At 35.7% G+C, this 72,089-nt stretch overlaps 1 protein-coding gene across 1 annotated transcript; it reads right to left on the reverse strand.

The window, feature by feature from the left end:
• Positions 1-21,160: 21,160 nt before the first annotated feature.
• On the reverse strand, positions 21,161-40,415 carry RND3 (Rho family GTPase 3). Its single transcript, XM_039855861.1, has 5 exons — positions 39,979-40,415; positions 39,401-39,488; positions 27,938-28,047; positions 24,916-25,050; positions 21,161-23,188 (listed from the first exon to the last, which is right to left on the reverse strand). Exons 1-5 carry the CDS (start codon positions 40,126-40,128, stop codon positions 22,937-22,939), a joined length of 735 nt encoding a protein of 244 aa, XP_039711795.1. The 5' UTR covers positions 40,129-40,415; the 3' UTR covers positions 21,161-22,936.
• Between the last annotated feature and the right edge of the window lie 31,674 nt (positions 40,416-72,089).

Consider the following 72,089-nt stretch of genomic DNA (forward strand, 5'->3'; position numbering starts at 1 on the left):
CAAATCTTCTGTCATCCTTCTGTCTAATATAAAATAGTGATTAAAAAAACAGACTCAAAAACTAGATGACTTACTTTGAGCAAGTTATTTATCCTGAGTTCCCGTATCTTTAAAATGAAGATAATAATGAAATCTACCTAATAGAGTTACATTTTAAATTTGAAATAAATTAATTCATGTAAATTGTTCAGAGCAGTTCCTGGCACATAGTAAACATTCAAGAAAAGGTGATGGTATTATTATTATTATTACTATCACTACCTAATGTCAGAGTGAAAAGTATATGTGAAGTAAAATGTTTCTATCCTCTTTTCCACTTTGTTTATAAAAGCTTAGAGTTGCAATGCACATAGTGCTATATTTGGAATCTATATTATTGTTATTATGATACTGATTTTTATCTTAAAATTTCTTCATATATTTTGAAAATATTTTGACATTCATGTTTTGTTTTGTAGATAAACTTATAGCTGTGTGTGTGTGTGTGTGTGTGTGTGTTTAAACTGCTTTAATGTTGACAACCAGCACCACTATATAACATGATCTCTCTATCCATCCGCACATTTTATTTTCTCTCTCATAGTATATATTTTTACATATTTTTCAAGACAGATATATAGGTGTTATATTTTCTGTGCCTACTTATATCTGAGTATACATTTCTGAAATCTTTACACATAAAAGACAAGTTGACTGAGTATGAAATTTTCGACTTAAAATTGTTTTCTTTCGAAACCTTGTGGATACAATTCTACTACTATTGTTGTTGTTGTTGCTTTGACATTCTACTATGCATATTGAGGCCAATTCAATTTGTTTCATTTGTAAATAAACTGTCTTCCTTAAACCTGGTATGCTTTTACTTCATACTTTGGCCAAGATGTATTTAAGTTTAGGTCTTTTTTATTGACATTGCCTAGAGCATGGTGATACCATTTAAAGTGCAGGTTCCTAAGGAAAATTTTCTTCTATGATATCATTAATTGCTTTTTTCTATTTAATTTGTCTTTTTGACATGCAATTACACATATGCTAGTTTTCTGCCCTTCTCCTTCCACATAATTTATTAGGCTGCATATTTTCCGTTTATCCCATAGATCTATTTCTTTTCTTCTCCACTATGTTCTATGCTATATGACTGTGTTACTGGTTTTCCTGGCCCTCTTCCCCAGTTGTCTCTGGCCAATGGGAGACATCTTCAGAAGACTGGAGAACAGGAAAAGTTAGATATTTATTTCCTTAGCTTCCTCCCTGGTGGGTCAAGGCTGGGCAGTGCTCAAATCTTTCTACCTCCAGCCACAGCTTCTGCAGGCCTTCTTCTACTGTTGTCTCTAGGTTTTATTACATGATATTCCCTCACTCCTTCTGACCTGGGATTGGTAATTCATCCATTATTGCTAGTTCTAGATGCTTCATCAATCTTTGCTGGTTTACCTTAACCCTACACAGATCATTGCACATAATTTGTACATTAATCCTGTTATTCTACTTGATTATTTATTATTCCCTGTAAGAATGCTTTCTCCTTTACTAATATAATTACTATTTTCCTCTACTCTTTTCCTCATATTTTTCTTCTCCATTCTATGAAAGTTTCAGTTTTGTCTGTCGATAATGGCTCTTTGATGCTTTCAATCAAGGTATTAATTCTAATATATATTAACATATATATTTATTCTATTATTTCATATATATGCTTGCCTTGCTTACTTATCCTGTGTCTTTTTTGCTTTAGTTAGATGCCTTTTTATCTTGAACTATTTTGTTTTTTTAATAACTGTCAGTTCCTGCTTTATAGAAGACGTGTTTCTCCTTGCTATTTCGTTAGGTTGCCAGATGTATACTAAAATTTTCTCTTACAGTGACAATCATTTTCAAAGACAAGATCTTATTTTGAATCTTTTTGTTACTATTTCCTCCTTCTTTTTTTTTTAAGTAAATTTCTTCCCCTCCCTACAGGCTTCAGTTTTCTCTCGATACGTACCCTGGACTGAGGTAAAAGCTGTGCAGTCATACCATTACCAGTCTGTAATTCTCCCCTCTGTCTTCTCAGTTAGTCCCTGGGTTGTATGTTCTTTGACTATATACAGAAAGACACTGACAGTGAGGATGATCCATTATGGAAAAGCACTCTGGAATTGATAGCAATGGTTGCCTGGTTTTTTACTATTACAAATTCTAATTCTTCAAGTAAGAAGATGTATTAGGAGAGTTGTAAATATTTGTCTGCTTTTTTCAGGTGACCCCTTTTTCATGAAACAAAACTATGATATACCAAGAAGTAGTACATTAAAATGATTAAGAGTATAGGTGTGCTAGGTTCAACTGTCAATAGCACCATTTACCAGCTTCATACAAGACACTTAACTGCTCTGTGTCTTTGGTTTCCTCAGCCGAAAAATGGAACACGTAATAGTATCAGAACTCATAGTTTTAAATGATTAGAACAAGTAAAGTCTTAGAACAGTGCCAGGCATATAGCAAATGCCATATAACTGTTTGCCATTATTGCTGCGAGCTGCAGCCTGAGGAAATTTCCCTCAATCTTACTTCTTTGTAATTAATGTCAATTATCTAAGATCTTGGTAGAGAGTCAGTTGCCAGTTATTGTTTTCGATGTTGTAAGTTTTCAGTTTCTTCTTTGTCTTCCCAAATACTTTATGAAAAAGCTATTAAGAAGTTTGAGAATGATCTTCAGATTTTCTTGGAATAAGCTAGACCACTAACAAGCTGTGTGTTCAAGCCACAATTTCTGAATACTATGAAAAATTACTTTCATTTTTATGAGTTTTAAAGTAATTTGCTAAACTTTTTAGATTGAAGATAATACCTACTTTATAAAAATCAATGTTTCAATTTAAAATTTTGCAGATGTTATATGCAAAAAAAAAAAAGTAGTATTAGGTAGGAAGTATATACTGTATTACTGGAGGAAGGAATACTATCAAAATGTGCTTCGGTGAAACACATCTCTAGAAAATCTGGTACCAAGCTTCGCATCCTACCTGGCTGCCTGCTCAGATGAGCTCCAGACTTTTCAGAGGAAATTATTAAGGCAAAGATTTATACTTGCTTTAGAAGTACTTGAACAAATAAGAATTCTTTTTCTCCTTTATCTCCTTTAGTTTGCACAAGCTTATGCAGAATGACTGCAACAAAAGGAAAACAGATAAAAAATAGCCTCTAACTACAACTATTGATATTATATATATTTTTTATCCATGTTTTTATTTGGTAGTTTTTGACATTGTTTTTGCTCATTTGAAGTTCTAGCAAAAAAACATTAATTACATAATAAAAAAGATGGGAAGCAATTGGGAACAATATTAAAATACAAAAGAGCTTAACAAATAATTTGTCTACCAAGATAACTACATCAATGTTTGCATCTGATTTTTTGAATCTAATTTTTCAATTTCATGTTCTTCCTATATGTGCAGATTTGTAAATTAAATTCTGATTTGAATTATCTGGAATTATTAAAAATTACTATCAAAAAATTGTTGAACTAGTCCATTAATCTTTATTGCACCAAACTAATGACTTGTTCTATCAGTACAGTCATATTTTAAACAGGGTCAACAAATTCAATGAGCTAGAGAATTGACTGAACATGAATTATACGGGTCCAAAAAATAACAGGTAAATAAATCATTTTACAGTACCAGTTTATTTAAGTTATGTCATAATTATCTCAACTTTAAACAGAGAATATTTAGTATGCTTCTCTAACAAATTGGTGCTAGAAGAAATTTATGAAGTGACAGTGTGTTTGCACTAAATCTGGCAGATCTGTCTAACAATAATGAAGTTAAGATTTGGCCATTGTCTAATTATTGTAATCTAATATGGAGAGCCAAACCGAGAATGTTTAAATTAACCAGAAAATTAACAAATCTCTGCTTGTTTTTGGCTGTGTAGATGAAAGCTCTGGGGCATGTAGACGAAAGCTCTGGGGCATGCATCTGTGAGCAGTATTTTGTTTTTAATGGTATGCTTCAGCCCTTACAAAGAGTCAGCCTCAGTAATATACAGCGAATGTGGTATATAAGTGTGTGTTTCCCCTCAAGTGAAAAATAAAAATACTGTACTAAAATTATGGAAAGCAAGGGACCACACATGTGAATGAAAAAACCTTCAGAGACTAAAAAAAATCCTGATTGTGTCTTTAGAGCTCTTCCTTGCAACATGTGCTTGAATGGCGGAAGAGTCAGGAATCTTCATGTGTGAGAAGCTACAAGGATAATCATGTCTTCGACAAAAAGGCATGCATGAGCTACGCTATGAGTTTCGCATCCAAATCAGTGGAATGGCAGGTTTTATGTTCCGGAGTTTACCCATACAGGAAGCAATTGAGTTTCTGAAGATGAAAGCCTGTTAAAGGTCCTGGGAACTAGCCAAAAACAGCTAACATCACTGACAGGATGTGATGGATGATTAAAAATATATATATATGTAAAGAATAGAGATATAATATTTGAGTTACTTTATTGATATTTTGTAAAGAAAGATTTTAAATATTCTTAAATATATAAAACTTGAGTATTCTAATATCTCAGAGTAAAGCTTTATTTTCAATAATATTATTTATCTAATGAGAGAGCAAAATGAATCACTCAAAAATGTAATTATCTTTAAAGGAACATTTTAAAATAAAAGTGACAAATTTTAGGTATCAATTTAGGATTGACTGAGCATTTTATGTAAAAGATGAAGTCACATGTTGTCATTTATATTACTTTTACATATATGTTAGTCATAATGTTGTGTAACTTTCATAAAAACAGAAATTCCAACTTTCTATGTGGTATAATTTCACAAAATTCTATTTCTGTGTCATTTTAATAAAAAACAGAAAATCCAACCTTCTATGTGTCATAATTTTATAAAATTCAATTTCTTTGTAAATTTAGTAAACAGAAAACTTCCAACTTTGTCGTAATTTTACAAAATTCTATTTCTAAAATTCAATCTCAACAATTCAAAACACAAAGTAAAGCTTATGACCTATGTTCTTTCTCCTCATATATCATGTGTCTTTAAATACCCCATTTGCTCTAATAAGGTATTTTTTTCCTGTTTCAAAATCTATTGGTCATCCTTCCCTGTGAAAACAATCCCACCATTGATTAATTTCTTAAGTACTAAACCCTGCTAGGAGACTAAGAAACCAATTCAACCTAATTAGATAGATGGTAATATTTCTTTTATGTCACTTTTTCAGAAAGAAAAAGAAAAGCAGCCTCTAATATCTAGGAGCTGTTCTGGAACTCAAAGCTAAGTAGGTCTTGGTGTTCTTGTTAAACATAAACAATTTTACAAAACATCAATATGGACAAGGCCACTCTGGGGTCATAATAGATCAAGGCAAAACAACAACAACAACAACAACAACAAAAACAAACTAGTCTGAACATGACAAAACATAAACATTATCCATGTCACAAAATACCAAACACCCTTCTTTGTCCAGCTAATTTAATGAATGTTGCTTATTTACCAATGACAGCTATTCTTCCTTTTTTTCCTGCTTAAAATTCATTAAGGTACCTAATTATAGAACTATCTCCATTTTCTGACAGCCCTCAATCCAGAGTGAACTCTTTCTTCCATGAATCTTTTCCCAAGTCACTTTTAAAAAGCTCAGCTTCTACAATAAGTCATTTGTAATATCTTATTGTTGAGATTCCCTACGGTACAACCTAATCGAGAAATAAACCCCACTTCACTTATCATAGATGTATTCTTGATGATCTTTTGGATGGAGGATGTTGAAACCAGGTAACAAACAAAATTTCTTAGCTTACAAAGTTCAAACTAGTGACCAAAGGTGAGGACTTTCAAATAATACTGGATGGGCAATGCTGACATCCAAGTGGTCATTCTCTAAATGGTATAAAGCATTTCTTGAGTTCTTATTTCCATTTTCATTTATTCAATAATTAAGTCATTCAATCATACATTTTATCATTAAATAAATATTTACTAAGTACCTGCAATGTGCCATGAACTGCGTTAGGGTCAAAGAATAAGAAAAATCAAAGTTCTTATGCACCCATCAAAATTGCAGATTAAGCTAGATGTTAATTAGGTTATTATCTACAAGTGCAAAGAATGAAGAGGATTTTTGCTTTACACACTTGAACATATCCTCTGACACCATGAAATTAAAGCTGCTCTAAACTGATACATATTCCAATTTTGTGCCATGTATTCAACACATGAGGAATAAATGGATCAGTTTATATACTACTGAGTTAAAGGATCTAAGAGACAGTTTTTTCTCCTTACTACTGTAACCGAGATACTGGAATAAATCTTAAACATTATAATAACTCAAGGTTCAATTTTTAAAACTTTTTCTGATTTGATTATCTAACCCTATACCAAGAGTTTAAGTTCCCTTCTTGAACAGAGAAAAGCAAGATGGATTTCTTCTCTATATCAGCTCTAGAAGATATAGAGCTGGATAAAAATTACTCTAGATTACATCCATAATGCTTTCAATGTTTTTATCTAGTGAATTTCTAGACACACAGCTGAACAATTATTGTTATGATATGTTCCTGCAGAAACAGTGGAAGAATGATCCTAGCCAAGGATATGGCATCACCCAAGAGGTCACAAACTGAGCTCAGTATATGCCATGCTACGTCTCTTCAACTTTATTCATGCATATATTCTTTTATTGAATTATTCATTAATCAACCTAAATTTATTGAGCATCTACTAGCTTCCAGGAACTGGGCTCGGTATCAAGGATACACATTAATCAAAGAATCACAGATATAAGTATAAGCTTACAAGCTATGATAAGTGCTGTGAAGGAGGGGCACTGGTGTTATGAGATTGTCTGAAGGGAAAAGTGACACTGTTGGATGGGTTAAGAAGAGCTTTCCTGAGATGATGCTAATTATACTAAGATCTAAGAGAAGTTACAATTTTCATAGCAAACCTTTGTTTTTGATACTATTATACACACCTCTTAGAAGAGAGAATTGAGTCTCAGATATACCTAGCAATGGAGAAGTAGGTGAGTCAGAATTTGAATACATGTCTCTGTAATTTTTATAATCCAGTGTGTACTCACCACACTGAATTACTGTATACTCTTCTATTAGCATGTTCTTTGCCCTACTGCAATTAAGTGTACACATTTGTCTTCCCAATTAGACTGAGGTACCCTAGAAGGTAAAACCCGTAGTTTATATGACACACTGTTTCAGATACATAGGTGTCACTCTCTGAAAGTTGATTGGATGATAAATAATATGTTCAGTACAATTTTGTTCATGTTAAAATATCTTTTTTGGAGAGAGGGGATTTTGGAGAATTTATGTATATTAAAATGTCCATGGAAGCATGAACTGATGCTGTTTCTTTTTTTTTTCTCTATCAATTATAGGGATATTTATTAAAAATCATTCTATTGACACTAAGACTGCACTTAAAGCTTTATTTTTTTCAAATGGCCTTTGTCACCTATAGCTACTTGAAGGCTTCTCTCTTTGTTTGATTTACTAAGAAAATCAAAGCCAAGATTGTGGTTTATTTTAAAGCAATTACAGACCTGTGTGTATAGGTCTTGATTCAATTTCTTTGCCTCTTTTCATTTGTTTAATATATTTATTTTATTATCTTGCTTCATATATGTCTTATAAGTCACCTCTAATCCTTCTTGGAATATGGCAAGATATAAATGAATAAACAAATATGATTTTTAAAGGTCTCACAAGGTATTCAGAGTTAAAGAATGAACTTCCATAAATCTAATCCCATTATTCTTCTCTTTTTTTAAATTTTAATTTTAATCATCATATCTGAAAAAAATTAAGGAAAGTTCTCCAGGAGAAAAGTAAACAGAAAAGGGTAGCTATAGAACCAGTTAAATCATTGTATCTTGATGATGATGGTGGCGGTGGGGGTAATGGTGATAATGGTGTCTTACAGGTGGTTATATTCTATAGGACCTTTGTACTAGCAGTAAATGATTTTGTCATCTGGTTCCTGATTAACTGCCAAGTGCCAAAACCAAATAGGTAAATAAAGGTAATAAAATGTAAAGGATATGGGTATTAAGACTGGTGACTGAGCAAAGTAAAATGGGATAATGCTGAAATCCTGTGTCACAGTGGGTGGAAGAGAGAATGGGCATTTCATGAAGTTGGTGTTATAGAGGACTTTGTTTTTTATGTCTTATTTCTTTAAAATAAGAATACTTTCACAGATGCCCTTTGTAATTAATTTATTTCCAGAGCACATGCCTATAGAGCAAACTTTGTGGCTAGGATTTCTACAGCCTAAAAGTCCACCTACATCACAGTCATTGCATAAGTAGCCATCTAGTAAGAGTTCAAAACTTATTTTCCAAAATCTACAGGAACTTTAAATCTTAAACTGATTATCATCAATTTTTAAAACTGTGTTAACCTACAGTCTCTTAATATAGATACAAAAGTAGGTCTTCTAAAATTGAATGACACCTAGAAAATAAACCAGATCTAAGAAGGTTACTGTACCAAGAAGATTTTTAAAAGACTGTGTTAACACAAAGAAATTCTTTCAGAATCATCCTACCAGATTCTGAAGAGAACCTGAATTTTATGCAAATATTACATTTCGGCTAATTTCACTATCTAGTTTTATAAAAAAGTTCTGGACATCTGAAAATAAGAAAAAGTCAGGACTTTCCTCAGTGGTATTTTATATTAATGTGTGAGCAAACGTTCACACTATGAAAGATTTGGCTTTATTCTACGACAAGCCTATACAGAACTATTTCCCTAAAGGGGAAATATCAGTTAATAGTTTCCAGAAAATCATGTTGCTCATAAAAGCAGAAGGAACAAGGAGATAGGAAAGAAAACAGTGGCTCAATTAACTCAGGAAAATTCCTCTGCATTATTGGTTTAATAAACCATTCAACCAATATTAAGTAAACATGTGTGAAAAATGTTCTGAAGACTGATGAGCAAAGAAGAGTATGACACAGTCCTTACTCATCAGGCAATGTCGATCAACACTCTAGGCTTTAATTTTAGTAATGGCTTTAATAATTTTAAAAATAATTTAAATCCCTTACAAGTTGCTACATAAATTGCTTATATCCTGAGAGAGGTATGTTTTTTGCCTCCCTGTGTTACTCTTTACTTTGGTCATTATGAGGGGATAAGGCTGGGAATCTTCAGAATTCCCTTTCACCTCTAAAACACTATACTATACTATATTATAATTTGAGTATTCTAATTTATATAGAGTATAAACGGGTTCATTTTTAATTCTATCCAAGAGTACTTCATTGTTAAAATATAGCTTGTATAAAGAAGGGCCAGTTTTTCAGTATATAAAAATTTTTATTGTTTACTTAACAAATACATATTAGATAGTCATTATACACTAGATGCTGTTTTAGGTGCTAGGATATAACACCTAGATTCATGGCTCTTAAAATTTGGTGAGTTAACTTTAATTTTTTTTCCAGTTTTATAGAGATATAATTGACATACAACACTACATAAGTTTACTGTACAGCATAATAATTTGACTTACATAGATTATGAAATGATTAGCATAATAAGTTTAGTTAACATCTATCATATATATATATACATATATATATACACACACACACATACCTATATTTTTTCATTGCCATGATTTTATTATTCATGTCCTAAATAGGACTCAAAGATAATAAAATGATTTATTCCAATCACTGAAAAAATACTTTGGCTGGCTAAAATAGTCTCTCTCTGTATGTATGTAATATACAAGAAATATAATTCGAAGACATTTTTCTGAGTACATTTACACAGTATACATTTTAAAAAGATGCATTTTTAACATAAAATTTGAGTTACAGACCAATATGGTTAGTTAGCATTGACACCATAGCTGTAATAGATTTTAAATAGCAAGGTGTGTATACAGTTTCTCCTGTACCCACTGGCAGCCAGGGCTGAGGAGGGATTGGTGAGCAGAGAAGCATGGTCTGCCACTTACACAGGTGGCACCTGGGTTTCCTGCCCCCTATTCTGCACCCACAATGCACAAAAGAAAAAAGAAAAAGAAATAAATGTTTTTCCTTGTGATGAGAACTCTTAGGATCTCTTAACAAATGTAGCGGTCTTTATTACAGAAATACATCTGAAAAAGTTTGAAAGTCCTCAGAGAGTGTTCAAATTTAGGGAACTACATTCTCAAGAATCTAGTCCCATTCTTCTTTTTAAAAAATTTTAATTTCATTAATTTTGTAAAAAGGCACCCATGATATTTATTTAGCCTCAGCAGTACACTAAAGCTCTATGAGAATGTTATCAGTAAAACCATGAAGGGTGGCACACAGTATCTCAAACAGCTATAATGGGTTAAAAAAACAAGAACCATGAGACAGTGAGAAAAAAAAGTAGAGAGGATGAAAAATTATAGATAAGCTAGCCAGAAAAAAAGTCACTACTGTGTAATTATCTGTTACTTAAGGATGTGGTCCCTGTGGTTTTGGACAGACTAGTTAGAGGCAAGTTTGTCTGCAGGGTTGGCGGGGTTATAGGCAGGGATGGGAGGGCAAAGAAAGATACATTTTGTTGCAGAGCAAACAAAAGAAACTCTTCTATGAAGTCTTCCAGATCCTAAACATTCCCAAATGTCTCCTGGATTAGCTTGTTGGCAGATATAGAAGTTATATGCATTTCTGAAGAAACAAACCTAAAAAGTCTTGATGATATTTTCCCATGAGGACAATGAGAGAATTATCCTAGCCAAGGTACGGCATCACCTTAGAGGCCAGCCATTGGGCTAAGCACATGCCATGCTATGTCTCTTAATCTTTATTCATGCATATATTTATTCATTCAATTATTCATGCATCTGCCTAAATTTATTGAACATCTACTGGGTTTCAGGCCTTGGACTAAGGACCAGGGACACATATAAATAAAAAAATCACAGCTATAAATATAAGGTTATAACTATGATAAGTGCTTAGAAAGAGGGGCACACAATGCTATGAGAGTGTCTGATGGGAAAAGTGACACTGTCGGATGGGTAGGTGCCAATCATGCTAAGATCTAAAAGAAGTAGATGAATAAGCTCTAGAGATCTGTATGACATTGTAACTATAGTCAACAACACTATAATGTACACTTGAAAATTTGTTGAGAGGCTAGAAGTTCATGTTAAGTATCCATTCAACGATAAAATAAAAAAATGAATGGATGATAAATGGATTAATGAAGGAATAAATGAATAAAGTTAAGATGTCCATAGTAAACCTATATTGTAGGTATTGTTATATCTACTTCTTAGAAGAGAAAATCGAGTCTTGGGTATATCTAGCAACAAAGAAGTGGGTGAGCCAGAATTTGAACCCATGTCTCTGTGCTTATCTACCACATTGAAGTGCATGAACTCATGATGCCATGAATCATGAATCTAAAGGCTAGAAGGGATCTTGCTTTGGGAAGGCTTCGTCCGCCCCAGCTCCAGACAGGTGAAAGTGTGTTCTTAGACCTCAACACTTCCCTCGGCGTGCTTTCTGATGCTCAGTGTTTCCCACTGGCAAGTTCTTCTTTGGAGACATTTGTATTCTAATTACATTTTGTTAGCCACTATTATTTCTTTACAAACAAAAATGGAAAATTTCAATTGTACTCTCTCACAGTTGAATAATGATGACAGAACAATAAAGCTGAATTCCACGAGTTGTTTTTGAAACACAAGTCTTACTATTTCATTTTCTTATCATGAAATGACATGGATTATTTGAAGGCAACACTGAAGTTACTATTCAAATTTAGAATATTCTTAGTTTTCTGAAGTTTTATAATGAGGTCTATTCTGGACCCTCTCATTTCCTCTTTTGTTTTAGAGGCCTGATTCCAATGTCATTCTTTGCATTGCCTAAGTCCTTCTGAAAATTTAATGAAAGTGGAGGTCCAGGTTCCCTGAGAACTCTTTTCCTTACTGTTGCCCCCCACTCCAAGACTGAATATATTTTCTTAAACATAATTACTTTTTTTGGCATAATTTTTATATATTTACTTAGAGCCATATTAAAAACGTCCTAGGTTATTTTCTTATTTTCTTAAATATAATTATGTTCCGTATCTTAACTTTATGGTTTTCTACCCACTCCTTTCCAACAATATATTTAATTCAGTACATGTTCTTACTGAGTTTCAATTGCTTGGCTTCAGATGAGTATAGCATGGTTTGTTCTCTTCTGTCTCCTGGAGTGGGCTAGAACTAGTAGGGAGAGCGAAGAGAAGTATTAGCTTTACTGTTCATTTGACAAACACGTATTTATTGAAAGCCTACTGTGTGCCAGAAGCCAGGCCAGATGTTTGTTTATAGTGCTGAATAAAACAGATGTGGCCCTCTTATACTTTGATACATTCTATGATATGGGAAGTTCCATAGATCCAGATAACAGGAATATCTAACCCAACTTGTAAGGTCGGTGGGAATATATCTGGATCAGTGATATCCGAGCTGAGACTCGAAGGATTAGAATGAATTTTCCAGGTAACCGTGGCCAACCATGGGAAGAAAGAAGAGTTTTTCTGGCAGAAGGAATACTTTATGTTCAAGCCAGAGAGCACAGTGACAGGGGCCCACTTTGTATCTCTTTTCCTAATTTTTATGCAAACTAGAGAATGCAGGAGAACATATATTAATCATTTACTATTTTATTTGGGTGTAAAAAATTTTTATGTCTTACACATGTAGTATTATATAAATAATTGCCTATAAGAATAATTGTCTATAAGCTTTGGGATCAGATTATTAAAGACCCATTTGGAGGTTCCATCTGAAGGAACTAGTGGTCCATAGACTGTGGGAGTCATAGATTTAAGAGAATTTAAAGAATCTTCTTAAGGCTGGAGCAGAACCAGGAGGGGAGGGAAGCAGTGAGTGGGAGGATAAGGTAAGAGATGAGACTTAATCAGTGAGCAAGGGATAGAGGGGCCCAGACCTTATAAACTATGGTAAAACCTGACTATAAAAGTAATAGGAAGCCACGGTTTTAAGCCAATTTCTGTTGTTTCACCAGGGAGGGTAGCAGGCATTGTATTCTACCCACCCCCTCCTCCCCTATCACTTCCTTTGCTCCCCATTAAACAAAAAATAACAGCAATAAAAATCAATTGAAATATTTTCTCCCATCTCAGTTTTACTAGAAATAACCCATTGATAATTCTCAGGTGGTTTTTAATTAGAATAAAATCATATTTAAATACCATCAAAAAAATTTTGTCACCATCTAATTGTGGGCAGGAGTTATGGGAGTAACACATACAAAAAATGCAGAGATCTGGGGTCAGCTGTCTAACAGCTTATCATTTTCTATTCTGCCTATGATCTCCCATAAATTGCCATTATTTTTCCATCTTTCCTCAACCTGTTTTGTGTCATTAAGAAACTGGAAATCCAACCCAATTTTTCTCTTGAGTGATGTTGAGAGATGCCAAGGAAATTGGCAACATTCTATCCAGAAGGCAACTTTATGTCCACCTCAGCAGGACATCAGAAAGTGACAAAAGTAGCCATGATACGAAGGGGCTGCCTGACAAGTTTTGGTTTTTCTTGGCTGACAGCTTCATTTCAGGGCCTTGTTTCACCAACCACATTCAGATTTATGCAGCTGGAAGGTTTACTTTAATACATCTAAATGACTCTTTAGGAATAGAAGCAATCTATTCCTTTTTCTCCAGGCACCCATTTTTTTATAATTAAGTCAGCATTAAAGGGATTTCTCTTCATCTTCCATCTAAAGCTGTAGAAAAAGATGGCTAACTCCTGCCTAAGGTAGGTTATCCAGATCCTGGGGTGAGCATTATGAAAGTCTCACACAGAAAAAGGGCTTGGTATGAGAATAAAAGACATCACTTATGTTGTCCTTCAATATGAAATTAAGAGTTTATGTTTGAATTGCTGAATTCTGTTCTTTAGGACAACTCAGCTATTACTGCTATTTTGCTTTTGAAGTTAATTAGTCTTACCAAATATATCAGTGTCCTCTTCTCTCCAGAAACACACATTCGCACTAGAATGCTTATGTCTTTAATAAGAAAATGTGTAGCCCCTTTTATTATTGATTATGAAAAGTAATACTCTCTTGTTTCAGTGCATGGGATAAGGAGAACATCTGAGCTTTTCCTCTTTTAATCCCAGGAAAAGTATTTGTTTACATTTGGAGGAACACATTTTTCTTTCTTTCTTTCTTTTTTTTCCAACAGAATTGGACTAACCATTGTTCTCCATGGAGTTACAGAGGAAAAAAATTTCAAGCATTTGCAGTCTGATGTCATCTTTTTTTGTCCTGTCATCTGTCTAAGAATTTGTCTTTGAGATTTAAGACATGAGCAGAGTACATCGAAACCAATAATAATAACAGAGAGAGGAGAACATGTCCATTTACACTTCTCCATCATGTATCACTTTGAATTGAAATCTTATTTGTATTTGACTTTCTAACACATTAGACTAGCATCCATAAGGACAAGGACAGGGTCTAACTTGTCTCTCTCTATGCCCAGCACAGAACATAGTGTCTGACACACGGGAAATACTCAAAAAGTATCTGTTGACAATGTAAATGACTGGGTTCACCCTCCTCACCCCCCACCTCAAAAGGCACCATCCAATCATGATTTTCATTGTGTTATTTTTCACTCTCAGAAAAGTTCCATTGCATTTGCCAGCAGTGACACATCCTGGTTTGGGAGAAACCATATAATCTAGCTCCATTAAATGGCCAATACACAGTCATTTGCTCTCCTCATACAGTAGCAACTCATTGGTCAAGCTCTGGGAGAACAGCAGCAACACAGGAAATGGAAGGCTTAAGTTTGGACTCTGCCATTAGGCTACTTCCAGCAACCTTAGACGAGTCCCTGAATGTAACTGGGCTTCTGTTTTCTTGTTTGTAGAATAGAAGAGTTGGACACGAATTTCTAACCTGGAGAGCATAGATTCATGGATGAATACCAAGGCAAGCCTGTGAACTTCCTGAGATTGTGTGTAAAATGTTACGTGTATATGGATATATGCATTTATACATATTTTGAGATAAAGGATTTATAACTTTCATCAAGTCTTTAAAGAAAAATAACTTTAAAAAAGGTTAAGAAACTAATGAATAGCTAACTATTGATATAAAATTTCCCCTATAAAAATCGTATACTTCTAAGAAAACTTCTAAAACTTCTTCAGCCACACTTTTTTCTCTGATTGTCCATTTGCTCCTGGTCATTCACTGACTCATGATACTTTAAATATCTATATATGCCCAGGTTAAATTTCATCTACATTATTTGAATGTGGAGCTAGATCTTTTACTTCTCTAAATGTCCACAGTAAATATCGAACAAAAATTTTTGTAGATTTATTTTATCTCAGAACACTGATTATCTTTCGTTAAACACCTTACGTTTTGCAGGATAAGCCTATAAATATCTTCCACCCAAAAGGAGCTCAAAAGATAGTAGAGGGACGGTCCACATAAGAGGCCAACAGGATGAGATGATAGTCCAGGAGCTAAGTGAAGAGAGATTGAAGACTTCTGACACTCACAGGAAAGGCAGGTAGGTCATTCTTAAAAGAAGTGGTTTGGATCTGTGGTAGTGACTCCATGAGCAAAGGCCATAGTCTCATATACTAAAGAGGCCAAATTTAAGAGTTGAGGAAAAGGAGAGTTTCATTTAGCATGTACTTGTGTTAGTTTTCTACTGCTCTCTTCTACTTTGGGAAAAATAAGTTATCTGAACACGAGTACTGCAATACTGCAACAGTCCATCTGATAACCAAGACAGTAGTTAAGTGACTAATGGGTGGAGAGAGTATACAGTGTGAATATGCTGGACAACGAGAAGGTACATGTCCTGGGTGGGACGTGATTTCATCATGCTACTCAGAATGGCATGCAATTTAAACTCATAAATTGTTTATTTCTGAAATTTTCCATTTAATATTTTTGGGCCTCAATTGACCGATACTACAAAAAGCAAACCGTGGACAAGGAGGGGGACTACTGTATCTTATGTTTGTTTACATTTGTTTATTTATGATGTCACAGTTTTATAGGAAGAGTTGTGTTCATGGACATCATGTGCAGAGAAGAAAAAAGCAGAAAGGAAAATTATGTGGCTAAGTATATAAACAAGTGGTGAGAAAAAAGAGAAATATGTGCCTGAAGCTGAAGGGAACCTAAAGTTTGTGACAAGTTACCAATTGCCTCTGGGTTACATAAAAAATGAAGTCTCCTCTCACCAGCCATTTGTCACATCTCTCACTTCCACATTTATGTGGAAGACATAAATGGAGAGGATTTTTAAATGATAATAATATAAAATATATTGTAATAATACATTAACTGTACATTATAGCTAAATAAAATGAGCACGTTCTACCACAATCTCATGTGCTGATATTTTCCTGGGTGTAGAGATGTGTGCAGTTGGGCAGGGGGCAAAGTATGGAGTGCGGGTAAAAATGGGGTAAGTACATATCAGATGGCCATATGTACACAAGTTTCCTATGTAGTCTTATCCTCCCCTTAGATCTAATTCCAGGCCCAATGAACTACTAGACAATCCTAAGAACTCTGCTTAATCCAGAGTGTTACAGGTGGTCCAAGCCAGGCCTTGGTCATTCAAAGTGCACCCTTTCTTTTGGTAGTCCAAGTTGATTGTTAATTAATTAACCTGCTACTAACTGTAGCAAGTTATGGGTATACATTGGTGAAAAAATAAAAATAAAAAATACTCCCTTCCTTGTGGAGTTAAGAGTCAAGGGCATTTCAAGACACACCCTAAAGGTTCTGCTATCTAGGAAGAAGATCTAAAGGTCCATACTCACAAATTGGGAGAAGCTGAGCACAAAGTGAAGAAAGTCCAGACCTGTTGAGGCTTTTTGATGATGATAAAAAGACCATGCAAATCACATTAGCTGATTGCTTTGGCCTTCTTTCCACAGGATATGTTTTAAGATGAACAAGTGATTGAAAATTACTTCATGGCCCAGTCGGACAATAGGTGGATGGAGAGCAGGTGGGAACTAGACAAGCAAGAGGAATGGAACAAATTCCTTTTCTAGAAGTGCATGATGACACTTAAAGAAGAGGAAACCCTTACCATGCAATCCTGACAACAGGTGCATGTAGCACTTCTCTCAGCTCTGTTGACAGATAAATAAATCGTCACCCTGATGATAGTTGGTTGAATGGAAACCACTGTATTATTTGAATTAAGTCAAGTTTTCTCTGTCCAGCCCTGTTGCCTGGGACGGTGTCAGCCCTTTGTGAAAGTATCTGCTGACTACTCTTCAACTTTAAACAGATATTTGCTGGGGACACACCCTTGGGAAACTAAAAGAATTTGAATAAAGTAGCTTCCCCCTCTAACTGACTTCCTCAAAATGAGGAATCTGCAATCAGGAATATGTAGTTAATGTAGCTGATTACCTTTCATCATCATTTATACTATCATTTATATATGTCTTACTCAGAAAATAGACAAATGAATAGTTGTCCAGCAGTCAGAGTGTTTTTTAACTTGAATGCTGGCCTCTCTATTGTCTACGTTAGGTTGAAGAATTCTAGAACTATGGCTGTGAAGCCTTTTTGTTCTAGTACAGTTCAAGAAGCCTTGGGTTATGAAAGGCCATGTGTGTCAACCATCCGTGGGTCCTGCTATAGACTGAATTGTGTCCCCTCAAATTCATATATTGAAGCCTAGCACTCAATGTGACTATATTTGAACATAAGGCTTTTAGAAGCTAATTAAGCTAAATGAGATCATAAGTATGGAGTCCTAACCCACCAATACTGGTGGTCTTAAAAGAAGAGCAAGCGATCTTGATCTCTCTCTGTCTCTCTGTCTCTCTGTCTCTTTCCCTGCACATACACACTGAGGAGAAGGCTATGTGAGCACACAGTGACAAAGTGGCTATCTACTATCCAAGAAGCAAGCTGTCATCAAGAGCCTAATGGGGCGGCACCTTGATCTTGGACTTCTAACCTCCAGAACTGTGAGAAATATGTCTATTGTTTCAGTCACCTTGCTTGTGGCATTTTGTTTTGACAGCATAAGCAGACCAAGACAGGTCTTTTTGTTGTCCCCTTAGAATGCCCTCACCATCCAAGAAACAGGGCAAACATAGAAGAAGTTAAAGCAGAGGGGAAAGAGGGGGCAGGAGTGTGAGGGGAGTCGGGAAGTTGTTGAAATTGTGGGAAGGACTGGTAAAGGTCCTTGTTGGGATCAGGGTGGAAGTAGTCACACTCTGGCTCAGAAAGAAGATACATGGCTATAATGTTCAGTGTTGATGTACCTGGGATACCACACCATGCCTATGACTCTTCTACGTGAACTTGAGGAAAATACCTGGCTCCTTATCTGTAAAATAAGAAACTTGATGGTACTTAAATACCCAAATATATATTTTGATATGGTTCTGAGTTGTTATAAAAACCATTTAGGACAGTGCCTGGCACATAATTTTACGCAGTTTCTGTGTTAACTATTACTTTGACAGTGGGGTTGATCATATACTGACTCAATTTTTGTTTCTCATTGTAGAATGCCTTTTTTAAGTTTATTTGTTTTAAAATTGAAACCCGCTGTCAGTACCTCAGTGCTCATGGAAGAAAGGCACTAATGGCTTCCTTCAAAAGAAATAAAATCTGAAGGAAAAAAAAAAAATCCCAAAGAGTGAATTGGCTTTGCCAATTCTGCAGATTTTTGTTTATGGTTCATTAGAATCTGTTTTCTGTGTTGAGGAAGGAAGCAGAGACTAAGAGCTTTAGAATTCGCTGTTAGTAAATACTTTTTAAAAGATCTTTTAGACTCCTACTAAACACGTATTTTCAACATTAGATAAATAACAGGTTTTCCATTTTCACCCAAAGTGCTATATAATACCACCATTTTTTTTTGTAATTTCTTGAGTTAATTTTATTCTATAATTGAGTTTTATTTCATTTATTCCAAACTATATTTCATTTTCACTTTTCCAGTATGTTCAAGAATTGAAGATTTTATAGAAAGTACAAATCTATAGCAATGTCAGCAGTATTTTATAACAAATAGATGGAGGAGTCATTTATGTTCAAATGTGAAGGAATATTTTTTCCCTATTAGACTTCTAACTAGACATAAAATCTAAAGCATTATACAAAAACAATGACTGGCCAGTCATTCACATTGCTCTTCCATAATCACCATAAATGAACCACTAGAATGTACTTGAAAATTCCTTTTGTACCATTGTGTTAGAGCATCGTAAACATGTTGTAATATATATGGCTATTGCATTGGTGTACTTGACTACATATCGGAACGCTTACCACTGACCCAGTATCTGTGACTCAGCTAACGTCCGTGGAGATCTCACCCAGATGTGGTGCACTGTAAGTAAGGTGTTTGTGAACATCTCCATGAGATTATAAAGTCTCTTGGTCAGATACCTTTAGCCATGATTTTGGGCCATACCTAGAAAAGTGCCGGCACATAGTAGGTACTTACAAAATATGTGTCATTAGAAGAATAACAAAATAAAACGTGGGAGATTTAGAACACAACACTGTCAAAATAATCTATCAAAAAGAGGATATACAGCTTTAAGATTTTCAGGAGCCTTTGAGGATAAGGTGATTTTTTTTTTAATTCTTTCTAATAAAAAAGGAATTCCCTGGGTTATTTCTAAATTTGCACTTTAGGCACATTCCCTATAAGACTAGAATCTTCTAAGCAACTATTCCTGGAAAAAATTAATAGAAGTGAGAGACACAATTAAAGTCTTACTCAAAGTTTGAAAATCACCTTTTAGTATTTATAGAGGCATTTATCATGATCATTAATCAATAGAAAGGAATGTTCACAGAATGCTTACAGTAAATGTTTGCTGAAGCAAAAAAGAGGAGAAAAAGAAAGCCTACATGCCCGAGGCTGAAGACAATTTTTTTTTCCTTTTTGGTTTAACAAATTAAAGCTACTGGAAAGGAACAATTCACCAGAGGGAAAATTACTGTACAACCTATAAAATACTGCCAAAGTCAGCAGAACCTCAGCTTTTTTTCCCCCCTGTGCTAGTCATTGTTGAGAAATAAGTTTCTTGTAAGCCCGATTTAGATATCATGCTTAGAAGTTACTCAATGCCAAGGATTAGGAAAGTACTTTTATTTTCTTTACCACTTGAGTAACAAACATTTTTGGTAATTCTCTGTGTTTTAAAAAATTTTTCTGATGCTATGCCATGATATCAATGCTCTTTAATTCATTCAGTCATGCTAGATCCTCAGATTTTCCCTTTGGTTTGTGCTTCTGGTAATTACTTCTATACCTCCGAGATTTCTAAAGCCATTAAAAAAAAAAAAGGATGCAGTTTTCATATGAAGTGACTTAGCAATGTAGAAAGAATAGCTGCTTTTAAAGTCCCTCATTGAGTATCTTTGAACATATATGTAAAACTTGTAAGAGTTTTAGCTAAAGACAGAACCAATGTATGTATGCAGACTCAGGCCTTCCTCGGTCCTAAGCTATTTCATACTTCCTTTACATCTCTCAGGTCACTGCAGGAGCCTACATTATGTTGTCCTATGTTATTGAGATACTGCTACTATAAAGGCCATTTTTATTTAGCTTTTTTTCCCTCTCCCCTAATTGTTGCAATCAATAGCTGCCTCTTGGGTCATCTATACACTTGGCTTCTGTGAAAAAGAACATGCATTGAAAGGTGGATGGCTGGGTTAAGAGACTGAGGCTTGAGGCCTCAGAGGGTTAGGAAAATCAACTAGCCTCACCTCAGATTTAAACCTATGACCTGAGACTACATCATACTGTTTCACTACTAAAGTGTTCAAGGAATTTCCACATTTTCTAAAAGTTAATTCCAGGCGGTATCATGGCTTTTTTTTTTTTTTTGTCTATGATCAAATCACTTAGTCTAATTATGCTCCATTTTATTCTTGTGATTTGAAATCATAATGAAATCTCTTTGTATATGCAGGTTTATCTTTTCCCAAGCAACTGCTACTAGTGTTAAGAATCAAAAAATTCCAGACTACTGGGGTCAAGAAATGTTAGGCCAGATTCTACCATCATCTCTGCTAAAGAACAAAACTAAATGACTAAATCAGGAAGTAGATAATAAAAGGCAGATCACATTTAGACAAAGACATGGTTACTTTTTTATTTGAAGAAAAAAAAAGTATGTTTTAATAAATACTGCGGAAACATTGACCAAACATACAAACTGACTTCAACATTTTAAAAAATGCAACGAAAGTTCTGCTTTATAACAGTTATAACTTATTTTCTTTTTACAATATTTAAATACAGAAAGCACTTGCCAGCTATTTTGTAATACTGCCCAAAGCATAATGCTGCATCAGTCAAAGCATATTATGTTGGTAAAACGTCTGTTATTTCATGAGAAATGGCTGGAATGGTATTTTCTTGCAGAGACAAAACAAAGTGCTTGTAAGACATAGAACTAAGTGTTGTAATTATCTTAATCTCCTCTCCTGCCACAATTTAATGGGAGCACAGCTTCAACACTTCAAAAATGAAGCTTTATCATTGGAAAGAAAGCTCGTTTTCAACAAGCGCCAACAATAAACAGGTCAGATCTGGTTTCTTCTCTGAAAGAAACTCTAAAAGGAACTGGTCGAAAAATATCTGTAAACTATTTTAAATGTTGATTCTTTTATGTAACTGCAATCAAGTATTGAACACGGGCCTTGGCAGAATCTGGTTAAGTGAGGTTTAGCAATCACTCTTTAGAAACGGCTAGCATAGTGTCAGAATGGACATTACATAATTTCCCTCTAAAAATTCTCTAAGGCTTGGACAAGAGGATCCCTCTCTTGTCATGTTCATTTAAGTAAAACGAAATGAACTAGCAGATCATCAGATGCTGCCAGCTTTGGAGCTTCACCTCCCAAACAATAGGCCTTTTGCTTTGTACTTTTGGTAACTTAATTCCAGACAGCTTACTCACAAACTGTGCTTTCTGCTACTATTCCTTCATTCCTTATCTCTTCAGGTGAAAATAGTACCTACGTTTTTTTCCCCTTGGATCATTCTATGACACCAAACCAAGACACCTTTTATTTGACTTTGCATTTTCATCAACGATGGCAAAAAAATCACAACCCTCTTTTCTAAACAGCGCACAAAAATATTACATTGAGCAATTTACCACTTTTTAATGACAATCACAATGATGAACAGAACCATCAGACTGAATAAAAATCGACACCATTTTTCTATTCAATGTATTCGATCTTTGTAGTGCCCGTCTGCATATCTTGCAAGACTGCAAAAGCCTTTCTTTAGAACCATCTCGCTCAGCTCTCTTCAGGAAGGCAAGATTTCAAAGCCTCACAAACTTTTCCTCTGGATATCCCATGGGTCCTGATATAATTTCCATTTTAATGATGAGCTAGGAGGAAATTAGATCACATCCTCTAGAAAACTAAATGCTAAGGTCACAGTGCCAGTTCCCCAATGAGGACGGTATATTAATATATACTTTTTGTAAAGGAGATTAAAACATTTAAAAATTAAATCAAAGTAGAGATTCATGAATAGATTACAACAAAGAAAACGATAACACAAGCACCATTCAGAGCGGGATTTTTCTTCTTGGAGGTACTCGCATTCCTCCTCATCTACCTCTAGATCATCTGAATCTCTCTTTTTTGGCATATTTTTCAAGTCACACTTCAGAACACTTCAATGTATTCACGTTTCACCACTTGTTCTACATGCCGAACCTAAGGACAGGATTCCAAAAAGATGAGCATCCTTTCAAATGCCTCCTAAGCCTCCAGAATATGTGACTTTGGCTGTGCACTTCATTCAGACTTCACCTTTTTGTTTTGTTGTGGTGTTTTTTACACTAGATTTCCTTGTCCTCATTAAAGATAATGGAAGATTCACATCACGGTGCAACTCTTCGCTTTGTCCTTTCGTAAGTCCGTAGCAACTGCTGAGAGTTCTGGTCTGCTGGGCATATGTGAAATCCGCTTTGTGGCCCTCTGTGATTTGTTCCGCTTAACGTTTTTATTTGTCTTGTTTACACATGCCAAAGTGGCAACATGAAAAATGTCTCTGACGCTATTTTCCGACTGTAATGCTGAGCATTCAATGTAAGTGGCAGCTCCAATCTGTTTGGCCATGTTTGCCCCCTGAGAAGTAAAAGAAGGGAATGTAATCAGCAATAAGTCTCTAAGGAAAGTAACAAAGTGTCCTCTAATACCACAAAATAATAACGCATCGCAAAACGTTTCTAATATGTTAACTGAATTTTCCAAGTGTTGCTGCAAAAAATACGAGTTTTAAATTTAAACTGCCTTATTTATTATTTCCTAAATATTTGCAGTCAGGATCGAGTTTTAGGATGTTCAATTATTATCACTCACTAGATAATGCTTGACATCCCAGAGGTGCTAAAGGCTGATCTAGTGTCATTGGGTCATTAATAAATGAGGAACCAATCATCAGTTAGTGTGAGGTGATTCAAAGAAGTACATTTTTATGATTCATCTTCAACTATCAACTGTAACCAGAGTACCTAGATACTTAAGTCTTCCAGGTCACATGAAAGTATAGAATTAGCCAGAAAATCTTTCTTAGTATTGGAAAAAGTCAGCTGAATGTAAATGCTGCATTTTCCACGTGGCTCTGGGAGGGGCGATTTGGCCCCTAGCCTGTTCCAGCACCTCACGAGGTGCTCAGTTCTCTTTTCTTGAGTGTATATGGCACTCAAGATGAGTCAATAGGCTACACAAAAAACAGGAGTAAGGGATGGAGTAGAGAATCAATTTTAAAATGTATGTAATCAAGTCTAAGGGCCAAAATAAATTGAGGAAAGGAATAATACTGTTATGACATCTATTACTTTAGTAAGTGCAAAATATATAATTTCTAAACATGGACCATACATCCCAGTGTACACAATAATAAAAATGTGTGCATCAAAACAGTTTATTAAATAACAAAATTCCCATTAATTAAAAATGCAATATAAAAAAGACTGCAGTATTTAAAATAATGAACATTAAAAAAAATTCTAACTTTCAACGTGAACTCTTTTTAGAACCTGGATGTATGTTTTAAGAAAATAAATTTCTGAAACCAATTCTCTTCCTTTCTAGATACTTAGAAGAAACACCTGAAGAAATGATGAATCTCTAAAAGATAGTTTTATGGAGTATTTTGTTTTAGTGGCAATGGCTTTTTTTTGTTTGTTTTTTTGATATTTTATTGTGCTGATGAGTGTAAAATAAGATAAACTCTCTTAAAGAGTGTTACTGATTTTGACCACATTCTCTCTTAAATCCAGTGGGAGTTACAGAACTATATAAGGTAGCATATGCTCCACTGTTTGTATACTCAGTAGTCAAATATCATGTAATTATCCTACTAAATGACATAGTGTTCATATTTTAAAAGATTTTTTTCCCAAAACTTGTCTTATTATGCATACAACATAAATCAATCCTTATGCAGTAAACTGCTAAAAAATAAACAAACAAACAAACAAACAAACAAAACATTGTAAAGATTTTGAGTGGGCCTAGCATCAAAGTATCATCATAATTTCAGCCAAGATGCCCCAGACCACTCAGGTGCTCACACTGCAGTCTTGACATTAATCCAAGCTATGGGCTTCCCTGAAGGAGCTTCCCACAGGCCCCAAAATACCAGCCACTTTTATCTATGTGTATACAGATGGCCACAATCTGGACTTTTGGTGCTCAGTCTGCATCTTGGCAAAGGGTCTTGCACCTGGGGTTGACCACTGGTTGAGCCTTGAGAAAAGTGGCTACTTTTTATTTTATTTATTATGAGTAATGATTCATTTCTGTCACTCTTTTTAAAATCCACATTGGCATGCAGGTGACATACATACCTGATCATAAGACACTGGTGTCTGTCTGTGATTTGAGAGTTCTACTAATGTACTAACATCTGTCCGAAGGTCAGATTTGCAGCCAACCATGAGCATTTTGGTGTTGGGGCAAAACTCCTGGATCTCACCTTTCCACTATTGGGGGGAAGAGAGAAAAAATTAAGAAAGTGCAGGCATCCACACAATGGAAAACAATTTCTCCACTGGCAGACATCGGAAATGGGACTCATATAGGGCATTTAAGAAAAAGTGTCACTTCAGATGAAGAAGCAAACTTGCATTTATCTTCTCAGTAGACATTAAGTTTTACTACTTTTTAAAGTGGATCCATTAGAGAAGGCTTATGTATATTAACTATTCTCTCTTTCTGTGACTCAGTATCTGTTCTATTGCGAGAGACTAGGGTGTTAGCAGAAGGTAGCTTCAATAATTTCTTAATTATTGGGGTATCTCTGAAAGATGATAAGTGCCTTAAGAATAATTAAATATTCTAAAAATGAGTGTATCCTCAGATATGTTGAGCTGACACTTCCTAGCATGGAAGGCTGGGAATAAGGCAGAGCGAAGACAAGCACAAGTATGCATGCACTGATCCCATCAAGAAAGAGCAGCTTTCATGTGATGAAATCTCCATTGAGTTAATAAACATAATATCCTGCCTTTAAGGAGCTTCCGTTCGAGTGGCTGAATCAACAAAGACCACAACATTGTAAAGTCCTGTCTCTTGGGCTATCTAGAAGGCATCTGGTCCTGTGGCTCATATGACCCTGAGTTAGTTTTAAGTTAAATAAGTTGTTAAATATTTCAATTTTAGTCCAATCTGGCTAGAAAAAATGATTAGTTAAGAAATATCTGACAGGGAATTCCAACTGTGCCCTTAAAGAGTAAACAGACAACTTTTTGTGGTTTCACTTCCTCAAGCTTGAGAAGACCATCAGGATGGGAGTTGGGAGTTCATAGTATTCATAAGAGAGCGATGCCTCTTGAGGAGGACACATTAGAGGGGCTGAGATCATTCGTTCCCGACTCTCTCTTCCCACATGCACGAATATGTACTAAGTGCTTTACCAAATATCATGGTGGTTACAAAGATGATTAAGACATAACTGTGCCTTCCACAAAGGAATTCATAGAAGAGTGGGGGTGACGAAGTCACATATTTAATACTAGATAAGAGGAACATCCTGCAGGAGCAATTTAAAAGACCACTAGAGAAGACATTTCTAGATCTAGAGGTATACTATGGACAATGAACTCTAGTCCAAAGCACACCAGTGGATTGAAGGTGTAATAAGAGCCTAATTTATCGTCCAACTCTTCCTTCCTTCCTACCTTCTAGAATTATTTAAGAGCATCTAGTACCATGTGCTAGATGGCACTGGAGTAAGAACTGGAAGGTAAATTTAAAAAAAAAAAGAAGAAGAAGAAGAAGAAGAATATGATCTATCCTGCTTTAAGCCACTCTGACCTCTTTGATATTCAAGGACTTAAAAAATTCACTTACTCAAGACAAATCATAGCAGGGGTTATTACGAGTCTTACACCTCACACGAATGTAAAACATACTCATTAATATCTTTAAGGCCAAAGTCACTATTCATTTGGTCTTAAAAGACGAAAGTGAAATAAAACAGGAGAGAGGCTTTTCATCATAAATTATGCATAACCTGATGCTACATCAAGTAAAAGCTCCAGTAAATAAGCAATTTCTTTTACTTACAGACAAGCACTGGACATGTCGTTATGCTGTTCTTCAGCTATGTAATGATTTTGGCTTCCCTCTGCATGTCTAGCAATTGTTTACAAAAACTGAAGACAGGAAAAGTGTATTCCTGCCTGAATCTGACAAACTTTAGCATTGTTTGCATTAAATACACATTACTCAAAATCGAAAGGAGTTAAAAAGTAAAAAAGAGCCTTTGATCTTTTAAGAAATTCGTATTTCATTAAATTGTTTGTCATGTTTAGTAGACAAGGACGATTCATCTTCAAACACTAATTTTATAAAGACACAAAAGACAAGCAGTCGAACATGATAGAGAAATAAATATAAACTGATAAAAACAAACGAAATATATAAATACTGACTTGGATTCAGCCACATCCTGTCTAAGCCTTTGTGCACAGAGAAGAGGGTGCTCTAGAAAATGGTCTGGTTCTGAAACCCCACAGTGCTCCAGGCCAGGTCTGAGATATCAGCTAGTGGCTAATATGTGCTGATCCATGGAAAAGCATATGCCTCCTGTAACAGGGGGCTAAGTCCTATACTGGTGGAGTCCAAGGAAAGCGCCTCCTTCCCATTGGCTTCCCCAGGACCCAGACACACCTGGAACAGTTTCCCTTCCTCTTGACCTCCCCCTGGTTCTGTCCAGAGCTTCCTCAGTTCCCTTCTCCACCTACACTACCTTACTTGCCTTTGCCTCCAAGAGCTGAGTGTGTGTCATCATCTAGAGCATGTTTACAACTACTGTTTTATTAATATCTGACATCTACCTGATCACAAGTCACCTTGTCTCATGTCTGGAAACACACCCCTCCCTATTCCTCCTATATTAGTTCAATTTCTGTTTCTAATAAATAACTTCATGAGCGAAACATAGCTGCTTCATTAAAACAGCTATTATTGCATTCATTTCACTATTTGAGTTGAGGTCAAATGTAAACCTGTAAACGAAGGCGTGATCTATAGGGAAAATGAAGGAAGGAAGGAAAAAAGGAAGACATGCAGTAATCTATATAATTACTTTTAGCTATACCATTTCCACCCAAAGGATAAACATAGATGTTCTTAAAAGGGTATTTTGTTTCTTAAAATGAAATACAATTTTAAGCAGTTTCATCATCAAAACTGGTGATACATATGTGTGGAAACCCTGTTATGTGACAGTGCCCTTTTTAGTGTTCTAACAATAAAATATATAGCCGAGTATTAACTAGAGTGTTGGAGCTCCCCAGTGGACCATGTGTTTCTATTTTATATATGGGTCAGTACTGAACTGTGTCATCGTTCCCCAGCACTTGCCTTTTTTAGGACACTGTCCAGAGTCTCTGGTCTACTGATGTCAAAGCAAATCAGCACGGCATCAGAATCTGGGTAAGAGAGGGGCCGGACGTTGTCATAATAAGGAGAACCTGAAAGAGACGAAGATATACAAGTTTTCAGATGAAAATCCCCTTTGTCGTGCATCAACTCTGCCCTTTTGCGTTAAATCCCATGAATGCCACATGACAAGCCCCACTCCCACCTCCTCTAATTCTTGATAATGAATGCAAACAAACAAGCCAAGCAATAATATATTCATTTCTACCAGAAGAAGAGTGAAGCCTCCCGAGTATCTGACCTGAATTCAAGGGGAGGAGCTAGGACCTTACGTTGAAATCTGCGCATTTCAAAGAGTAGATCCCAAGGCACCTGGATGAAGTGCAGAAGCTTCTAGAGTCAAATGGCCTGGAGTACAAGTCTACCTCCAATACTAAAAGTGGGCAAGGCAGGCTTGTGCTTTAGGACTCTGCACCTGATTCTTCATTCATAAATGAAGGTGAAAACATTATCTACCTGGGAACAAATAAACCCAGGCAGGTCCTGGCATTTAGTAAGTGATCAGTAAGTAGTAACTGTGGTTATGGCTGTATCGCTGCTATTAAAAGCTGAGTGGCAGCATGGACCATAAATGGAGCTACTTCTTAGGAAAGTGACAAAAACTCGAGATCACTCTGATGATCTCGATGTGTGGGGGAAGGAGGAAAAGGGTAGATTCGGCTATTCAAAGAGAACCACAGTAAACCACAACTATGCCACCCTGTCTCAAAGTTCCAAGTTTGGATAAGCCATTGACCTTTGAGCTTATACAGACTCTCTTGCTGTTACAACCACAGCATGTAATAAATGCTATATTGGATCTTGTCACTTTTGTACACAGTTCCATCTCTGAGAGTGACACCAAGGCATGGTCCAAGGATCCTGGCCTGAGTTAAATCTAGGGCACACTAAAGATTCAAGTTCCAGTCAACCGATTTAACCACAGAACCCTCTAGTTGCTTAGGAAAGTTCTCCTTCAAGAATCCCAAAATGTGGGCAATTATATGAGGCCAATTATTATCAAATGGTGTGACTATAAAATTAAATACAGCTTGCCAACACTACGTATTTTTTTAAAATCATTTTCAGTATACTGACATTTCACAGGCATAATATGAAAATCATTTTACTAGGGAAAATATATACATATATATGTATCTGCCTCCAGAGTAGAGAAAAAAAATCTAAGCCACCAAAGTCTTTTTGAAACCCAATTTCATTTTGACACCACCTTCCATTTCTAACAGAAAAACATGACATGTTGTCTCTTGATAAATCAAAACCTTGATAGTCAAAGTCAGGAGGAGAGAAAGACTAAAGCAGCTTTCAAAATAATCTTTTACACTTCTATCAAAACAAAAAAATTTTATTTTGTTCTTGAGATATAGAGGTTGGTTAGGGTGCATCAGCCACTGTGGTTAGGGTGCATTGCCCTCTATTCACGGTGTATTCTGGGTCCCAAGCATTCATTAAGGAACTCCAGGATCACTGTGGCCTTTTCACTAGCTGCTTTAGGAATGGAGAGTGACAGCTTTAAGCCAGGTGTGTCTACCTAACTAGGAAAAAGAGAATGTTGTAGGAATCAGGAAAGAAAGTGTGAATAGGTACAAACAATCTAAGCCAGAGTTTTTCCTGAGCTGCGGCTTCCTACCTGCATCTGGATTCAGGACCCTGACAAAGCAGACTGATAACTGAATGACATTTTCCCAAATCTTAAAGAGTTTAGAGTATTTTTTTTTTTTTAAATCAAGTCATTTTAAATATTAAGGCATGTTAGAATGAGGACATCTCTGAAAATGACAAGCTGTGGCCCCTGCCTTGCAGCCCCTTAAAGAAATCTGAGGTTAAGGGAATAATTCACAAATAATTCACTAATCTAAACATCATTGAGAGGCATCAGAAATGAGATGGTATATCACTCTATATGGTGGATATAGTGGTATTTTTCTATTTGTTCCGTGAAATTCTGACTTCCTCAATTGTAACCTCTCCTGTTTCTGTGTCCAAAGTGTAACTTTGACACAACTGCTGTAAACATTAGGGAATCTCTTTCCAAACATGGAGTCATAAAATTCCAGATCACAGTGTGAAAATCCAAACATCGGCCATGTACATGAGGATTTCCTCTGCTCTTCAAAGTTAGGTGGTTAGCTGGCCCCAAATCCAGAAATGAGAGCTTTCCAACAACGAGGACTGTCAGAAACTCAACCAGGCTTCAGAACCTCTGGTCTTGGAAATCACTCATTTTAGGAAAGACAATTATCCCACTGTGGATACTTTCCAGTCTCAGTCAGACCTGAACTTGGGAGTACAGGCATCTTCAGGTGCCTTATTCCTTCAGGACAAGACTTGTGACTAGATGAGAGTTTTCACTACTATTCTCAGGTCTGCAACTACTTTGCATAACAATGGAGACCATCTTTTCCAAAAACAAAATTTAGGAAAGACAGCTATAGAATTACAAAGGTGTTAAAATACACTAAGTAAAATTGGGACTACAAAGAAAATAGTTTCAACCTTTAAGTCACCACGTGGCTGCGGAGAGTACTCCTCCCTCCCTTTGTGTACTGGGTTTCCTTCCCCCACTCATTTCATGGCCACAAAGGGGATCTGGCTTTGTGTTCTGCCCTCTGTCAAGGCTGGAGACTCTTGCTTACTAGAACCAATCAATCTGCCTTCTGTCCAAATATCTGAAAAATTTTGACACTGGCCTAGTTTAAAATGAAATAGAATTGGCAAGTTACACTACATTCTTATAGAGGCTTGTTTCTGCTTGTGTTTTTCTTTGGTTTAATATTTTGAATGAAAATACATATGTACATAAAGGTTCATGAAAAATAAACCACTTTGCTTGTTGGGATAAAGAGGTAACTTTTAAGAGCTTTGACAGGAGCTCATTAGGAATAATCTTGTCCTATTATTTTTGTTAATGAACGGCTCATTTTGATCAACAGGAGTATCAGAAGGTAGTGCTAAAACCAATCCCCACATTTATGAGTTATAATTTATCTAACCACTAACTACAAAAGTAATTTGTTATTAAAAATAACAAAACCGTGTATTCATTATACTTTTTGATGGGGTAAGTTTAAAACTCTTTTTGGATAGGAAAGTCTATTGTCTTTATTTTTTTCATAGTTAGAAAAAAAAAAAAAGGTCGATATAGAATTATTAAAAAATTATCCTACCAGAAAAAAAAATCTAACAATTCATCAGCTAAGCAGGACCTTCAGGGAAAAAAATCCTGTGTAACTTGATAGTGTTTGCTCTGTGTTTAAGCACTTTGAATTCTGCCCTGTTCTCTTCTACAAAGCCCAAGCTACTGCACAAAAGAAAGCAACCACTGGAGAGTGCACGGTGCAATCACAGGCATGTGTGGGATAAGTCACTAGCCAGGAAAAAATGAAGAGGAATTCCAAGAATGGCCCTCTGAGTGAGAAGCAACAGGGGAGGCAGAAATGACACCAAAAAAAGGAGCGGGGAAGGTAAGCCCATAAAATAGCCCTTAACTCTTACATCCCTCCAGAAAAGTCTTAAAACATTCTCTTAAGCCAAGCGGCAAAACGTTACCTTTGTGATAATCTATCTATCTATCTATCTATCTATCTATCTATCTATCTATCTATCTATCTATCTATCATCTATCTAGATGCATATGAAAAGCTTCCAGAACTGTAGAACTGAACACAAAAAAGAGTGCTAGACATTTCTCACCATGTAGGAAAGTACTGAACTTTAACTGCAGTAAGGTACTGATGTATATACTCTAGTACCCAAAAATGTACTAGCTAAATTCAGTAACTCTAGGTACTGGTACTGAGCTTTCTCAAATAAAACTCTTTCACGTGAAGCATGTGAGGGCTTCACGCACATGGAAATCTCAGGTGCAGTATTTTTATTATACTGCATGAAACTTTAAGCACACAGCACTATTCCAAAGTCCTTTCTAATTAACCTATCAGATCATCAAGAGAAAACCAGGAAAAGTTCATATTGTAAAGAAACAACTACTCCACATATGCTAAATGTGTGACTCTCTTCATGCCATCCCCACAAAAAAACACCCTCAGTTAAAGGGCTTTGCTCTTAGCTTGGGTGTAGTTTAGAATACGTGCACATTTGTGGTTCTCTGAGTTCCTCAAGTTTGGCAAACATCAGCAAAGTTCTAAAAGGCTTTTGAAACGTCAGGTCTACCCATCTTTGTCTTCGAGGTCATTAAATCTGGGTGAGAGCAGTATTTCCAGGCCAAGATCAGTCACAAAGTGCCTCACCCAGAAACTAATTCTGCAGACACATACCTGCCTGCTTCCGTCATCCTTTCACAAAGATAAAATATACCATATATGTACATCATTAAACGTATATGTAAGAAGATCCATGCCCAAAAGGAAGGCTTTAGAGAACCTTTTGCGAAACTTGTTCAAACACTGTGAGGTTCTATAGGAGTCTGAGAACTGAAAACTCTTCTAGTTGAATACTTCATAATATTATACTTTCTTTTCTTGAAACTTAAATTGAAAAACTGCCCTTTTCCCCATAAGAAATTCCTACCCAAAACAATAAAATTAGGAATGTTGAATATTGTTGGCAGAAAAAAATAGGTTATCTTTCGTTATTTTTAGTGACCGCCAAGAAAACATCTGTACCAAAGAGCAGCTAACATGCGAGACTGTGATCACTCAGTTATTTACCAGATTCCATTTCCTCATGCCTCCTCTACTCAGACTGAATGCTTCAAATTAGCAACAGTCTCAACAATGTGAATCAAGTCCCGGCAGAACTTTTGTGTCTGGCTCAGAACAAGACTCTGCTGAACTTTTTCCCCAAGCAGTCTGACCTGCAAATGCCATGCCAGCAAATATGCAACAAACATTTCCAGGAAGGACATTGTTTGTTTCCTCTATAGGTTCAGATTAACAGGAATTATAAACACATTTAATAAATATGTGGGGGGCATTTTTGCATTTCTGTAACAACAGAATCAGTATTTTTAATTTCTAGGGGTAACACATATTCACAATTGGAAAGTCAAATAAGATTGCTATTTGGGGGCTGTAAATAAAGCTTTAGGGTTCTTTAAACTCCTAGTCTTATTGAGATACTTAAAAAAAAAATGTGAGAATCCAAGTATTCTCCTTAACGTGGAACTATAGTAAGACACAGGTCTTTAGGGATAAGAATAGGCATGTATAATTTTTTAAAAATTACATTACATCCAGTAACAGATTAAATATTTTATGTTCCGTATAATACTTGATTCCTTGAAGAGTCACATGAATGAATCGCTTTGCCACATACTATGTCATCAGGGTCATTTTTCAAAACCAATGTGCACAACACCTGGCCAACCTTCTGAGGCCACTTACATTCCATGTCAATAAAACTTGTTTTGTCAAGAGGGAGGGAGGAGGGATGTGTTTCTGAGTAAAGCTGCCAATATGTGTAACTGAGAAGACATTAAAGGGCATCAGAACATGGCTGAGACACAACTAATTCATTTGGCACAGCCTACCAGGTACCACGAACTGATTGAAGAAACTACTGATTCTCAGCATTAAATAGGGTTTAAGATTTTTTTAAAAAATCTAAAGAGATACAGATTTAGAAAGAGAATTTATACTTTTTTGGATCCATAGTTTAAATTGAAATTGTTGCACAGCAGACAAGTCTCCAAATGTAGTTTTACATACTGCTTATTGGAAATCACCTAAACTCAAGAGCAATCTGTTTTGCCTTAATCCCTATTTCCCACAAAGTTTCAGGGTGAAAACTCAAGAGTTGGACCTGGTTTTGAAACTCTAAGCTCCTAGGGATCATTATTACTACCTTATAATTTAACTGGTTTTCTGTGATTTTGCCTTTGATAGTCCCATCGCAAGCACCCACGTGTCTTTGGCTTGTCAATTCTCACCCTCTTTCTTTCTCTAACAAGATTAATTTAAGTTAGACTTCTCCAACTTTCAGAATCTTGTTTTCCCCAGTAGCCATTAAAAGGAAGCCCATTTCCAAGTGGGAGGGATGTTAAGGACTTCTTAAGATCTGAGTCAACTTCTAGAGATAAGGAATTGTGGTGGGCTTCAACAAGCAATGAGTCACAAGACAGGGGCTTGGGCTGGCCCCAGTGACTTTCAACAATTCCTTGGAAGTCAGCAGTTCTTTGGATCTTCTCATTGCTGAGTAAAACAGCTTTGAAATCTGGAGACTCATCCTCCTAATAAAGGAGTACTATAGCATAGCACCAAAGATAAGACTATTAGTACCTCCAGGGCAGGAGCTGCTCTTATTCAGCCTTGCACTGACCCCTCCCTGCTCCCACAGCATCTAGCAGAGTTCCTATACAGAATACTTAAAAAAAAAAAAATGCTTATTGGTTTTATAATCATTTCTATATGTCTTGCCTTAGTGTGTTAACTTACAGGCTAAATTACAAAAAAAAGACCAGTGATCTCTTTTGAAGCTGCTTTTCTGAATTAATTATACTCTAATCTCCAACACAGCTGAAACATTTCCATCCCAATGAAGAAATATTTCAAGAGAGTGCTTGTCATCGAGACCATTCTTAAAACTTGATGTATAAGCTACAAATAAAACAATAGAGAAACTTATGTTTGCAGAAGTTTGTCCTTAAAGTCAGGCCATGAGTAATTAAGATTTTTCTTCCCTCCTTTTCCTTCAAATGTAAAATTTAAAGAATACTACATTCTCTGCTAATAATGCTAAAAATTAATACAGGAAGTGCTAACTTTAGCACTGGGGCCTAAAAGAAGCTTGTATCATGACAAGATTCAAAAGTGTGCTCGTGAGGCAATAACATAGTTATTTTGAGAGAATTTTAGCAGCAGAATTGAGTATTTTAAAATTCTTTATATACCTTAAGTAAAATGTACATTAACTTGCCTTGGCTAAAGCTTGCATGAATGATTATTGTGCCCTAAATCTCACCTGCTGGAATTACACTGCAATCAAATCACTTAGGAAAAGATATGGTAATCCTTAAATGACTAAGTTTTTGTTATCAGTAGGCATTTGGCTCCATGCTAAGAATTGCTTCCATTGCTTGGCAAATGTGGCAGATTCTGAAGCACATATTAAACTACTTTGGTCTTACCAATCACTTCAAAATGTTGAAACAATGACCCATGGTTTTGTAGAAACTCATTGAGTGAATCTGAAAATCACTCAGAGCATTTCTGCAACTAATAATAAAAATGTTATTAAAATATAAAAAATAAAAAAAAATCTTATCAATGAAAAGGGAATACTTCTCATTAAAATCAAGTAATTATGGATCTGTATCCAAAGATTAACTTAACTTAAAAAGTACTCTCCCTCCTTTGGAGGATTCACAAAGTAATTAGTTAAAAGAAATTTTTGTTTACTTTTAGGGTGGCTGGAGTGACTTTAAGCAGCTCTCAGAAATCAACTGGCAAATTGCCACTGTGGTTGCTTTACCTGGGCTGTGCACTGGGAATGAGAGAGAGAGGAGCTGTTTCCTACCTGAGTTGGGGGGGCGGGGAGAGGGGGTTCTATCGGCACTAAGGATATCCGACAGGTGGAATGGGGCACTTGGGTTCGAAATCCTGACAAAATTGGCTCATCATACATTGAATGAGCTACCCTAAGTGGGGAGAGCTTCCTTCTTCCCACTTCCTGCCCCATTAGCATCATATGACTCTTAGGAGGCAGGGCCATATTTTAATTAACATTGCAAATCTAAGGCCTAACAGAGGGGCTGCACATAGTAGGTGCAAAAAGAGGGGAGTGAGAGAGAATGAAAGGCACTGATAAGTTTCTGTGCCTCAAGAAGTGGGGAATGAATAATCAATCTTCTTTCCGCCTGGTACAAAGAGGCCCCATTAAATCTATTTCCACTTGATGTTCTTTCCTACACCCAAATTGGCAGTTTTGCGTATACATATCGTATGACTATGGGGGGAAAAAGGAGACCACTTACGAGAAGCCTTCCAAGTACAGAAGCCAGTAACAGAAGAACTGCTTGTCTCCTAAACGTTTGCTTCTCTTCCAGAAGGCTAAAGAGAACATGAATGCCACAGAACAAAGTTTATGTCATCTCTCTCCCTATGTAAGTTAGGCACACCTAATTTTTCCTATAGCACTCTCTAACTTTCCCAAAGTTCTAGAAAAAAAAAAAAAATCCGACATTTAGGACTTCAGAAACTTGGCTTAGATCTTATCTCCAGAGTTAAGTTGATAGCAGCTGGAAAAAAATAAATGCATCAAGAAGCATCAGGTATATGCAATTATTTTCACAACTAAACAAATGTCTTAGTGGACAAAGAAAATGTCAAACATTTGTCAAAAAAATAGTCCTGTTCAGAAATTTGCTACAAAAGCTTGAGATGTAATGGAGAAATGTTAAAGACACTTGAAACGGTTAGTTGCTGATGCAATGGTTCTTGCAAGATAGTATTTTGCTCATGAATAACAAACCATTTTTTTTATTTTAGTGGAAACAGTTTATTCTTAGAATTTAAGCAATGCTTGATGACTGGGTTTAACTAACTAACATTTTGCCTCACAAACAACATAATGGGATTCTAACTAATTCCCTTATGCCTTTTTCCATTTGTATAAATCTAAATTCAAACAAAGATTTCATTACTGAATAATTCTGCTGTGATATTTTCTTAATCACAGTTTTTTCAAATCTTTCTATCTTAGTTAAACATGCATAGGTTTTGTTTCATTAAATAAAAATACAAGTGATTACCTCACTACAGACTTCATTTTAGGTGATTATCTTTAATTTGATGAAAGGCAATGTTTATAAAATTGCCATTCTTTGTACACGGGCAATTCAGTGGTAATAAATATCAAGGAATCTCATCTCCTTGCAAACTATGCATATGATTATTCATTTGTTCATGCAACAGATTTTATTGTATGAATACTGTGAACAAGGTATGATGCTATGTGTGCAGAGACTACAAACCATAGAGTCTGAGTTATACACTTGAAAATATCTTAAGTGACATTCATCTGCACAACCTTCAACTACAAACTGCCCATATTTTGTTTGTTTTCTAGCTTTTGAAAAACAATGTGATTTTTTTTTCTCCTAAAAAAAAAAAAAGCAATTTAGCCCTTTGGGCACCTAATCTAAAATCTCTGTTGGTGGTCCTGTGTCTCTTGAAGCTGGAGACGGGATGTATAATCTAGCATTCCTATAAGCCCATCCATGCCCCTCCCCTACACAAATGAGTCTCCTTCCTAAATCCACCAGGAAGCAGTGGCTCTGTTCAGAACCTGGCTTGCTTTGTGGGTGGTGAAAACCCCAGCATGGGATCCACTGGGACTGAGAGCTGAAGCCAGCCAAAATCCTGGGAAATGAAAAGAATTGCTTGCCCAGTGTACTACAGCCAAGAATCCTACAGCTGAGAGAAATCCTGAACATTTTCTAGCTCTCTATCCCTCTTTCAGATAATGAAATGAAACTCAGGGAGGCAGGGGGTTTGCACACAGAAATCCGTGGTAACCAGCAGCTAAGCTCTAAATACAGCTTCCTATCAATGAATGACTGGATCAGACTCACAGACCCCACGCCTAAATACTTATGCATTGGGTCCAAACAGGGCTTGGAGGCAGGGAGTAGAGGTGCTAAATGTTGGTACCAAACCAGTTGTCCTGCCCACTAGGTATAAGGAATATCACGATGTGTGGGAATTAAAGCCCATTAAGTATTAGGCTCTGTAACAATTCTGACGATATTAACTACTACAAACAAACAAACACACACTAGAATATTATCAACACCAACACCTTCCCTATAGTTGCGAGACTGTGCGTGCAATCCCCAGTACAAAACACGGTGAGGTCCTGGCTCTGCTGCCCTTGGCGAGGCTCCGGGAAGAGCCTTGAGTATCCCGGGAGAAACAAAATAGGCGCTTCTCACTGGAGAACTCAGAGCATCTGGCATCCACCATGAGAGGCGCTCGTGCGAGATTTCCCGCTTGCCTTTGTGCATGGACTGCCTCTGGCGATCCTGTCAGTCTGGTTCCTCGTGCTGGCAATTCCCCTGCGTCCCTCTGGAGCTCCAGAGGTTAAAGCCCAGGGTTGTAGGGAACTCGTACAGCACAGAAGTACCTCCACGAGGCCACTCCCTGCTGAGTACAGCTCCATCTCGGAGCCTCTCTGCCTGACAGCAAAACCTGCGTGTTGGCACTTGCGCGCTAGTTTCACCGGGGATTTGGCTCAGTTCACGGGTGGAAGCCCAGGTCTCTGCTAAGCTCCCAGACCTACGCCAGGGGCCTTCACTCAGTCTCCTCATTGGTGGCTCCTCCTCCAGAGGCAACATCCTGGTTGGAAATCGCACTCCTTCGCCCCCCTGCAACGCACACAGGAGCAGCGGGTGCCAGGATCCCCAACCAGATTCCAGACGGTGCCCCCGCCCCCACCGCGTTAGACTCAGACGGAACTCCGAGTAACCTCGCGGTGAAAGCCTCCCACCCCCACCCCGCCACAGGGTACCAGGCCCTCCCTGACCACTGTGCGCCAGGTAGCTGGGTGGACGCGTGGGAATGCGATAACCCGGCCTTGAACCCCAGACCCTTGAAAATAATTCACTAGGACGCCAATAATTCAACTGGACGGATAGGTCAAAGGCGAATAGTGCAGCCCGCAGCCTTCCAGGCTGGCGGATCATGATGCAATAAGGGTCAGGAGGGAATGGCATAGGTGGGAGGCGGGGGCGAAGGGAGCTCGGATCTGCAGGTCCGCACTGAGGTGGCGATGGCGGCGGGTAGCGCGCAGTGGAGGCCTGGGGACCTGCGGGCCGCGTGCGGTCCGCGCCGCCAGCGCATTCCTGGCTGTAGGCGTCACCAGCGCAAAGGCTGCCTGCTCTCACTTAACCCCCCTCCCCCCTCCCAGGGCGGGATCCGCACCGTAACGGCGTCGCTTCGGGATTTTCTCCCACCTCTCACTTCTCAACACCCCCGCCGCTCTCCGCCTCCAAGAAAATCAGCAGGTTAGATCCTGGAGGGGCGCTAGCCCGGAGCCAAGTGGTTCCGAGGCGGCGCATGCAACACCCCAACATTGGGCCACGTAGGCAGCGTCAAGGCGACTCAAGAGCAGCCCCGCGAGCCAGCTGCTCCTTGGCCACTAGGCTACAAACGGCTCCCACCGTGGGGTCACCCTACGGGCAAACAGCGCCCTTCTCTCCCCACTGCCACACCCCTCCCCCCATCCCCACTGTCCTGCCCCGCCCCCACCCAGCAGGGACCTTGGAATCCCTCGGAAAAGGCAGCGTTAACGGAAGGGCGCAGAGCGCTGGTGGCGCGCGGGGCTGGAGCTGACAGTGTGCCTGGCGCGAGGTTCCGAGACCCACCACGCACCCCGGAGCGGCTGGAAATCCGCCCCAAGCGCCACGCGGTCCAATGACTCTCTTACCCGAAGTGTCCCACAGGCTCAACTCTATTCTTTGTGTGTCGATTTCAAAACTGGCCGTGTAATTCTCAAACACTGTAGGGACGTAATTCTGGACAAACAAAATGGACAGAAGGAAAGAGGGCAAAGAGGTTATCTTAAAACGCACGACACTCGCAGAATACCCTCCTTCTGAAAAAACTGCTTCCCACTCCTCGGTTAGAAAATAAAGCAAAAACCGGCACGCACCAGGTCACACGCTAAACATGCGGACCTTTACCTAAACCCCTGGCTCCCCACTCGCCCCACCCGGCTCTCCTAGACAGGAGAATCCAAATGTCCCAGCCCCAGATTCTGCACACATGACCGGACAAGTTTCAGAAGCTAACAGCAGAATGTGCAAGCGCGTCCCAACCCCTAAACGCTTCCAGCCCACTTTCCGTCTCCGGGCAGTCTAACCACGGGGAAAAGTAGTAAGGGGTAAGGAAGATGGCTTTAAAAAGAAAAATGGAAGAAGGGATTAAAGCAAAGGGAAACCCACCTGGAGGCGGGGGATCCCGTGGGCCGCCCCCCTCCTTTAGGCCCGGGCGGGCCACACTCACCTCGGGGAAGCAGTCTTTGGCGAAGACATGCAGCAGCGCGGTTTTCCCACACTGACTGTCTCCCACCACTACTATCTTGCATTTCACGTTCTGATTAGGATCCATGATAGATTTACTGGATAATTTCTGGCTGGCTCTTCTCTCCTTCATTGATCTTGCCTTATTTTCTCTTGGAACAGGAATTTTCTCTTATGGGGGAAAAAATATATATATGTATATATATTTCTCTCTATATAAAAAAAGCAGATATAAAAATAAATCGCAAGGCTGGTGGGAACCCGCACAGATGAGGAGAGCTGGAGGAGCAGGCTCGTTACTCCCCTCCAATAAGTTTTATGCCTGACTCCACACGGCGCACCCCAAGTCCAATTCCGATCCGACTGCTTTGTTTCACGCTCTCTGCGCGGCTTTATACGCTCGGCCTTCCAATCCTCTTCTTTCTCAATGAGAGAAGGAAACTGATCCGCCTCCTCCCCTTTTATGGAGCCTGGGAGCGAGCGCTGTCTCGTTACTTGACGAAAATGTAAACTGCGCCCTCTAGGGTGACGGTGCGGAATCTATTTCCAGACCAAGGCTCTGGTACAACTTGAAGACTTCAAGGAAGCTTTGCTGATAAATGGGACTGTACAAGTCAAGGAGGAGATAGGAAACTGAATCTGTGTGCATATTGATTTTTACTAGAATTCCTTGAAAAAGAAAAAAACAACGTTTTAATAGGAGCTGATCTACAGAAGCTCTATGAACCTTTATGAAAGCAAAAAAAGTTACCCAAGTTAGTACACAGTTATAAAACATAAGAAGCAAATCTTGAGTGCGGAAGAGTTAAGTGGTTGTATTTTGTAGGGGAAAAAAATGGTTTGTCTCAGGAATATAGACCGTAGCAGAGTAGCTAAGCCAGGTTATGTCAAATGTGGGAACTGGCTTGCCTGGGTCACAGTAATAGACTAGCTTCTGAAACTTGTCAGTTTCAGTTACTCGGAAGAAGGCAGAAAGGTTTTGAGAGTGGGTAGGGAAGGTAGGGACAGAAAATAAAGGTGGAAGATGTTCATAACTGAATGACAAAAGCCATTGGAAGCTCAACTCTACTGCACTGGGAACCCAAACACAGAAGATCAACCACTGCCTCTTTTGTGATGAGGAGACTGGGTAGGAGGGATTCTGATCCTGCCCTTTAATTCCTTTATCTGTAGACTCTCTTAAACCCCTGAATCCCCACTCGTCCCACCCTGCTCTCCTAGACAGGAGAATCCAAATGTCCCAGCCCCAGGTTCTGCACACATGAATGGAATTGAAATACCTTACGCTGGACCTAGAAAACACAGTTATGTTTAGCTGAAAAATACAGGTACAACCTTCCACTCCACCCCACCCCTCCTCTGCATCCATACCCCTACCCACCCACCTCAAAAGTCTCCGAGAGATCAAAATTGGTCCATGCATATGTTCTCTTTTCCTTATGGAAAGTTCTTCTTTTGTCATCTTCATCTCCTGGACTCCAAATTGTCAGGAGTTTTCAACTATCTAGTTGTAGTAAAAACATTGGCCAAAAACAACTTAAAGTTTCCCCTATGGAGGCTTCTAAGCTCATAACTGGAAAGAAGATAAGGCGAAAAACCAGAAAGTTCAGTATGAGGAGTGAAAAGGCACAGATGTAAGTATTGAACCCACAAAGCCTCAGGGGTCCAAGGACAGTCTCTTCTTTTCATTGATAAGAAAACTGGTGCACCCCTCACCCCACCCCCACCCCCCCGCCCGCCTGCAAAGGAAGACTCTGATGTGGACTCAGCATGTGGGGCTGTGTTTACACACACGGAGGGCTGACACACAGAGAAGGGGATAGCTGGCCCTGCTCATGTTCTTAAAGCAGCATTAGCCAAAGTTTGCTCTGCAGTATTTTAGTCCTCCTCGCAAAAAAAAAGGATGCCATGGCCCAATTAGTAATGGAGACACTGTGTTCATATTGCGTCTTGAAGATGTACCAAGCACTTTGGCAAGTTATAGACAGGAAAAAGTCTTGTAGAGAAGTTGTCTACACGGTTTAACCCAGCATCCCCCAAATCTACTTAAGTACAGGAGTTTTTACCAACTGATTTACTCGTTTGTTTGAGAAGCAATAAGCATAATAGTTGGGGGCCAGAGATCACAGAGAGATATATTTGAGTCCTGAACTTCATATTTGCCAGTTCTGTGACCTTGGATGAGTTATTTAACCTCTCTAAGCCTCAATTTCATCATCTGTAAAATAGGAGTCATGATAATACTTAAGAGGATATGTAAGCGAAGTTTGCAGAATAGTTTCTGGCACAATAAAGAATCCTCTACCTATTTTATATTTCACATGTAACTCTTATTTGCACTTCTCAAAATTATTGAATATATTTTGGGAAATTCTGGCCTCATTAATGGCCTCACTAATTGGAAGTAGGAGAATAGATCCTCCACCTTTTTTTCCCCTCAGATTTTTAGCTTAGGAAGTTACTCCTTTCTAGAGATATGATTTGCTCTTTTATATTCATAAATTGACTTAGTCTATGTGGTTAAGTGCTCTAATTAGCAATAACTATCAATTATAAGTATTTGGCTGACCAGGAACAGGATAACCATGTAGTTAGTTTATCATATAAGCTTGGATATTTTTGAGAGCAAAATGATTATGTCAGAACAACAGTTGTAAACAGAGTCTGTCCCAGGCAAAATGAGAAGCATAATCACTTTACCAGTGAATAAGCTGGAATCATAGTGGATGACTATTTTTAGAAATCAGGTTACTTGAATCTCCAGGAATCTGCCAGTTGCTGAGTGAAATTTAATGAATATGTAATAGAATAGAAAATCGACTGCCTAAAGTCACCAGACTTTGAGTCTCTTTAGGGTAAGAAATCTTTCTTTTTCTTCTTTGAATCTCTAGTGTTCTATGTGTGTGGATATTTAATATGTTTTTTTAAAATTTTGTTTTGTATTTAGTTTAACAAATATTTATTAAGCACCTGCTATATGCCAGGCACTGTTCTAGGAACTGTGACTATAACAGTAAACAAGACAGACCTGTTTGCTGCTGTCACAGAGCACGCATTCCAGACAAGAGATACACAAGAAATAAGGAAGCAAGTGCACAAATAAAAATTAATGTGCTAAACTCTATGAAGAAAAAGCAGGATGGCATGATAAAGCATAGCAGGGTGGAGATTAGACCTCAGGGCCTGGCAATGCCTCTCTAAAGAGGTTGAGTCTTCACTGATGAGAACAAAGCCATGAGATGATCCAGTGGAAAGCAAGGGAACAGATCATGAAAAGGTTGTGTGGAGGGAAAGAGTTTTGCTGGTTTAAAGAACAGAAGGAAAGCCAGAGTGGCTGGGACCACTAAAGGAGGGAGAAAACAGATACAAGAGAAGATAGAAGCAGGCAAGGTCAAAATAATTGGGTGATGGAGATATGGTCATAGAATTTGGGTTTCATTCTAGGGGCAATATGAGGTCAGACATCAGGGGCCATGAAGTAGGGTAGAGGCAAAATTACTTGAATGAATGAATGAATGAATGAATGGCTCCAGTTCTGGTTTGCACCTGTCCACTAACTGTGAAACCTGAAACTGTGAACTGTGAAACTGTTCTTCTTCAATGAGATTTTCAGATCTAAATGATACCTAAACTCCTAGAAAAATGCAGAAATTTTAGACTGCAATGAGAAGTTTTCCCCTAGGAAAAACATTCATCTAGAAGACGTGAAGCCCCATCTAAGTGATTCAATATTACTTAATGTCCTTCTTTTTGTTATTCTTTCTGTTTGTCTCCCTCTGTCTTTCATTACTCTCTCCTTTCTTTAATTCACTCCTAAATTCAAGAGAAGAAAAAGAAATAGCAAACATTTCAAACATTTAATAAACCATGTGTATTCAGCACTCAGTTGTCTGAAGAGATTTGAGTTTAACAATTATTTCCTTTGTTCATTAGGGGGACATCCCAGCTCACGTATAAATTGCATCCTATCCCTGGCCTGGAGAGAGGGCAAATTGAGAATTGCCATCTGGGGATGGCAGAGGACTGGTAAACAACAATAGCTCTGTTCTTCCTATGAGCAATGGACTAAAAGTCTTGAAATTTGGATTTTAGTCCAGACTAAACTAAGACACTATCTGATATTGGGCAAACACTGACTGAATTATATTCCATAGTTTCATCGTTACAAGAGAATGATAATACTTGCCTCCTTTAAGTTGCACAATAAGACTGCTTAGAATATTGCGCGCCCTCTACTTTTGAACATTCTTTAGAAACCTACTATAGACTATTCCATTTTCAGGCTCAGTGTATTTATGGTGATATCAGCTCACAGTGGAATATTGTAAAGCGTAATCCTACTTGTTTATTCATGGTTGCCTGCCTCTCTTCAGACTCCAGTAGAAGTGTTTGAAGGAGCGGGTGCACCGTGAGGAGAAGGCACAGGTCTCTTATGGGCATCATCAATGGAGCAAAGAGATGACATAAAAACAAGAAAAAGTGCAGGATGCCTTCATAGACATTATGTCAGAAAATATGAATATGAGTCATAGGCATTCTCTTTGAGAATTTAATAAGATGGTAGATATGAAATAGCTTCAAATACATGAAGTTCAATATAAAAAGAAGGGCAGGGTATAAACTTGTAATCTGCTCTGTATTGAAGGATGCCACTGTCACAGTTGTCTCTCCTTTGGGATGGTCACTCAGTTGGCCTTTTGTAATATCAAAAAAAAAAGTAAGCAATTTTTTTGGAGAAAGAGGTATTGAGGAAAGAAGGTTTATAAAATTCAATGGATTGAACTTGTAATTTGGGAAGAATTTGTACTCTTGGAAGGGAATCTTTCCCTTTATTTTCTCTTAAAATTGTAGCTGTTTGCCTGTCAAAGACATTGAAATAAGCTAGGTAGGCTGTTTTGTAAGGGTACTCCAGTCCAAGTTACAGAATTTGGTCTTGTTTTCTCTCATTAATGCTGACTGCTAATATGATTGATTGCCACTGAGTGGACTTAGTCCTCACTCTTTTGCCAGCAGGAATTGACACAGCTGTGTGAACATTGACTAATAACTCATTGCTCAATGGATCATCCTTTTTTTTTTTGTTCCCAGCAAATTTGACAAAGAATTTGTTGCCTTCATTAGAGACCAGGCTACATAATTCTGGTTCTGTGTATTATAGGGCACCTATAACCTTTTCCTACTGCTCCTTCCAAACTTCAGTGTCTTTGATTCCTGATGGCAGTTTTTTATACTTCAGTATTTCCCAGTAAAAGAAAAACAAAAGGTTGACATGTAAGGATTAATACAGAATTACAATACTCATTGACTACCTCATGTACTAGACATCCAAATAAAGTTTATATCAATTTGCTAGTGCAATAAGATAAATATTTAAGGACCTTCCCTCAGAAAAAATTTTAAAGAATGAATTCTTTATAAATTATTCTCTCTGTAAAGTATATAATATGCTTAAAAGATATACCTTTTTCAGAGTTTTAGGAGTAGTCAAAAAAAAAAAAAGATTATTACTGAGCACGAATCAGGCCATCTTTAGGAGACTACTGGAGCTTCCACTGCCAATCTGATGAGATATACAAAGCTGAGTTACTTATGGTTATGTACATGGTCAAGCAACATTCAATATTTTAATCTAAAACTTAAAAGATGGAGTCAGAGATGTCCTATTAAGTTTCTGGAAAAATCCTTTGTGGAAATTCTCATCTATATGTTGAAATGCTCAAAAAAAGAAAGTGTGAACATTTAGTTGAGGTTAATGTTTGTTTAACAATAAGGCAGTAATTGTTAGATCAAACTTATAAGCAAAAACATCTAATAACCACTATTTTATTATTTCCGAACTCAAGATGAGGAAAAAGAAAAGAATTGGCTACAGAATCATTAGCTTAGGCAAAGACAAAGGCAGACAGTGGATTTTTAAAGCATTTAACATTAACTTGTAGATATTACTCTTTAGACCAGTAGCTCTCAATTTCTATTTGGGCAGAGGGATACTACTTTGGTAAATAAAATCAACAACTAAGAAAGAAAAAGTCCACAGATGTTCCCTGGAAGATGCACCCAGAATTAGAGGTCAACTTGCAATAATTTTGATAACAAACCTCTAAAGAAATGTCTAGGTCTGGTATTCTGTCTATAATATTCATTTAAAAGTTGAACACATTACATGGGATTATATTAGAACTTGAATCGGGTGCGATCCACCAACAAGGATTATAATAGATCGCTAGTGATTCTAGACCAGAATCTGAGAATCACTGTTCCAGACCAGTTTTTAGAGGGAAAAAGAAATGTTTCCTTTTGACACAACTGATTTGACTTCATATTCTCTGTTGGACAGGTAGCACTCACCAAAGAGTTTATAGCTTACCTGTTAAAGGCTGTAGAAAATATGACAATATTCATCGTTTCTTCTTTTTTGTTATGGAAATGAAAGCAAAATTATATTATTTGCTTTTATTTAATTATTCAAAATATTTTACATTATTATCCTAAAAGAGACATCTAGTTAAACTTTCTTTATATCCAGGCTATAAATTAAAATCTCAAATCTTATTTTGTCCTTCAAAAGACAGGTATTTGGGGGAAGAGGGCACGCTGGAAAATAGAGTCCAAGTGCTCAAAATAGTACTCAAGAATATCTAAGATAATGCACGTCCAGATAAGATCTTACAACCACTAATTTTTGAAAACCTATGCAAGGGAGAAGAAAAGTATTCTTTTATCCCTAGCTAACGAGAATTTTGCCTTCTGTAAATATTTTGTATTCCAGAGGGTCTTCAATGCCCTCCTTCTCCACTCCAACCTCCAAGGAACCCTCTCTGAAAGGCACTGCTTTTTACAATGCTGGCTATTACTCATTGAGCACTTCTGCATGTGATTGTAAACTGACTGCTATAGCTTTAAAAATGGCCACATAAGTAGAGGCCAAATGACTCACCACAATCCGATCCTGGCCCTTATCCAAGACTTTTCTGTAGGTCATACCATTGTCACGAAACCACTACAGACTGGCCATAGGTTAAATGAATGTGTAAGCATTATGACGCAATGTCTGGTAACTAGCAAGATATGTAAGTTATGTGAAGGGGGAAAAAATGTACTGTGCTTTAAAAGCAAAGAGGAGGTCCTAATTCATCAATAATATAATTCATCTTAATTTTAACTCAGAGCAAAAGGCTACCATCAGCACATTGTATGTAGTCATTTATCTTAAAAAATATTTACTAAGGATTTATATCAGTACACTTGTTCTGGCTTATAGCCTCCATGCTGCCTCTGAAAATGCCCTATGGTGCTTCCACATTGTTACAGCAATGCCATGGAATCAATCAAATGACTTTGTTCAAGAGTACCTCATGTCATCAAGTCCACATATAGAAGTTTAGGTTAATGTTAGATGAAGTCACTAAAGGCTCTTAATGCGTTGGCACCAGGTTCATAGACAATTAAAACAGACATTTGAAACCAAATTTTACAATTTCTTACATAAGAAATCTTGGCATGGTAAAAAAGAAAAAGAAAAGAAAAGTATGAATGTATTTATTTTTATTAAAAGCCATGAATTAGAAAGAAAGGCTAATATTAGCATCCTAAAGAGAAGCTCGTTTATTAGAAAGTACAACGGGAGGTATTCAACTTCGATTCATTTTTCAAAAATGCTTACTAGCTGTTGCCCAATTAATACATCTTGGAAACTTTCCTAAAATGATGCTTTCCATATATATTAATTTATAGTTTTATTCCCCCCAAGAGTTCTCAGTTGGAATTTTTAAGAGTCTTGTTGAGTGCTACCTGGCCTACAGTTCTTAGTCAGAGGGCCTAGAGAGTCAGGTCAAAAGAGTTGGAGAAAAGAGAACCAGAAGACTTAGTCATTCTCCAGAACTCATCTACAGAGGAAGTCCATGGACTTAAAGGTATCTTGAGACCTCTCGACCCTACTGATGCTGGCGGAATATATCACCAGGCTCTTCAACATGCTCTGGTGAATGAATACAGAAACTCTGGAAATGGCAGTTCTAACCATGAAAACCTCTTCCCAAATGTCTGGAGAAGTCCTCCCAAGAGCAATGTTTTGAGTAATTCCAGACTCCTGATATCCACTGTTTCCACTCACACAAGCTTTCCGGGGCCTTCACTACTATGTGGAAAATCAGTTTGCATTAAAATATAAACAGAGCATTAGACTGAAAACTCAGTTTCCAAAGGAAATCTGGGATACAACAAAGGTCTCTGGGTTTTCTAAAATTACACGGGAGTAAAAACAATGAGGTTATATTTTAGAGGACAAAATTTTGCTCACGTATTAAAATATAAATGATCCTTAAATTAAAAAATAAGCCTTGTAAAAAAAATGACTACATTTAAACTAAATGAAAAGTAATGGTCGTGTTCATCTTATGGAAAAGAAGAAGTGGGTTCGATTTGGTGATGCATTTCATTCTCCTCTCTGATATTAAAGCCTCTATGGAAAAGTTGCTGAAAGAAATTGAAACACAGTTACTTTGCAATGAAACTTTCTCGGTCATTAGCCAGCCCTTGAAGCTTATGGGCTCAGGCAAAAACAGTTACTCACTCTTTCCTCTCTAGTCTAAATCTGGTTCGAATATATATCAAAAGAAACCTTAAGGGGATTGAGAGAGACTCAGAAGGCAATGTTTAGACTGAAGAATTATATATGCCCTGACGGTAAACTCACTTTTACTTGGAAAATGGTGGGTTATTGTAGGAGTAAGAGGCATCAGATATAATAACTTCACATGGTGTTGAGAATATGAATATTTTGATCATCTCTAACTAGTTGTGTGATCTTAGGTAACCTAACTGAGAGTCAAGTTCTTTACCTATAAAATTAAAGGGCTGACTCAGAAGTCTTGTACAGCTCTCAAATGGGCAATGACTCAGATTGTTTTTTTTATATCAATAGGAGGAACTACTTCCTCCACTGCCTGCCTTTCATCAGCTTGCAACAGCCAAGTACCCAGGTGTAGGAGGGCATTTACCCACTTTTCCAGAATCAAGATCTCCACAGGTACTTCTATATTTGGGCTCATGAATCCAACTATATATGTTGAGGTCACTGGCCATAAGGCATTTAATTTGTCTTGTCTAAATAGTTCCATTTATAAGGCATTGAGAAAATCAACTCATATCCAATTCAGATCAGCAGATTGCCATATGATCTAATGAACTGGTTTCTTTACATGCACAAATATAACTGTATAATAGATTGCCATATTATATACATGCTCGTGATATGACAAGTATCATACAGATTTTTGAGTCTGGGGACTTCTATTTTATCGAGATAAAATTACATACGGTAAAAAGTATAGATCTTGAATGTACAGATAAAAGAAGCTTGACAAATGTATAGCTAATTTATCAATATCCCAAGCAAAATATAAAACTCTGCCTTACAAAGCTTTCTTATGTCTTTTCCCAGTCAATCTCTATTCTGAGAGAACAATTATTCTGATTTTATCCCTACAGATTGGTTTTGCCTATTCCTGAACTTTATGTATTGCTCAATATAGTGCTGTTGAGATCCATCTATGTGATTACATGGATTTGTAGTTTGGTCCTTTTTATTGCTGAATAGTATTTTATTTTGTGAATAAACCACAATTTTATCTGTGTCTCTTTTAATAGACATTAGAGGCAATTTCAATTTTTTGCTATAATGAATAAAGTTACAATGAACATTCTTGTACATGGATAATGTTTTCATTGTGGGGGGAAGGGTAAATGCCTAGGAGGGGATTGCTGGGTCAAAGGTTAAGTACATATTTCACTTAGTGAGAAACTGCCAAATAGCTTCTCAATGCAGTTGTGCTATTTTACTCTCATCAGCAATGTGTGAGTTATTTCATTGCTCTACGTTTTTTCTGATATTTGGTATTTTTTACTTTTAGCCATCCTAATGGATGTATCTCTTTGTGATTTTACTTTGTGTTTCCGTTATGTATTTCGCATTTTCATATGTCTATTGATAATTGATATATCCTCCTTTAGGAATTATCTTTTATGATAATTTCTTTAAGATTGTCTTTTGAATTTTGGTGAGTCTTGCTTATCGATTTTTTTCCACTTTATGGTTAGTAGTTACTGCATGCCGTTAATAAATATTTGCTTACCCCAATTTCACAAAGATATTCTCCAAAGATATTCATAGGTTTTAGCTTTTACTTTGAGTCTGTAATTCTTGTCTAATTAATTTTTGTGTATAGTATAAAAAATAGATGGATATCCAGTTTCTCTAACATCTTTTATTGGAGAAAAACTATTTTAATATTAAATTTCATTGACACCTTTGTAAAAAAATTTTTGACCATAGTCTTATTCCTATTTTATCACTTTTTATTGTTCCATTAATCTGTTATCTATCCTTACACCAATACCACATTTCTTGATTATTATAGCTTTATACTGTCTTGAAATCACATAGTGAAAATTCTCTAATTTTTTTTTCGCAAGATTGTTTTAGTTACTCTAGGTTCTTTACATTTCCATATCAATTTTAGTTTCCATTTGTTACACACACACACACACACACACACACACACACAAGACCGCTACTAGGTATGTGATTGGAATTGCATCAAATCTATAGTAAATTTGGGGAGAATTGGGATCTTAACAATACTGAATCTTCTAATCCATGGATTTGGCTTATCTCTCCATTTCTCCAGGTATTTATTTTTCTGAGCAATATCTTATAGTTTTCAAAGTATAAGTTGTGCATATATTAGGTTAAATGTATTCTTAAGTATTTCATGTTTTCTTGCTATTATTTTGAAATGTTTGTTTCCAATTATTTATTGCTAGTATAGAATTGATACTATAGAAACAGAATTGATTTTTGTATATTGATCTTAAATCTTGAGACTTTGATGAAATCACATAATTCTTAATTACATTTGATAGTTTACATTTGGGGTTTTTTTTCTTGATTCCTTAAGGTTTTTTTCGTACACAATCATATTGTCTGAAATAAAGACAGTTTTAATCATTTTTCCCAATTTCTATGCCTTATTGCTTTGGTTACAAACAGTACAATGTTGACTAGAATCAGTGAAAGTAAGTATTCTTAACTTGATATTTGCATTGATGGAAAGTGTTTAACATTTTTTCATGAAGTAAGATGTTCAACATGGGTTTTTCACAAATTTTCTTTATCATTTTGAGGAAATTTTATTTTATTTCTAATTTGCTGTGAAGTCATTGGATGCTGTCAAGTGCTTTTTCTATATTTATTGAAATGATAGTATGATTTTCTCATTTATTCTGTTAATACAATGATTTAAATTGTTAAATATTTGACTATTAAACCAATATTGCATTTTTAGGATAAACCTTATTTTTTCATAATGTATTATCCTTTTTATATATTGTTGAATTTGTTAAGATTTTGTGTGTGTGTGTGTGTTCATGAGGAATATTGGTTTCTGATTTTCTTTTCTTGTAGTGTCCTTTTCAAATTTTGGTTTCAAGGTTATTCTGGCCTCATAAAACCAGTCGAGATGTATCCCTTCTCCTTTATTTTCTAAGAAATTTTGTGTGAGATATTTTTTTCTTTTAAATGTTCTTTAGAATTCACTCTCAAAAGTGTCTGACCCAGGAAATATTTTGTAGAAATATTTTTAATCACAAATTCAATTTCTTTAACACAAATACTTTTACTCGGGTTATATATTTATTTTTGTATTCATTTTAGAAGTAACATTTTGAGGGGAATTTTTCCATTTCATTTATGTTTTTGAAATTGTTGGCACAGATCTGTCCATAGTATTTTTTATATTATCCTTCTACTGTCTATAGGACCTATGGTGATAGTTCTTCTTTCATTCTTGATGTTGGTATTTTCTGTTTTTAATCTTTAGTTTTTGATTAGTTTTGATAGAGATTTAGCAATTGCATTGATTTTTTTTGGAAAAACCAAATTTTGAGCTTTCTAAATGTATCAACTTTCTCATTATTTGATATTCATTTCATTGATTTATGCTCTTATCTTTATTATCTCCTTTCTTCCACTTACTTGGGCTTAATTTGCTTTTCTTTTTTAGAATTTTAAGGTGAAAGGGTAAATAATTAATTTTATTCTTTTCTTGTTTTTCTAATACAAACATTTAAAGCTATAAATTTTATTTTAAACACTCTTTTAGTTGCATCTTGCAAATTTCAATGTTATATCTTTTATTGTTCCATTCAAAATATTTTCTAACTTCTTTTATGATTTCTTCTTCAACCAATGGATTATTTGGATGTTGGTTAATATCCAAATATTTGGAGGAATTTATTGATGTCTTTTTGTATTAATTTATGAAGTAATTTTGTTGGGGACAAATAAAGTACTCTCTGATTTGAATCCTCTAAAATTTATTGAGAATTTCTAATAGACTAGCATACTGACTTTTTTGTTTGATATTCCATGTGTGCTTGAAGAGAATGTTATTTTGCATCTGTCAGATGTGATATTCTATAAAAGTCTATTAGGTCACTTATTGATAGTGCTGTTCAAATCTTATATGTTGCTATTTATTTTTAAAAATCTATTTGTTCTATCAGTAATGACTGTGAATTTATTTATTTCCCCATTTAGTTTTGTCAATTTCTGTTTCATATATGTTGAAGTTATGTTATTAGGTACATTACATTAAAAATTCTCATGTTTTTGAAAAATTCAATCACTTATCATTATAAATTATTCCTCTTCATCTTGGATAATACTTCTTGTTTGAAGCCTACTTTGATATAAATACAATCACATTTACTTTGTTATGATCAATGTTTGGATGGTGTATATATTTTCTATCTTTTTACTTTTAAACTCCTTGCAACTCTATTTAAAGTGTGTTTTATATTGGCGGCATATAGTTGGGTCTAGTATTAGTATCTATTCTGATGATCTCTATTTTTAATTGGAGATTTTAACCCATTTACATTTAACATATTAATTGATATCATTCATTTGGCTATAATTTCTTTTTTGTTGCTTTTTTTCTTCCGTGATAAGCTTTCTTTTGTCATATATGATCTAAATAGTTCCTATGTGTCATCTTCTCAGGTTGGCCTGCTTTTCTATCTCTCAAAGAAAGTAGATCAAAAGAACATAGATGCATGAAATATAATTCAAATAAAGAGGGAAATGAAAAATAAGTCAGTTGGGAACATAGATTCTAGGTGGATCACACAACTCGTGGTCATTATGCAGAGAGAATTTATCAGGGGATCAGTGTCAACACTGGTGGTACTTCTCTAGGGCCAGCATCAGTTGTGATACTGGAAAATATTTTCCCTGGTGATTTATGAGAATAATAATTAAGGGAGTAAATTATGTATTGTCAAGTAGACAGGTTGGTCAGTCCTTGGTTTCCCAGATTATAATAATATGTTGGAGGAATAATCAGTAGCAAACAAAATGAATGTTAATTAGGTATATCTTCAGCTGATACACCTAAAAACAAAGCTAAAAATATTCACAGCTAGTAAGGATGAGCAAGATTAGCAGGATAAAAGGCTTTGAGGTTAACGTGGGTAATAAAATAATTCTTTCACCACTGAAGTCCAATAATTTAAAAATAATAAAGCATGTCACAAAGATGACTTAACTTTTATACTTAGCACCAGAATGCTTTGTCCAGTTCTACATTCCCTAATTAATGTGAGAAAACTAGATAAATTTCAGGGAAACATCAGAACTTTGGTTTTATAGAGAGGCAAATAGTTAGAGATAATTCTATCAAAACTCCACATTTTACTGTTGATAAAACTCAGAAAGATTGAAGTATTTTATCCAAAGGCATACAGTTATTTTGTGGTAGAATTGTGACTAGAGCCTTAACTCTTAATCCCTTGTCTATTGCTCCTTTCAGTTCTCAGAGTGAACCAGGAATTTTGAAATGGGTGGAGATGATGAAAGATGAAGGGAAATGAGATTATTAATTATGGAGATGAAAATGTTTAGATTAGATACAATATCTATTATCAAGCCTATGAAAATTTCTTATTTAAAAGATGGTGACTAGACACTCTTCATCTCCTCTAACAAGGGACTTCATTTCACTGAGGACTAAATAAGAGGAAATACACAATGAAGTGCAACAGGAGAGACTTTGGAAACACACAAAAGAACTATTTCATGTAGAAAGAATCTTTATTTATTAGTGTGGTAACTTATGATATCTCTTCCCCAGAAGTTTAATTTTAAAAAAAATTAGAATATAGTTTCATCTATCCAAAATGATAATCTCTACACATGAGAGGAGTAAGCAAACTATTTGTTCAAGATCCCTAATTTCTCTTACTTTTTTCCTGTTTATTATTTTCTTACTCCAAGAAAAAGAAACAAAGCTTGAAATTAATTAAATATTCTTGTTATTAGCATTGTCCAATACCATTCTCAGAACAAGCTGAATCTTGCTGAGACTTTACTGTACAATTGTCATTTTATCTTTTATTATAAGCTATAAGGTTGTGATATTAGATGGGACAATTTACCTAAGCACTCCTTTTGCTGACTAAAATGTACTTAGAAGATCTATTGGAGAGTATAATGCTACTTGTCAATTGCAAATGGAATTTTTCTTGATAAATACTATGGCAAATTTTAAATTATGAAGTTAGGAATTGTTCAAAATAATAATTTATTTCTAGTTTGTTGGGGAAGTAAAAAACTTAATACTAGAAACTACCTGAAAAACTACAATGAAAAATAATTGCCTGTAGTGGATTTTGTTTATAAGACAACGAGTTTTTACATGAAAAGCAAGTTTAAGTAACATTAAAATCTGTATTACATATTTCAGACATGTAAGTTTGGAACAACCTTAATGATCTTCAACATTCAGAGATTGTTTTTTGTTGTTGCTGATCTTCTCCCCAAATGATCCTGTGTTACAAATAGAACAATGTAGCATCTTTGATAGTTGAAAGTTAATTGAAATTATTTTTTAGGCAAATACTTTCAGTCAAGAAAAATAGCTGTGTTTTAGTTTATTTCAAGGTTGATTCTTTCCATCATGGAATAGTGTTTACAGATGATTTTGACAAAGTTCACGCAATCAAATTATTATTTTTCTTTCAAGAATGCACCTCTATAAGAGACCACAAATGAGAACCAGCCAAGGAAAGTAAATATGTTTGTTTACTCCTCTTGAACATATGTGGGGACCATTTGACCTGTTCATGTCCTAGATAATTTACAAAGGAAGAAAAACAATTACACTATAACCAACAGTTGTTTGGAATGGCTTTACTGTTTTAAAAAAATATCTCACATTTTAGATTGTTTTCCATTGAGTAATATACACCCATTATAGGATAGTATAAATATTTTGATATGCCATGGATTCCGTGGCACACATTATTTAGGCCCAGTCATATTTTTCATATATATGGAGAGGAGTTATGTGCAGTACACTAAATAAGAGCTTGAAAAATGGAATCCAAGAGATCTAGTTTCAGATTTGGACTCATTTCCTGCGAATGAGCACTGTGGGCAAGTCACTTAACTTTTAACTTTTCTGTGCTTGCGGATCATGACTCGATTATATTCTTCTGATTCTGCTAACTAGGAAGGTAGCATTCATCTCTAATTTCTGTAATAGTTTTTGCTGTCCCTAAGCTTACTTGCTGTAAGAGAAGACAAAAAACCTCTTGCAAGTTCAAGAAAACTGGTAGTGACAATATTTTAGCCTTAAAGGACACCCCATAGTATTCTTCACTCTAGAGGAAACACCTGTACCCCTTTCCTTCTTGGACAAAATGAAACTTAACATATATTGAGCATTTGTTAATGGATAGATTTTGCCATTGTTTAGTTTAAAATTACACATGGTATACATTACCTAAATATTAATACCACAAAGTCTGTGGTAATTGGAGATCTACCAGAATCACACTCTCCTACTTGCAACCCAATAGAGTGATATATATATATAGAGAGAGAGAGTGATATATATATATATATATATATATATCACTCTATATAAATATATATATATATATTTATTTATTTATATAGAGTGATATATATACATATTTATATATATATATCACTCTCTATATATATATCACTCTATATAAATATATATTTATATAGAGTGATATATATAGAGAGTGATATATAAATATATATATTTATATATTTATTTATTCATATATATAAATATTTATATATAAATAAATATATAAATATATATATTTATATAAATATATATTTATATTTATCTCCTACTTGCAACCCAATAGAGTGATATATATATAAAATATATAAATATATATAAATATATTTATATAAATATATAGAGTGATATATATATAAAATATATAAATATATATAAATATATTTATATAAATATATATGTATTTTATATATATCACTCTATTGGGTTGCAAGTAGGAGATAAATATAAATATATATATTTATATAAATATATATATTTATATATTTATTTATATATAAATAGTTATATATTTATAAATTTATATATATAAATTTATATATTTATATATTTATATATAAATATACAAATATATATTTATATAAATATTTACAAATATTTATATATTTATATATATATTTGCGGGGGCGGGGGGGGAGTTAGATACCCTTATTTTCCTGGCAGCCAAGCATTCCAGGCAGAATAACTTTAGAGTTATTCTGAGGACTTCCATGGACCTCTACAGCATAACATTTTATTCATTTCTATGTATTCTAATGTGGAAAATGTCTTGGTCACCTTGGGCTGCCATAACACAATATCACAGACATCATGACTAAACAACAGAAATTTATTTTTTCACAATTCTGGAGCCTGGTAAATCCAAGATTAAGGTCTGGCTTGGTTCTATTTCTGGTGACATCTCCCTTATAGATGTCCATTTTCTCCTTGTGTCTTCACATGGCCTTTCCTCTATGTGTATGCACACACACACACACACACACGCGCAGAGAGAAAGAGAGAGAGATTTCTCTTTTTATAAGGACATTAGTTCTATAGGATCAGGGTACCACTCTTATGACCTCATTTAACCTTAATTACCTCCTAAAGACTTGAGCTTCAATGACAGTTATATTGGAGGTTAGGGCTTCAACATATGAATTTGGAGGGCATAATTTAATCCATAACAGAAAATAAATATGGAGATTTACTGCCATTGTCTTAATACCCTAAAGCATTTTCCTGAAAAAGACAATTATTTAAATGTGTAACTAAATGTGATTTAATTTTTATATTTTTGCTAGATTTTAAAGGTAAAATGCTTTTATATTATTGTTTGACTTTTCTAGACTTCTATATATTTATAAAATATATTTGGATATTTCATAAATCTGACCTTTGTTACATTCCCAACTGTTAGGTTCAGATCACCATACCCTTAGAAGAACTATGTGAGGAACAAAAAACATTAACATTATAATATAAGTCCAGAGAGATTGATTTCAGTGCCTTCACTGTAAAGCTCATGAAACTGAGTTCTAAAGACTGTTTCTAAAGAAGCCAAGGTCACAGGAAAATTAGTAACTGAGGCACTTCTACAACCTTGACCAGCCTCTGACTCACTTCGCTTTGCTTTCCTCGTTATTCTATCCACAACTCTTCCTGCTCCTATCCAGATTTTTTAAAGGTCCAATATTAAATTTAAAAATCTTCCTTGGAATGCATACAAGGTGTAACCCAAGCCTATAGCTGAGGAAATTCTTGTGCCTGTGAAGTGGTGGTACAACTTTGACCTTATAAATTGATCCAATAAATCGGAATTTCAAAGTAAGTAGAGATATTTAGGAATTCAGTAGGTCATAAGATGACCTTATTTAGAAGAATAAATAATATAAAATATACAGTCATGAAGAGAAAGACATCAACTCTGGACTAAAGCATTTTATTTAATACTTAAATTTGCTGGCATATTTAACAATCATAATATGGACCAGAATACTGATAAAGTATTATATATGAGTTATTTTATAAAATGCATTTGTAGCAGTTATCTAATCGAGAACACTTGTCATATACCAAGCATGTACTGGGAACACAGTAGTGAATAGGAAAACAGCATAATTACTCTGCTTTTCTAATTGAGACAAACTTCCAATGTCACTTAAAGTATTTTAAACTAATATGAAACATATGTTCATTGTTTTATAAACTAAAGATTTTATAACAAGGATAAAATAATTAAATTTTAAAAATCAGAATCTTAGATTTTTTTAAAAAAGCTAATGAATATTTTATTGTAGCCAAAATTACTGAGTTCCATTGTAGTGAAAACTGTCAATTCACTATTCTGTACAAGTCAGACATAGAGGTGAGGAGTTGCCAAAGGGAAAGGAAAGAAGAGTCCTAAGTAAGTGCTTGTCCCTGATGAAGAGTCACTCCCATCTCTCTTTCAGGTGCTGAAATTCACCTGACTTTAGCATATTAGCTCGTTTAACTTCCTCTTGTCTCTTGCTCTAGCCTGAGTGCCTCAGTGAGGTAAGTGGAGAGAAATAGCTCTCCACATTAGTGGTGAGTTGGAAAATACATTTGCTAATAACAGTGTAGTTGAACACTGGTTCAGAGGGGTGAAATTGAGGGCATGGAGCATTCCTGCTTTGGGTGGAAGAAATCTCCATGGTGTTACTGAGCCCAAATGTAATGTAAGCTGCTAGAAAGCAATAATTAAACTTACACATTTAACTTTGTTAAATAAATTATAAAAGCTCCACCCCTTTGAAAAAAATAAATTAAGCAGTGTGAGTCTGCTGTTAGCACCTACAGTGATTATATGGGCCATGTGGTTTGGGGATTATTTGGCTTAAGGACAAATTGTATGTGTGGAGTATTCAGCAACTCAAGAAATAGTAGGATTATTCTAGGACATGTTTACTATTATATGATATAATCATATATCAGATAAAGCCAAAATCTCCCCAGAAGAAAATCAATTCACAATTGATAGGTCTATCGAGAGAGAGAGAGAGAGAGAGAGAGAGAGAGAGAATTTAAACACACTTTCTTTTAGATTTAAAATAATAAAGTTCTCTATAAAATTATCCTAAATGCTACTTATAAGAAAAGTCTTGTCATATTGGTCAAGTAGAGGAGATAGAATTAGCTATATTGAAAAAAGTCACAATTTTCATAACAGTGGCAACACACCTCAATATAGCAATAGTTTAAGACACCAAAGGAACAGAGACCTCATTTAACCTAAAGAGAGAGAAAACTGATGGCTAAAAACATCCAGGTGTTAAATGCAACACCTTCTTTTGAGGTTACAGTGATTGTAAAAAAGAAACTATGACCCTGTGCTTTCTTTTTAAATTTGGCTCATAAACATGAGTGTATGTGTGTATACACGTTTGAAGTCTTCCCTTAAGCCTCGGATTCAGCTCCTGTCTCCTTTCTCCATGTGGGTTTGTCTTTTAATGTAAATAATAAGATTCTCTCTGGCAGACACCATATAATTGTTTCTATTGTCGTATACTATGTCAAGCACTCAACATAGTAGACCAGCCTATCAGTGAGTAGCCTTCTCTGTAGAAGCAAGAGTGCCATTTGCTAATTTCTATTCACTAGAGAACTGAAGAGTAATCTTCTTCCTGAGAGATTTGATTCTTTTCACCCAAGAGAGAGGATTTTTCCAGAGAAGAATTTGCTCTCTGTGCTTCTCTGCTGACTTGGCACTAGCAGAATTATTTGAAGAAGCCCAAACATCACCAGTCTCCAGCCCCTCAAGCTTTATAGATATCGCACACAATCATCTAGAGGCATCTCAATTAAATGAGCATGACTATCCCAATTAGGCAAGAGTCCTCGTTATTAAATATTATTAGACTTAATTCGGTGCTCTGGGAAAATTCTTGATGCAGCCCATCCCACTGAAGGCAGGGCATTGTATACTAAATCCATAGCAACATGCTCAGAAAACACTTCTAAGTAATGTTTATTCAGTCTTAAATAATACAATTTAGGGAAATTTTGCCTAAGTTTATAGAAATATCAACCATATAAGGCTGGAAAAGACTTTGGAAATGTCATTATATCTGACCCTATCACATTACAGATGAGGAAATTAAAGTTCACGAAGGTGTGGGTGACTAGTTAGAAGAAATAAGACTGGATTTGGGCCTCATGACTCTTCTTGCCGAGGGATCTTTCCTTGACACCATCATATGCTCTGAAATGTGTCAGTGACTGAAAGCACATTTCTAAAGCTATGACCTCTCTTTGTAGTTGTATTGTTGGTGGTAGAATAACAATATTAACTTTGTGTATTTCTCATTAGTGTTTTAATCTTGCTGCATTCAATTTTTGATAACTGTAAATTAGAGATGATTTTGTTCAACTCATAAAATTTTGGTTAAATTTAATAAATATTACATGACAAAGTGCTTTCTGTAAATATGTTAAAATGGAGATAAAATTTATTCTTTGGAAGCTTATCAAAGACTTTTGGTTCCAGGTAGTGAATTGAATTCATATGTTTCTCTCTCCCCTACCACTGGCTCTCCTCATGAACCTCCACTAAAATAGTAGTAGAGAATAAAGAAAACAGAATCCTACAACAATAAAAAAATGATGGGTGTGGACATCAACAGAGAAGAGATTTTAATAGATTTCTGGAGACAAACATGGGATGAAGAATTGGTAGATGATGAAGCTGGTCATTGGACAACACAGCCATGGGTCCATGTGGAAAGACTTATGGCCCTGCCTATAGCTTATCTTCTCTGAAGAACCATAAAAGAGATTAGGACTCAGAAATAGCAAGTATTATTGAAGGTAAAGAAAAGTTGTGGGAGAAATTAAATTCTGAGCAAAACCCACTTTATCTCCAGCAACAAAATGCCTGTCGTCAAGGTATCCACCTACCACCACTACCACTGACACCACAACTGAAACCAAAGGGCTCTTTTCTAAAGAAACTGAAGTAACTATTTGGGGGAAATTATGGCAGATGGCATGGGAGTTGACGATCCACTCCAAACCCTTTATTTTCTTCCGTTTAGGGTCACCAAAGCCTGAGTGCCCAATCTCTGCCGGTTCCCCCTAGGGGGAACAATGCTAGTTGAAAATCCTTGTCTCTACATTACAACTCAGAGGAAACTTTTATTTTGCCTTATGCATTAAGATAAGGCAACCAAGGAACAAAGGTATGTGTAGAAGGCTTGCAGCATGAAAGTGAATGAAGTAAAGATAAAAATTAACCTCAGGGAAAAATGAGATTTCAGCAAACAAAAGAAAAAAAAGTCTCTACGTGGCATACTAGATAGACTCAAAAGGATATTATATCCATGAAAAAATACAATGATATGAAAAAATGGACAGAAGAAAATAAAAAGCTCCTAGAATTTAAAAATTGGTGCTAAAATCTGAAACAAACTATACAATGTTTAGCAGGGAAAGTAAATAAAATCTTCCAGAAAATTGAGTTAAAATACTATAAGAATGAAAATTGGTGAAGAGATTTTTTAAAATGATAATCAATCCACTAAGTATATTGTCCAAATAATGAGTTTCAGAAAGAATAAAATCAAATGAGATGACATATCAAAAAAGTTAAACAGAAAAAATTTCTTGTAGCAGAAGGACATGGACATTCAGATAGAAAGGGCTCAGCATCTATAGAAAATGAAAGAAAAATACATTCCTAGGAATATCAGTGTAAAATTTCAGAACACTAAAGATAAAGAGAAGTCTCTAAAAGCTTTCAGAGAAAATATAGTACATGCATATGTATTTCTTGCTCAAAACTACAACAGCCATCTTTTTAACAGCCACTGTGCATGCTAGATGACAGCAAAACAATGCCTTCAAAAGCTAGGATTGTGATATGCCACCCAGCTAAACTATCAAACGAGCATGGTGTCAAAATGAAACTCTTTGCAGAGATTCAACCTCCCAAGCAAACTTTCTCAGGAGTTCTTGAGGATATTCTTCATCAAAATGAATTAATCTGTACCAAGAACAAAGAAAAGCATGAACTCAAGAAAATAGAGTATTTAAACCAGGAGAACAGTTGAAGAAAGTCCCAGAAGGGCAGCTGCCCAGCAGACCCAAAGAGCAACTAGGCAGATGGAAGGAGGAAAGAGTTCCTGAAGAGATCATGCTGAGGAGGCAACCATGAAACTACAGAGAATAAATGATGAAAGAGGAATCTGATAATAATTGAGAATATAATAAAAGCAAATGATTCAAGAACAAAAAAGCAAAAATGTCAAAACAAGCTTACATGCAAGGAAACTCCAGTGAAATCGTACTAATAGAAACACTATTATAAATTGTTGACATTTAGAAGTAAGCTACAGCCAAAGCACAGAAAACATAACTATGCATATAAAATGTTAAGAACATGTCAGTGTAAAAATCAAATTATAGATGATAGAATTAGGGAAATTCGTAGTTGGGTAAAAAGCTATAAGAAATGCTGAGAGCGGGTAATATCAGCTGCAAAATTGTGGAGTCATATGATATAGCCTTTGGTTGATTGAATAGGAAATAAAAATTGTAAATATATTTTTTTCTTAGCAGTACTATTTAGAGGAAGCACAAATAATGACATAATTGTGTTTGGAAGAAGTGTGGCATTAGTGATGGGGAATGTAAATAAATCTAAATTTCAGAGATGAACCCTGAAATTTATAAATCAAAATATAGTAGTAAAAGTACATTGTTTAGAGATACAGGGATAACTATCCAAGGAATAAAGGAGTTGAAAGTTGCTCCTATGAGAGAGACTGGAAAAGGAAGAATAATGGAGCAAGGAAGGTGTTATTCTTTTCCATAATACATTCTAATTGATATTGGTTGACTATCCAACATCCATTCACTCTTTTCTTCTTCAGGGAATCCTAATTTGTTTGTTCTCAGTTCTTCTTAAAACTCCAAGGGGAATCACATTTCCTCTGCCTGGGATATACTCTCTAGTCAATGGAATGGAGAAGGAGAGCTCCCAAGGTGGAGAAGGGGCATTTTTGAGAAAGTGCCCCTCACTCCTTCGAGAGAACTATAGAGAAGTATTTTAACCTCTATCCTCTTCCTGATGATGTTGCCATATCTGGATGGGCCACCAAAGCCATCTGAGGATGACATTCACACTGAGAAGAGCAGAGAACTAGAAGGAACTTGGGTTCTTTATGACCACTGTGAGCTGCTAAATTAACCAGGCCCAAAGCCTGCTCTCCCTTTGACATACTGCAATGTCAGATAATAATTGCCCTATTTTCTTAGGCAGTTGATTCAAGATTTTGTTACTTGCAGCCAAAAGTACCCAAACTAATACATCTGTATTATTTGAGTTTTTGAGCATGAACATGCATTGTATTCATTAAAATTCCTTAAGATAGGAAACGACATATTTAATGTTACAAATTTTACTTTAAATACACAAAGTTTTCTTTCTGCATTTCATATTAAAATTTTTTTTTTAATTATCAAGTGCAAACATCAGACAATGTAAAAATGTATAAAAGTAAAATGAAAGTCTCTGGCAGCCTAGACATGCCTACGCATATGTTATGATTATATATATTACCAAAAAACTTGCATTTTTACACTACATTATGTCACAGATATACTTCCTTGTCAATGAACACGTATTCAAATTATTCTTTTGAATGACTGGTGCAGATTTCTGCAGATGGACAGATCACAATTTATTTAACCTACACCTTATTAATAGATAGTTAGATTGCCTCCAATTTTTCATTAATATAATAAATGCTGCCAGAAACATTCAGGCACATGCTTCTTTGTATAAGTATTTTTCTAAGATAAATTCCAAGATGTCAAATTGCTGATTCAAAGGACACATGTGTTTTAAATTTAATAGATTAGAAATTGAAAACCTCGTCCCCCAAAAAGGACTGTATTAGTTTACGGTCCCACTAAAATATATATGAGTAGTAATTTCCCCATTTTTCTTTTACCAACTATTGCTATTATTAACATTTTAAAATTTTGTTCTGTAAAAAATACAGACATGTAGCTCAGTATTTTTTCATCTTTTTCTGATAATTAGTAGACTCGATAGTCTTTTCATATGTTTATTAGCCATTTGTATTCTTTATATCTTTCAATTATTATTATTATCCTATCTTGCTCTTTGTGTTTTTCTTGTTATTTTGTAGTTCTTTGTTTTTAGAAATATTTCCTTTGTTATATATGATGTAAGTATTTTCTCTCTGGCTGTTGTTTGTCTTTTAAGTTTTTAATTTACAACTGTCCCAATATTATTATCAAAGTCTTTAAAGACTTGGGTAAGATCATTTATTTGTTTGATCTTTCTCTTTGTCTGCATTAAAAATAAATCTAAGCAATACCAAACTATTGAGCAAATTCTTATTGAATGCCCACTGTGTCTAGTAATCACAGAAGACATTATGGTAGAAAGACAAACCTTGATTATAATGATCATCTAGTACAAGGAAAAGATAGACCTGTCCACAAATAATTCCACTACAATTAATTTACAATATAATACAGATTGGGGATGGGGGAGAAAGAATACTTACAATTCTATGTGAATTGTTAGAGTAGAACTCATAGAGAGAAAGGGTTCATTTATAGATTTTATGAGTTCTTAACTTTTTATACATATTAGTTTGTCTTGACTTTGAATTCTAATTATATACTAATATTATGAGTCAAATATAATTTGTACCATATTAGCAGACTTTTAAATTATTTTTATTCTCAAAATTTTAGTGAATAATTTTTATTTATGTATTTTATCATCATTAGATGATATAAGTATTTTTAAAGAACAATTGAAGAGTGATTCATAGGGATGCGTAACACAAGAACTATTTTCTTTTTTAAAGCATTCATTTTAATACTTAAATTCCTACATTTAATATTCTGAAACTTAACATTTACAGAAATATGAACCACCTAGCAACATTTTCTAAAAACAATCTGTAAATGCATGTTACTATAAAAAAATAACACTTCCTCTCAACATTATTCACAGCTCTTTATCCAAATCCACTTTTAAAGGAGGAAAACATGTTAGAGTGCTTCCTTTAAATCTTTGAAAACTTCCCTTAGTTGGTTTTTCCCCTCTTTGACTTCAGCATTTGTCCGGTCTTGCATAAACTATCTCATGATGAACTTAAAAATAAAACGATAAACATAATCGTTGATAATATCTCAATGTCTTTTTCAACATTTAGGGTGTTAAGTACAATTGGTAGACTAGCCAACAACAACAAGAAACCTTGTGGTCTTAAAATACTTATCACATGCTGATCCCCAGCCCAGTTCTGTTCCTATGACCATTACAGCATTTCCCATTCTTCTCCACCCCATCCCCTGCTCAGTTCAGTCTTTTTTTCAGTATTCATCTGAAAAACAACTTTCTTTCCCAAATGTCTATTAAGCCATCCCAAAAAAGACAGAGCATAACCTACTAATAATATCCTGAATTTTCCTAAAAAAAAAAAAAGTAGAAGTAAATTGGCTCTACCTGTAGTTCTAAGCAATCGGAGATTGTTTCTAAATAGCTCTGGGGGATTTCACCATATGACTCCTATTAATGGAAATTGCTGAGCTAATCTCTCTGTGTGACATTACAAATATTAGCTTCCCGTCCAACTTTGTTTGAAGGCTTTCTGTATTTCTTTCACTGATAGAACAAGCACTGTAAATCTGGAAAGGATTTTTAAGATCAATCAATTCAGTCTTCTAATTTTACAGATGAAGAAAAAGCTTTCTAAGGGTTGTTACTGACCATTAAGTGGCTGTGTGAATTTGAGAAATTTGATCCACTGACTTTAAAGACTGGATTGGAATTTAGAAAGGTGTTTTTATGCATCTATAGAAAAGATAAGAAGTGAGGAAACTTGAAGAATAATCTAGATTATCTAATTAAATGCTGCAAGTTTTGTTTTGTTTTGTTTTTACCATACAAGCATTATTATTTATGGTTATGTCAATAATTTTAAGTTGTCCATTTAAATGATTATAGAGAACATGTTAAGGGTCATCAGATCAGCCAACTAAAGGGTTATTATTATTAATAAAAGCTGATATGTCAAGATAACCTCTCTAGAGTTTATTTTGCCATGACTGCCTGAGTTAAAAACCTGTAAATTGCAGGAGCATTTTAAATATTAGATTTTAACAAGCTTTGATTGAATGGGATCCTACTGTATAGGTTACTGTAAACCCCTCTTGGATTCTTAGTGAAGTTACAACAATTCTGAACACCTTTTGAATGTGTGGTGGACAACGGTGCAAACAGCCCTGCTTGTATTTTGCATGCCAACAATTCTCAGTAACATTGCAATCTTTCTTGCAATTTGCAAAAATTGAAATCCTTCCATGTTTAATGGTTCAATCCATTTATTTAGAGCAAATGAGATACCTGTTTTTCTTTCATGAAATTCTGTTTTTATTTTTCCACTTTAGTTTGTGGTATGGAAGAAATAGGTTCTCTTTTATCTTTTTATCATTTTGTTCATCATTAAATATTTTAGCATATTACTAAGATTACACATGGTATATGGCATACTTTACAAGCTATTATTGCCTTTTTGAATATCTCCTCAGGTGTAGAAAAAATATTTGGCACGCATTCCTGTATGATTCATGATAAACTTACTTGCATTTGTTGTGGCCATAGTGACTCAGATCTTAGAAAAGGACATATTATTTCAATTCAAATCTGAATTTTATCTTTGTCTCTTTAGTTTCTATTCCAATTAAGGTAAAATACTGTGAAGACCAACTGTTTATACAGTTGTTTTTCCTCAAGGAAGGACAAATGGGTGTCTATTAAAAGAAAGCCCATCAGTAATGGCGTTACATGTTCAAACCCGAGATTTTCTAGAAAAGAAATCTTTTCTCATTTATGTATTTCTATCTGGAAAATTGTTTCTTCATTAAAATATTTCTTTTTGTTTAAAAAGCCATATTTATTTAAAGCCACAAACATCACAATGTAAAATTGTTTTTTATAGTTTCTTTTAAAGATTTTAATTTATCTCAGTGAATAGAGAACGAATGACTTTCATTTCACTATATGTTGGGTTTTATCATGGTGGAAAGGTGATTTAAAATTTCAGTATAACTACTCATGTTATTTCTATGTTGTACAAAACCAAATTCTGAAATTAGAAAAGAGTTGGTATTAACTGGAATTTGAAAAGAGAAAGCACCAACAAAACCACTCCAAATTCTTAAAACAGCAAAAGAGAAACCACAGCAAAGAAACAAATCTTGGCATTTGCTTGTGTCTTTTAACCCTTGCTCCAACTTCATAAAATAAAAACGTTGAAGGAATTGTGAACAAAAAAATCTAATTGCAAAAAATTCTTTAGCAGTGTTTGAAAGGAAATGATAGAGTAGATTTATTGAGTCTGGACCAGGCAGGCTTGTCTCACATTTTTCAGTTTTTATTATGCCTAAATACTCACATAGAATCTGAATGTAGTAATGACCCTATAAGACTCTTTCACATATGTTAGAGAACAGTGGCAAACTCATGACAACCAACTAACCAAAGAAACAAAAGCATATTTAGAAACACAACCTGTAAAGCACAGCTCATGCTAAGAAATTTCATTCATAGGTATGTATAAGCTTGGAGGGGAAAATCAGCATCCTAAAGTTCCAGCCTCTGAGCTGTTAGAATGAGCTTGGCTTCTGGCAGTGTCCTTTTAAAAGATATAGAGATTTGTTGAGAGAAATGCACTGATGACAGGTGGGCTCTTCTCCTCTAAGTGGGATGGAGAGAGTTAGGCACAATAGTTTGCAATATTCAAGTAATGTGATTTTTTTTTTCTTGTAAAGATGGAAGCCATTATTTTTTAAAACATGTGGTTTCAATGGTGCATACTTGATTTATGACTAAGAATTCCTTTTCTCCATGCCATATAGAACTCTTGTGTAATTAAATAGTTTCCCTCTTGAAACTTAGATTTGGCCGAATTCTGTTTTACCAAGGTAGTGAATATGGCATGAACAATTTAGGTTTAAAACACATCAGAAATATGGAAAATTGAGATGTTTTCTTTCTTGAATTTAACAAGGTAAAAATCACTATCTTTTCACTGCATTTGCAAGCATGGATGTAATGTTGGTTTGAATGACTTAGAGAATCCTTCATTTCATCTGCACCTCAATTTTGTCAGAATGACATGGTTGTGTGAGCTAGATTTAACTGGGTATGTGAATCTGAGTACATATTACAAATGCAAATCAAGTCTCCATTCTTTTAACCATAAAAGGCATCAACATAAATTCCAAAGATGATTCTACGTTAAATGGCATGGGATAACAATATTACTTCCTCTTGTAGACCTGTTTCTCCTCCCACAAGACTTAAAACTTCTTTACCTCTCTTGAGGCTTGTCAGTGCAAGCCCATAAACATTTTCCTGTATAAACTTATAATTAAAAAATATATCCTATTCCTTCAGCAAGTAATTATATTGAGTATTATTCATTCTTCACTAGAAATCTCTTAAAGATCTAAAGAGTGACAGCCTCATCAAGTTTTTATTACTCACCTTGATGCATTTCCATTTTTGGAAGTATCCTCTCGCTTTCTGCTTAACATACAGGAACACAAAAAAGAAATTCAAAGGAAGATATTTTGAAAGAAGAACTTCATTAAATAATTATCGAATTAGAAAATTATATACCCAAATATCTTACACATATGTAATAGATGAGATATACATATGTTCGCATGTTTGTATGAGATATAAATATGCATAATTGTCTCATACAACATAATTAGAGAAATTACATATATAGTCAATTAGTCTTCAGAACAAGTTTCTTCATATTTTTTTTCTCTTTAGCTAAAATGGCCTCAATAACGCATTGTAAACTTCATTTTCTGCTGTCTCACTCTCACCAACTCCCCTCCTCTGGCTCTCCTCAATTATCCTTCACATTTTGTGCTTTCCTCGCAGGGCTACCTCTCCCTCCAGTTCTATTCATTTTCTCACCCCCTTCCCAAGTCTTGGATACTGGGCAAGATTCCAAGTGTTTGTGGGTGGATGAAACAATTACATAGAAACTCTAATAGAAACAAAGAAGACTCCCTGTGTGATGTCATGGATGGCCCCAGACCTCTGCTACTTCTTCCCATCTGTTTGTCCCTCAGTCACAAACAAGAGAATGTGTCATCACTCTAAACAGAATTTCGTTGCCAAAGTGTCCTTTCATTCCAATCCATTGGCTTACAGGAAGCCTGCTGCAGCAAAAAACACTGCCTTCTAGAATACCTTCATATCCCGTGAGAAGGAGGAAACTTGCAGGCTGGGGAGAAACAGCATTTAAGGCTAAGCTTGGTCTTGCATGTCTGTTTTTCAGTGTAGAGCAATAGTGGGGAACCCCAGCTCTGTCAGTACAAGCCTGAGCTCTAATGAGGGCCTTGGGAAATCCCCACCCATAAGTTTAATAAATGCTCCTAAGCTGGCAGACCTTGCTTCTTCCCCAGCTGCCATGCAGTAGCCTCTCTCTGTAGCTTGGCAAGACCTGGCAATTACGTATTCTGCCATCAGTTCTCCGAATACCTACTTCGTCCTCACCAGAGTGAATGCTATGCATTTAGACAGTTCTGCCTTGGCTCCAAGGATAGAGTCAAGGTGGGGATTTCTCACAGAATTTCCTTCTGTCTCACTCTCCATCTCCTCTGTGAAGCTATGGAACAGGGTTGAGGCTTCTATGATTCTATGACAATGTTTCTCAACTTTTTTTTTCCATCATTGCTCTATTAAGGAGACTTTTAAGACATATTTTTTCTAATAAATTAAAATTTTATTGGGAAAATAATAAAATTTAATAACATAGATGTACCCTGTATCTGTTTATATCCTATACGTATCTCTGTGTTTTATATATAACACAAGTTAGATGCCTTTACTCTCTGAGAACCAATCTTCACACTTTGGAGGTGATATCATCCCCATTAAAATGTAGGGATTTTCTATGTCACTGAAGTAGGGCTGATGCTGAGTTTGGCATAACTAAGGTCTCTTTAGCCTTTATGTTGTCTACCTGTGATATTCTCCTGTGCACATCATCCCACTGCATTCTCTCAGCTCTACTTTTTTTCATACTGTATCCTCTCAACATTAGGAAGCACCAAGCATCTGCATAGGGCTGTTTGGGCCACAGGTAAGGCTGTAATAAAGATGGCAGTGGTCCAAAAATAAAGTGTGTACATTCCTGTGGAGTTAACCACTATACTAGCCAGAAAGCACTCTCTTGATCTCAAGCAGATTGTTGCCTGGTTCTTTATCTAAATACCTAGGAATACAGAGGTGTTGCCCAGCACATGCACTGCTTATGAAACATGCCCAATGGAATAAGGATTGATTCTGGAGGGGGCTTATCTGGATGCACAACACAGGAAAGCGGGCTCAGGGTGGGGAGTGGTATATGTGGGGGCGGGGGAAAGGGGTGGGATGAAGAAAGGAAAGGTGTGAGGCAGCCCTAATGAAGAGTAAAGAGATGATAGTCTTGGCATAGTGGTCCTTATAAAGACCAAGGGCTATGACTCCTTTTAAATCTCTACTTTGCCCTTGCTTTGTGCAGTATTTCTCATATTCAAGATACAACATGGCAAGGACTGCATTTTAGGAAGCTCAGTCATTACTCTTTAAAATAAATTTAATGACTTTCAATTAGCTACAGATTGAAATACACTCTTATTTGACTAACATTTTAAGACCTCTATTGAATGAGTCTATTTACTTATCTGCTTTTATTTACTTTTCTCTAACCTGTGGTCTATATCCTCCGCAATACAAACTCTAAACTCGTTATGACCCGAATATCAATTTACATGCCTCTGTGGATTCAATGTTCTCTACTTATAATAAATTTCCCATCTATTCAAATCCTGCACTTACACCACCAAAGTCAGCCTCTAGAAAGCAATCTCCAATTTTTCCAAATAGATATCAATTCTTCCTCCTTCAAATTCTCACTTCATCCCCTTGTACAATCACCAAAAAGAAAATCAAGTAATAACAACCAAAAAGAAGTAGGAAATGTGTTTAGCTCCTCTACTAATCTGTAAGTTCACTGAGAACAAGGATTCAATTATATTCATCTTTGAATCATGTATAGTACCTGGTGCTCACACCGAAGACACAAAAAAAGCATTGAATTTCTTGCATTGTTGCTTCTGAGGCAGCATAGGACAGAATTTTGCTGGAAACACTCACTTCATATCATCTTTGCAGTGAATAATGAGGCTTGAGACGACTCTAACACTAAAGAGACATAAATTCATTTAGGTAAGCGGAGACAAGGTATATGTTTTATTGCCTTGTCATTCTTTTTGTTTTGCTTAGTTTGTTTTACTTATCTTTTCTTTGAGGAAAAAATAATTGATAAGACCAATGGGGCACATAACCTAAATGGTTTTTCCTCTTGTATCTTAATATTTTCTGTTAAATACAAAGCTAAAAATCAATCCTTTAAGTGGAGCAGATGGGGATCATTCACTCGGTCTACTAGGTCCAACAACTCGACTCAAGGCTTCATTCATTTTATTTGCTTTTATTATTTTTTCACTTTCTCAGATCACTTTTTTTCTGGGTGATCTCCCTGATGCCCAATCCCCACAGTTTATTTAAAATTAAACAATGCAGCTAGATGCAAAAATTTAGCTTTTATTAATATGTGCGTAGAAGATAAGCATTGTTTGCTTGGGGCATTTTTTCATTGTTTCCAAAGACGAGTCAGATCCAGAATCGAATGAGACAATTAAAAGCCTCCAGAAGACATTGTTCAGGTGAAGGTCATTATGTGCTTGGAATTTAACAGCAAAGCAGTTGAAATTTGAAGTATACTGTTTTTTCCCTCCCCTTTTCGTAACCATGGGGATAGCATAACATCTTGTAAACAAAGCTTGTAGGAAGGAATAACCTTGGAAATTCTTTTACAGAAGAATAATTTTAACCTTGTTCTGACACCTGAATCATGGGGTGGTGCTTTCTGTCAACATTCTTTGCTCTTCAGAACCAGAAAAGCCAGTATCTGTCTGGTTACTGGTGCCGCCACTGTTGCTGGGAAATAGCTTTGTGACGGTAGAATTTTTCCGAAATCATTTTGAAATAGTTTATGTGCCCAGGAACACTCAA

The sequence above is a fragment of the Pteropus medius genome, unplaced genomic scaffold, assembly GCF_902729225.1.
Source record: "Pteropus medius unplaced genomic scaffold, Ma_sr-lr_union100, whole genome shotgun sequence".
Lineage (NCBI taxonomy): Eukaryota > Metazoa > Chordata > Mammalia > Chiroptera > Pteropodidae > Pteropus > Pteropus medius.

Coding starts and splice junctions, on each gene's coding strand:
- RND3 (XM_039855861.1), bottom strand. CDS start 40,128: ATGAAGGAGAGAAGAGCCAGCCAGAAATTATCCAGTAAATCTATCATG. Junction 39,489..39,978: donor CCAAAGACTGCTTCCCCGAG/GTGAGTGTGGCC, acceptor TTGTTTGTCCAG/AATTACGTCCCTACAGTGTT. Junction 25,051..27,937: donor TGGACAGTGTCCTAAAAAAG/GCAAGTGCTGGG, acceptor TCCCCCCAATAG/TGGAAAGGTGAGATCCAGGA.